Here is a 65,417-nt window from a genome sequence, read left to right as displayed (position 1 = left end):
TGAATTCTTTTTTAAGCTTGGACTTGGATCTTGTTTTGAATCAGTGCTTACTGTGTGCTGGAAGAAGCTTGGTAATAGAAAAGATTCTAAATTTCAGTAGCTACAAGGCAGGAACTTCTCTTTAGAATTTATTTATTAAAAACCAGAAGTGCCAGAGTGCCATTAGTGCATACACACTATTCTTTACACCTGCAAGCATGGTTCAGTGTATTACCTTGCAGCCTTTATAAAAGATATTCAGAGATATCTCAATGCCGTTATAATTTGGATGGGGCTAGAGTACGGAGATGAAGATAGGCTTCCATGCCTTTCTAGTCTCAAAACATTAAATTAAAACCAATAAAACTACGCCTTTCTCAGTACCTTAACACAGCCCAGGATGTGGCGTCTCCAGCTCACTTGAGCGAGTTGGAGAGGAGCAAGTTTTTTCTGCTCAACCTGCTGAGAGGGAGGGACTCATACGCACCCTACGATGTCTGACTTGCTACTCAGTGGTAGAAGAGTATCAGAAATAAAGCGTGCTACATCCCTGTCAGATAAGATAAACCAAAGCAATACTCCATTCTGATTTAAATCATGGGAAATCTGTTCTCATGTTGTCAGTTAATAAACTGCTGCTTTGTTTCTTCAGATTTGCTGGTCAAGAGTTTCCACCTTTTGTTGTGTTTAAGATCTTTCTCAAGGCCAAGGCAGCAAATATATTAGCAGAAAAAGAATAAGTCCATCAAATGAGGTGACTTACTTCATGTTCATGTCTCATGATTTTCTGATCAGTTACTAGGATCTTGGTGCTTGTTATTTTTAACATTTTGTAAGATACTTATCCTCGTACTTAATCTTGGTCACATAACAAGAGATTTCAAACGCCAACAAGTGCCTTGCTTTTACTGAATACTGTTAATTTTTAGGTAGCAGTGAAAAATTACCTTGAAGCTTAAGATGCAAAGATACTTGAAAGCATTCTTCTGTATTCTTTGTTCAGATTAACTGTTACGTATGCAAAATGCAGGTTCCATAGGCTGCAGCATACAGTTGCCGTCACAGTTCTGTTGGGAGGCTACTCTGCCAGGACTTGGGGCCAAGCTGCCTCACTTTTGAAACCTCACAGGAGCCTCTGCTGCCTCGCTACGGACTGGACGTGGACTCCTCCAGAGGGTTCATGGAACCTGAACTCTGCTTGGAAGTGCACTCTGTCACCTCCTCCCTTTCCCAGGCACTGGCAGCGAAGCCTACGCTTCTAATTTAGACACGTAAGAACACAAAGAAAATAATGTGGATCCTCTCTTTATGATTTTTTTCAGGTCCCAAAAAAGTATTACAGTAATTTAAAACAGTTAATATTGATTTGAGAATACAAAGAATAGCACCCTATTAGTCCTGGAAAATGTTATAAAAAGGAATTTTTATGTAAAAGGTAAAGCACCTGAAAAACACGGTAGCACATAGTCAGGAAGGGAATTGTGGAAAGACAAATGAGGTATGCACCCTCTTATAATCTTAAATTTTCTTTGTGATGATAATTTTTGTTGTTCCCTCTTAAAGAAAATTCCTACATTTCTTTACTGCAGTCTCTTCATAGACCTGATAGAACCAGCTATAGCAGGAACAACTATTTTCCAGACTAATGGAGATGTTTAACCATCGCATTGCAGAATTGGGCAATGCTTCTCAACGAACTGTTTATAAAATCAGCAGACAGTCCTTCTTGTTTGTTGGCACATTGGATTATTTTCAGGAGCAATTTGAGGTGAAATAAGAAGACTTCAGGTTTATGCCTTTTCTTTTTGAAGCTTTATTGTATTTTTCTGCTGCATTTCACAGGCAGCACCTAATGCTTGCAAGTTGATGGGATATCAGAAATACCATGAACAAAAGGTACAAGATGAGCTTCAGTACCCAAACCACAGGATAACAGATCATAATGATATTTTATTATGGATTTGGTTATGAAGATTCCCTCGTTAGCAAGGAAGAGTTATACCAAAAATGTACGTAAGTGACCAATGGGTGAAGAACACTAATGGGCCTCTTTCTCCATTGCGTTATGCTTTGCACAGGCAGTTACATCTGTGGAAAATGAGCAGGCAGGGTGTGGCAAACCTTTGTGGAAAACCGATTTTGCAGTATTTTATGGCAGTTTTGTGAGAGCATGGAGAGTGACCGGGTAGTTTGCAAAGCAGTCACATTTCTTGATGCATTTTATTCATCCTCAAGGAGTTAGAGAAAGAAAATGTTCAAAGCTCAGAATGACAGGAGAGCCCACAAGACGAGTGATGGCATTGAGGTGAATAATGGTGCCTGCTCTGGTGAGTTCTCAACCAAAGCTAAGTTCCAGGCTGTGGTTGGGACTGGCTGTTTCCCAATTTTACAGAGGACAGACATAAGAACATTTCAAGTGCATTCTCTTTTCAAGTTTGGTACATGGAAAGTAAAGCAAATTCCAATTTCTGGACATACAATGGTGTATATGTTACAAATACATATTTTTGTGAACAATTTATATTTAGTGACTACACAACAATTATTGACACAATTATGTAACACAGAGAGAAATATCTGAAGAACAGGTTGTTGTTTTATAACATTTTTTAAACCAAACGATTTTCTCAGCTCCAGCATCTTCAGTGCATTTTTTCTTTAATGTGGAAGTTCATCTTTAAACTGACTGATATGACTGATTACAAAGAATGGGAAAAGAGAAGAACAATATAAATATATTAGCTTTCATGTAGGTGTATTGTTCTCTTACAGTCTACCAGAAATCTGGATGAAAGCCCTGCGTACTTTGGTGGCAGGAATAATTGCTGGAGAAGGTTGTCTCTGCAAAATTTCCCTGGGACAACGATAATATATGCCATAACAGATTATGCACAGTCCAAAACATTGTCAGACAGGTTTAAAAAGGAGCTGAAGTTTCTGCTGCTGAGGCCACAGAATAAAGAGCTTTGGCGTGATCGACTCCTGACTGTTTCTAATGTAAGACCGTATACCGAGTTTCAGTTTTATTTTGCATGCCAGTATTTTTCCCTTTCCTTGGTAATTGGCTTTTCCAAATACTTGTGAAAGAAATATTTCCTGTAGAAAGCTGCAGCTCAGAGAAGCTTGAAAATGTTGGCACAGTTCATAAACTATGTCAGCCCAGGCAGAAATACAATTTAAGAAACTTGATCTCTAATCCTTTGCCTTAGCCATTACAGTCTAAGCTTTCATAATGCTGTATTAGTTTGCTTATTTACAGTTTGATTTTTTGTCGGGAAAATAATAACAGTCCTTTACTAGCAATACAATGACAGTTATTTGCCACACGTTTATAGGTACAGCAGAAAAAAAATGGATTTGTTGCACATTCCTTTTAAAATGTGAGTTTGTAACATCTGCCCATTAAATACCAGTGCAGTTACCTACTCCCACTGATCATTGGAAAACATTATAATTCTGAAAGGCTGGCTTATTTTGATGTTCTCCTTCATGATAAATCTTGTTGTATATTTAAAAAAAAAAACCCACATTTTTCCATGCACCTTTTATTCGCTAAAATGAGTGAATTTTTTAATACCATGACTTGCCACTGCAGTTTTGCAAGACTGTTTAGAATTTATTTTTAAGATCTTTATAAAATAAACTGCTTTTCTGCCTCTTACGGGTTTTTTGTGTTGTTATTTAAGTTACAGGAATGCTGTTTGGCAGATCTCTCTTCAAGTTCTTTTGAAAATATGTAGTTAATAGAAAATACACAACCACAAGGACTCCAATAAACTCAACTTTCAAGTTGTTAAGCAGCTTCACCTAATGCCGTGAGCCTGGCTTTCTAAATGCTCCGCACAAAGCAGTCGGAGGTGACGTGTCAGGTACACAGCTCTTCTAGGTTGGTCTCCAAAGCACACGATCCTTTTCTCATGTTCCCGTCACTTTTAGCACATATTTGTTAAACAGCTAATTGAAGTGGCTTTTAGAGGGGTGCGTGATGATGGACCTTCCCCAGTGTCTTTATGAAGGGAGTGTAGTTTGCATATTCATAAGAATACTCTTTCATTCTTTCTACTTTATTCACTTCCTAACTTGAAAAAAAAAGGGGTCGAACAGATTTTTGTATTTAACGATACTGTTTTATTTGGAATGAAACTTACCTTGTGCTTTTGCTTTTCACACTTAAGGTGGGTCGTTTTTCAACGTTTGTCAGAGGTGCTATTTTGGCAGCTCCGAGGTCTGAAGTCATACATTCAGAAAGCAAATTGAATGTTACGGACAGATGCCGTTGCAGAACTCTTTGTGCTTTCCCACTGGCGTACCTTTAATTGCAGCAAAGGCGTTACTGCATTCGCATCTGGGGTAAACCAGGACTTGAATTTCAGCGTGTGCTGTCTCATCAGCTTTGTCATGTTCTGACAGCATCCAAAACATACTCAGTGCTTTCCAAATAAAGATCCTACATTCTAAGACAGGGACAGGTAGAAAAGAGAAACATATCATGCAAAAAACCCGGTGTAATCCAAGTTTCACTTTTGATACCGCCACAGTTAAACACCCAAACATTCCTTCCTTAATTCAAATCCTTCGCTTCTCACTGCAGCCATCAGTAGCTCTAGTTCCACATTTTTCAATTACTCCCTTCCAGCACTGATGAATAATTCTGCTGTTAACAAGTTGTTGATACTACCAACAGAGATGTCAGCTAACGTGTGGTGTAGCAATCGTCTTCTAAAGCACAGATACATGCTATGAGTAGCAGTGAGAACACAAACACCTTTTTGATGCTCTTAAGCACCCATCACAACAAAGTCCAACTCCTGTCAAAATTCAAACACATCTCGGATTTCAGTGGAGCTGGATACATTTTGGAAATTAACTGAGGCTACAAGGTGAAAGGTCTTGCATCTGTTGCCAGTCTCTGTAGGTATTTAGCACATCAAATCTTTTTACCTTAAAAATTATTTTCACACTAATCCTTAATTTCTTAGCAAGATGTGAGTATCTTGACCTCATTTGCCTATAAATGTATTGACATCAGTGCCTTCATAAATACATCTATTAAATGTAGTACCTTCTTTACCTGAATGACAGTTTCTAGGTCTACCAAATAATTCCAATTAAAGGCACACATTCCTTCTTTTACTGTGCTGCCTCTTTAATAATTAACAGTGACATGCTGAGCTTACTGTTACTTATAACTGACTTTTAGAATGATCATTTTTGAAGGGTTTTATTTCCATTTTACTTTCTACTAGGGCACATGATGTAGCTCTCCCATGAATAAGAAGTATTATATGCTTACTATATATACATAAACCATCACATGATTATGACAGTCTATCACTGAAAGTGTTCTGGTGTCTTCATTTTTGCCTTTAGGAAATTGCATTTGAATGTTTCTAACAGTATCCACGCACACTTGTAAGAGTGAGAGGAGTTACGGTGGGGTCCATGGGACTTACCACTCACACACACACAGAGACCAGCTGGAAATGCAGCATGTAGCACTACCTGCTGTGCAACATCTTGCATGATACAAGTTACTGAAAAATAGACAAAGATTTGTGTACTTGAGTAGTGAAGCCTATACTTATGTTGTTAGTTAACTCTTGGCTTAAGCTCTGACTTGCTTCCCCATTAAGCCCCTCGGCTGGGGCTTGAAGCCTTACAGGATCCTGGGGACCAGAAGAGCAGCAGACCGTTCTGCAGGGCTTTGTTGCGCAGCTTGAACAAGAAGGGAGACAGAGCTGAGCAGCACATGAAGAATCGTCCAGACTTCTTCACTGATGCTGCCACCATCATTTGACGTAATAGGAGGAGAGGGTAAGGGAAAGCCTTTATTCTTCTATTTCTAGAAGGCAAAATTAGGTTTCATGGCTTTATTTGTTCAGTCTAGAGTAACACCCTTTTGAGAGAAAAAGCCTGCTTTTAAATATTTTTCTTTTCTAGACCTTCATTTCCATACAATTCACTAGTCACCTCTTCATTTTACTCTTACTGGCCCACTACAGTGTCCATGCAGCCAACATGTTGCTCTTCTCAAGCTCAACAAAAGCTAGCAAAAATGAAGAGGGCATATTTGATTGAGAGAGAATGAGAGGTGTGAGGCAAAACCGGAAGCAAGGTGCCCTTTTCAGGACATAATCCTGTGTTTCTGTGGAGAGTACTCGTTAGCCAGAAGTCCTACTACAGTTCCTTGCTCTTTGGTACCATGGCATTTGTTCAGGTTGGTTTTGCACCTTTCCATTCCTTTTCCTCATATTCATCAAAAACCATCACGTCTGGTACCTTCAACTACTGCTTCCATTCTGGGAGCATTTTCCACAAAGGAGTAACACCCGACTTTACACATGCTTAATCCTGAAACTCTAGGACATGTTTCAGGGGTCTTTCACAATCACTAATGAAAGCTGTCATTTAGATGGTTTCCCCCAGTGATCCCTTATACGTTTAACATGTGTTATCACCTACTACTTCTCATAACGTGAAGTCATTTATGTTTTTGCCCCCCACCCTAGAGAGGAGAGCTATGGCTGGCATAGTTGCAGCTTATGGTGTAGGAACTGAAGGGACACAGCGCAGCGGTGCACAGGCTGACATTGTCTTTACTTTTAACTGTTTCTCTCTAGCACAGCATTTGAAACTACCACTTCAGCCTCGCAAATTACTGCAATATGGTGCTGGCACAGGTAAAAAACAATGCTTTAGCTTGCTTTGGCAGCTTTACAGGTGAGAAGAATGTCACATTTCTCAAGCGTGATTGAATAGGTTCTTACTCCTGTATGTGTCTAACAATGCATGGTATTATACAGGTACAGAAACTGGATGTTACAAATAGGAGTGACTTCGCTGAATATCAAGGGATGGCAATTTCACAAATTGAAAAGCTTGAGGGATCAATCTATTGCTAAAGAAGAATGGGAATATGAAGCAGGTAAATCATATGCCTGGTCACAGGCATTATCTCTGGAGGATATTGGATGATTTCCATCCACAGCAGATGCATAAATCTTCAAAAGTTAAGGCACTGGAAAATTGCTAACCCTTCTAGTCACTTCAATGCATTCTGCCCTGCTTTGAACAAGGCTGCAAATCTGAAAGCATGGCTTCCTACACCAGTTTAACAAGTTTAGCAAAACATACATTCCTGTAATTAATTTTTACCATGGGAAAAATAAAAATCTCCGCACTGCAAAGCTAGGACAAAACTAAAACTGAGCAACTGTGATCATTTTGTAAAGTTCGTAACTTCTGCAAAGTACAGCTGGTTGATTATTTGGGTGTTAAAAATTTCGTAGTGATATTTCTTTGGCTGGAGTATTTAGTTTATTTAACTTATGTAGAGGTCAGCCTCACTCCCCTTGTTTTCAGAGAACAGTACTGAGCCAAAATCCAGCTCTTTCAGAAATCAGCTAAAACACTTCCAATAAGGTTGTTAATTGGATCAGTTCCCAACTTTAAGACCATGACAAGTCATCAAATTAAAAGCTATAGTTCAGTTAATTATCATCACCTATTTTTTTTCTGACTATGTAATTCTTTTCAGTGTTTTGGATAACCTGTCAGGAGAAACAGTGAAGGAAAAACTATTACTTGACAGTAACTCTTCCTGATTGCAATAAATGAGCTGAGAACCCGGAGGAGAAGAAATATATATATAAAAAAGGTTTTGCACCCTGAAATGTCTTCTTCTGAAAGTTTAATTTTTGATGTTTTGGGTTTCACTATAATAAGTTAAAATAAGTTCTTGGTATCAAGTTGCCACCTGTGTTAGATAAAAAAAATCCTTGCAGAACTACCTGTAAGAGCCAGAGGAAGAAGTGAGAGCACATGTGACATGAGGCAAATCCCATGTAACATCCTCAGCCGACCAAGGATACCCAAGTGACTAGGACTCCATCCTGGGAATAAATTAGCCAAGAGGGCTTTCTGTGCAAGATGACAGCAGAGCAATTTCTTGCTTTCCAGGAGTGAAAAATGAAGGCCATTACTACACCAACATAGGGGAAAGCGCTCGGGCCATTCCTTGCATTGACACCAGTGTCAATCACAAGCACAATCCCATGCATTTTGTATGACTTTGGCAATCTGGGAAGGTAAACTGACCACCTTGGCATTTCTCCCCAGAGACTACGGAAGTTAAACATATGGGAAATACTTGGTTTCAGTTAGCATTATGCAATTCTTTTGACAAAGAAGGGACAGTAAAGTCAGAAAGTCTCATCAGTAGTACTCAAATACATATAAACAGACCCATAACATGCACAATTCACCACAGGAGATAAAGATTCTCACATAGAAAAAGAATTGTATGGTTGCTGTAACTCAAACTTGTGAGATGAGCCACATGACCAAAAAAAGCAAACAAACCAATGCTTAGAACACGCCTGAGGACATACTGAAACGGGTGTGGGAAAGTAGGCTGCCAGTTTAGGCCAAAGACGTATCTGTCTAGTAAACTTAAATACTGCAATAAAAGGGTTAACCATTAAAGCCATCTATCTTACTAGAAAACAAATATTTTTTTCAGCACGCTTATTGAGCAACATTTATCCGTAATACAGGAGAACTGCTACCAAGGGTGATATCACCAGGAGACACTTTTGACAGACATCAGGTACATGGCAAAAAGAATTTTTTTTTTTTTTAGTTCTTCAAGTACTGCATAGCATCAATCTAGAAGGCTTGGCACTCAGCGTGTGATGCTTAACGCTGGCATTCATTCCAATGGATAGATGACTGAAGAGTCACTGGGTACTTAAACAGAGATCATGATGAGGTTTATTTTTACCTGTAAACATCGCCTAAAGCACCTGTCAGTGCAACTAAAACATCAAATGTAAAAGTGGAAAGTGTTCATGAAAACAAGAAACTAAAGCTGTCTTTACACATATTCCCTACCCTCTCCCCTGAAAGAACAAAAATTTTGCACATGCCAAGAAAGTTGCCTTGGACAAGAAGGCACTCTGACTAAAAGATGACATTGAAACATCAGCAAGACTTGGTAGGCTGAAGGCTGGGTGGGGGATCACATGTCCACGAGTATGTTATGAACTCAAAAGGTACAGAACTAATACAGAATCTGTGCAACACCCAAAGCAACAGTTTTCCTTTCAGTATTATGAAGCTGATGGAATCAGAAAAGAAACAAAACACAAAACCAAAACCCCCAAAATCCAATCTGTAACAAAGGGGGAACATGTGTTGAAATTAAGAATTGCAAGTCAACAAGGGTGGGTAACTTATACCAAAGAATCCGGAAGGAATTAACTGAAAAAACCCTTTGCCAAACTAACATAAATTTCATATCACACAAAACAAGTGAACACAGATGACTGAACTACTGCCAAAAAATAAGGCCGCATATTCCAAAAAAAGGAGGAATTTGGTATGAGCAACTATGAACCAGTTAAAATGTGAGCTCTCCTCAGTGAAATAATGGAACCATTATTGGAGATTCCTAATCAACTACAGAGGTGCTAACAAGTAAATCAAGTCGGTCAGCGTAGCATCATGGAAGAAAGGTATTGCCAAAAATACAACCTGGCTCAGAGAGAAGGCAAATTAAAGAGGTGAACGTAAATAATTATAAATAATATTTACAGTGTGAAAAGATTGCTGTCATCTTCTCTTCCACTGTATCAGTATGGTATACATTTGGTCTCCTTTTGAACCAAAAAATGGGGACACATCACAATTAAAAGAGGCCCTGCCTCCCGTGACACATCCCACTGGGACCAGCAGATTCATCTACAGCATTCTCCCATTAAACAGTACTACTTAGTGAGGGATGAAGTCAAGTTACCAAAGAGTGGTGGGGGGGGAAAAGTTACTTCCTGCAAGTAAAGTTTTAAGTAATTGAAAGTATTAAAACAAAATTAAAATGCTATTTTAGAACTCAATATTAAAAAAAAAAAAAAGAGACCACAGTTATTTTTCTTGATAGTAGGTTTTTAAACCAGGGGCTTTGATCTGACAGCAAGAGAGTTGCAGAAAAATAGTGGCAGAGAAAAGGAAAAGTGTGGCGAACTGACAAGGAAGGTTTTCAACAGATTGCTTGAGGAAATAAGATCACAACCTCTTGTTCTACCTGCCCCGTGTCCTCCGCCCCTTCTTGGTATTGAATGTTTTTCTAATCCGACACTTTAATCCTGAAATGAAGTTTCCCCTTCCTGTTACGGGAAACGTTAAGCAGTATGACTTGGACTTCTGCCACTTTGAGGTCCAAGTGTGTGATGAACGCATGTTGTCTCAGAGCCCTCAATTCCACGTACTTGATAGCGGGGAACAGTCTCTTTAAATTTATGCCTTGACACCGAGTTACAAATGTAACGATGAAGTCAACTCCGAACATTATTTCAAGCTTGAAATGCAGAGTAGACACATGAATGCACTACAGCAATTAAAATTGGGAAGACTGTAAAATACAGCTAAGGATATGAGCTTGATGCTATATAAGGACATTCAACTTTTCTTGTGAGGATAACTTTAACACAACGTTAGAATTATAGCAACACAACATTTTTGAAGGGTTGCTTAACCGAGTAAACTCTGAAGTCCTGTAGAAAGTAATCCAGGTCTACTATACTTTCAGTATTACAAAGTTTACACAAGAGTGTTTAAAGATTAAAAATATTTTATTTACACTTTTCTTTATACACGTTTTATACATTTTTTCAGTTTAAAACCCGAACAGAGCACATATGCAAGTCTGAGCATACTGTATCCATAGCTAGGGAAAATTACTTTCTGCCAAAAAAAAAGACAAGAAAAAAGGCTTTAAAACAGTTAAAAAGAGGCAATTCTTAAATTATTTAGAGAAGTTTGTAGCAGCCCTGGGGTAATCATTAGACAGTTACTCCAAATGTACATATGAGGTCATATAGATATAGTTTTAATTTTCTATAGGAAAAGTATTTCCAATTGCTAGACACAAACACACAGCACAGTTTGAAAATAACTTTTCCTGTTAACTTATCAAATACTCGTCAAATACATTCTTTTCAATACAAACAATCTGATATTGTACACTGGAAACAAGTGGGATACTACAGAGGAATTGAAATCTCCAGCATATAATAATTTATATTAAAAAGATCTACAAAAATAACAATATATAGGGAAAAATATTTAAAATAAAAACATAGCTCACTCTTCCCTTCACCTATTCCCAGAACTGACATAAAAGTTAGGTGGGTCCCACTGAGGTAATAAAAGCCCCCTAAGTATAGCTAACTTTACAGTCCTACATAACACTGTATTTTCTAGACTTACAATACGGTTTTCTACCAGAGCCATAAATAAAAACTACCATCTGCAAATAGAAGTGGTTTTCCCCTAGCTACCAACTTACTATTAATCCAAAGGTATTTAAAATTGATCTTTGAAAGTTATTTTTAAAAGACTACATAAACATTAATTGAAATTTGGGAAGTGAAAAAAAAAAAAGTAGAGGGAAATCCAGGAAAGCTGTGCTCAAAACAAGTCAATTTTTCTGCCACCTGCCACATACAACTATGTTTTATGAAGTTTACCCACACAAACGGAAATTTTAAAGTTACTCACCAACTTTCAAAAATAGAATACAGATGCAAAAGCAGTCATTAGTATTTATTTTAAGCAGCTTCAGATTGTTTCACAAACCTTAAAATCTCAAAATGTTAGCTACAGGACACCAGCAAGCTTTGTTTTAAATAGATTACATGTGCTTTCCAGTTATGTTCTTTCCCACTCTCCTTCAGTGAGCCCTGTCACATGTGATGGATCACGCTTATTCAAGTAACTTCACCAGCTATATTTTTATTAATGGAAGGAGAGCAGGAGAGATGCTTTTTTTGATGCCCCCAACCCTATAAACACTTAAGCACAGGTTTAATAACATTCACGCTTTTATGTTTTAAGTACCTTACAGTTTTCTGTTTTCTTTATATTGGACTGTTCACATATGTGAAGTACACATTTGAAGTGTTAAAAGAATCAGGGGCCCAATTCACTACTCTTCTTTTTTTTTTTGTAAGGAAAAATATATTAAAAAGGTAAAACACCTCTACAAATGTGACTATTTCTAAAAAGACTTTGTCATATAAATGCTAACACAAGCTTGAAGTTTATTTTTAAAAAGCTGTTAGCATCTCCCCATAATGCTTACCCTCCTTTTGCAAAAGAATGGACATAATGAGTTAAGCAACGTTTTTCTTTTTAAATCGATTTGAATTTGTACCTGTTGAATTTTATCCTTTGCTTCCTGAGTGTCAAGTGAAGCTTTGTCCCTGATGCAAGTAGTTATCCTATTATCAGCATGAAAAAACACCGCACTTGCATTTGTAAGGCAGGAGGTCCTCAAGAAAAAATGGCTGCAAATCTCAGAAACCAGAGAAATATTAAAGTCACAAACCCGTAGAGCTAGTTATAACAGGACTGCTATCATACTGCAGAAAGTAGGACAATCCACACTTTTCAAAAGAAAGTAACATAAAAGCAGGTCGCCAGGTAGCTCATATGCTGCCACTAGCCCCTCTTGCTAGCAGTGCTTTATGAAATAGCAGAGCCTTTGTAAAATCAAGTACTGCCTTCCTCCAGCTGAATCAATGGGGAAAAAAATTTCAAAAGGTTTTTTTGCCACCTAATGCATCCCACTATGAAACTACTACCAACACTTTGTGGGGAAAAATGAGCCATTTTTTTCCTTTTGCAGTACTTTGCAAAAATTATGTGTCCCCTAAAAACAGATACAGCAGCATACAGAATGGGAACTGGCAGCCTCCAACCTCTTTACAGGAGCATTATGCTTTTTGTCCATTCTGGCTCATTTGAAAACAAAATTTCCTCCTGGAGCTAGTTGCTAAATTAAGACATGAAGCTGATACTTTTTTATCCTATAAATGTGGGAAAAAACCCTAGACTGTAACTCACTATGTCCACCTTTTTAAGAAAAGGCAAGTACACTTGCTGTTTAAAAGCAAATCGTGTTAAATTTTAAATATGTGGGTGAGATCAGATTTGCTGGTATTCCATTATGGTTGGGGTGGGAATAGAAGAAGAAACCCCCCCAAACTTACTAATCAAGGATCGTAACTTACCTTTTCCTTGACAAATGAGAGGCATTTAAATGTTTTTAAAACTCATATTAATCTGATCATAATGCTCAAAATTTGACAGTAGTAGGCAATTCTTATTAGCCAGTTTAATTTTGTTTTTATTTAAACACTAAATTATCTGGAGCTAAATACTAAAAGCAAACACAAACAGAAACTTTCAATTAAAAAAAAAAGAATATATAAAGTAACAAAAATAACTGCCTCAAAAGTTCCACTGCAATGGAAAAGAGAATGTAAGCTAATTTTATATTTCATGTTTGAAACAATAAAAGCACGGTAGAAGTGTAAATTAACAAAACATTCTTGCATACCCCCACATGTTCTAAACCCAAGCAAATTCCAATCATTCCTAATGCTCGAAAGGTTACAGCCAGCCTCTCAACAGAGACACAACTTCAGGGAAGCTGAAACCAACAGTTCAAGTTAGAATTTCACAGAATAATTACTATTACAATCCCGAACAAGATCTTTCAGAACTGGGCACCTGAAGATAAATATGAACTTAAAAGCCGAACACCTAAAAATGATCTGGTTCTTCACATTTCAAGTGTCAATACTCACCAATTACTTTAGTGGCAGTCTTAGCACACAGAACTTCAGAAGGTGCTTAAATGCAGACTCAAAAAATGTAACTTGAGACACTCCCATCCTTACCATTATTTTTAACAAGTTCTTGGCCATGTCTCTCTACTACACCTGAATCATGGAAGACCAGATATCCAGAACCACGTCCATTCCCCAGACTGGCTCTAGATAAAAGTGAAGTACTCCACACTATATGTAACATGCCCATGAAAACCTACTCAAGCAGGATTAGTTTTTGCTGCCCCATAAATTTATTGAGAAATGAGCTGCTGACAAAAAGAATAAAACAATTTAAAAAAACCCTTGTTTTTTTCTTGTGCCCCAATATTCCATGAACTATGTACAGTAGAACCTTTTTACTTGCACACAGCCAGCACCTACTGGAGTCAGTTTATCTCTGCACTCATGCAGGGTAATGTACACACAAGTCTCACAGTGAAACTGAGGTTTTAATGTAAGCCATGCTGGCTTTAAGTTAAGCTATTAAGAAAGTAAATTAGATGTCTAATTCAGTAAACTGAATTTTGATTTAAAAAGACTTAAATTTAACCACAAACTAGTCCGCATCAGAAGGCTGAATCAGTATTTGGTCTAGTCACTACCGGTGTAACTAACTTATCACTACGGTGGCATACATTCTCTCTTTCTGTTAAAACATATGGAAAGAAAATACTCTATCAATAAATCATTTCTACTGAAAAAAAAAAAAAATCTGCCCACTTGCCATATAGCTCCAAATCCTCACATCTCAACCCAGAATGTAGTTACTACAAAAATCTCAAAATACAAGTTTGAGGAGTTTTACATGTCGTTTTAACTTCTATCAACTATTTCAAACTTAGTTTAGGCAAGTAGGTGTTATTTTTAACATAGGAAATTTAGGGTGATTTTGGTCCCTTTGTAAGTGCATTCTTTTGAACTCCCTGAGTACTGTACATTCCGTTTCTACAGTGATTTCTGACTGGAAGATGCCGAATAAAGTGGTTTTGCATTGCTGCATATAAAGTAAAGTCTATTGCTTAAAGTGAAACACAGCAGCATAAGATTTTACAAAATATGCAGGTGCATGTTTCAGCATTTTGCCCCTACACATCTGAACTAAGTGTGAGCCTTCAACTTCTCCAAATCTCTCCTTTAGATTCTAGAAGTGGCTAATTTCACATCATTAAAGAATGTAATTACTGTTATTATTTATGTCTTGGCAAATAATTCTTACCAAGCTACCGTCAGTAATATCTGCAAGTTAACACAATGGAGTTATTCAAAGCCCTCTTGGACTACACATCTTGATTCAGGCACTCCGAGGTCAGTAGCTATAGTTGTGTAGGTTTTTTTGTAAAAGAACCATAAATAGTACTAATCACCCAACCACCTAACTCCACATTTTCAAAACACAGTAGTTCATACAGTCGATAATTAAAATAATAATAAAAAAGATTATACCACTTCAACACAAGTACCAACAAAATACTCGTATTGAAGTACGAGTACAAGCAAAGTACTGAAAATAAACTGTAGTTTATCCAGTTCAGTTCTGTGGGTCAAAGCAGTGCTGAGCATTTGCTTATTGACACTTTCCATTTTCATAAAAAAGACTGGGCAGCACATTCAAACATAAAAGAAACTCAGGTAAGATGTGTTTACTTTTAAAAAAATAATTTATAAAATAACAAATTATCAACAGTTCATTACGTAGCATCGATATAAAGAGTTTAAAGTTACTGAATCAATCAGTATATACTAAAGATAAGATACTTCGATACCAAACGAGGCCTCCAGTTACTTAAGAACTTCGAATTATTTAGCTCATTAAAGGATAGCACTATACCTTAAATTCAACAGATATGGCTGAATCTGTGCACTAGTTAAAATATAATATTGTAACTGCACATAAAAAGATGTATTTATATATAGTTTTTACAGTGTATGCATGTGTGTGTATATATTTTTTACTCACCAACAAACACAATGCAGACAATAGAAGGCAGCATAGAAATAGTGTTTTGAATATAAAAATGTTTCATTTTAAATTTAGTAGAAAATGTGTAACTTGCATTTTGGCAGACTTACTGGTACTACTATACAAAACCAGGAAAAAGGTCATGCAAAGGGCTTAAGATTATTCTTCAACAAATATAAGGGAAAACAAAAACACCTGGCAGATTTGAGAATACTTTGCCATTCATGGGAAAAGCATGCAAAAGAAAACATAAAATACAGAAGTGGTTTAGTTTTGTTCTTTTAAACCTGGTTGTACCCTAGTACAGATGATAAGCTTTATTTTGATACTCAATAAAAAATGAAAATAAAGTCTTCCTTCCTTCCACAAATACTTTGTTAAACTCAACTGATTTCAGAAGCATAGTGGTATAATGGCCATTTAAAAAAGAAAAAAAAAAGAAAGAGAAGAAAGTATTACGGACGTAAAATGTTACCAAAAAAATAACCACACTCAAAAATATATTTTTCTTTCCCCTACTTACAATTATGTCTGTTAAAAAAAAAAACAAAGCTTTTACAATATCAGACCAACTATTGGCTTTTCTAATAAACTTGGTAAATACTCTCCCTGTACATCCTGTTTCTCTTAAGCATTTAGTTTTTCTTATAGACAAGGTAATGTCTCTGAAGGAATTAAACTGGTTTGTATTTTTTGACAAATTAGGTATACCTTTTTGTATTTCATTGAGTTATTCATTCTGTTTTAGCTGCAACGTCTAACATGCTCCAAAACATATTCAGGAAAGTGCAAGCTGCAGACTTGTAAGCCATCCAGCTTGCACGGCATCCTCGGATATTCATCTTCTTTCCATTTGTTTTCCTCTGGATCAAAGGTGAGAATTGAATCACTGTAATGACCATTGTAACACAGGCCTCCAAGAACCATTATCTGTTTGTCCAGAACAGCTACACCATGACCACTCCTACCAATTGGCATAGAAGCCAATATAGTCCATTGATCAGTATCTGGGTCATAGACCTCCGTAGAAGGACATCCTTGAGATTCAAAGGAGGCCCTTAGGATCACACAGACACCACCAAAGACATAAAGCTTACCATTATAAGAAATCATTTTGTGAAAGCATCTTGCATAATTCATTTTGCACTTGTTCTCCCAGCAGTTAGTGACCACTTGAGTTCTCCTTGTTCGCTGCTCTACTGTCCCTTCTTTACTGGGATCAAACACACACACTTGCTTAGAAGTTGAAGATGATGTAATTCCACCAGTGATATACAACTTGTTACCAAGCACAGTCCCTTCATGTCCGTATTTATTGACTGGATAGGGATCCACAAATTCCCATTTATCTTCAGTAATGTCATACCGTTCAGTTGAGTAGAACGTTTCATCCCTGGTTCTCCCAGCCACTGCATAAACATACCTCCCAATAACTCCGACAGCAAACTCAGACCGTGGAACAGACATGTCTGCCATTCGTAACCAAGTGTTCTGTCTTGGGTCATACCTAAACACTTTGGATGAAGCATGAAACTCACCATCTGGCCCCAGTTCTTCCCCACCTAATAGGAACACAAAGTTATTCACAATGGCAAGGCAGTCTGGTCGTAAAGGTACTTGAGGGCCCTCTAGTTCCCACCAAACCCTTGGTTTGTGCAAGAGAAGAATTTTACTGTTTACCATACTGTGTCCTATCATTCCTCTAAATACTGCAGTCTGGGGTTTGGCAGAACGAATTTTGTTCGATTTCATTTCCATCAAAGGCTGTTGGTGAACGCTATGAAAGTAATTCATGGCTTGGTCAACCTCATGTCGCAGCTGCCGGGAGTATCGATAAAACTCTGATGTTTTTACCTATGAATACATTTAAAAGATATTAAAATTCTGACCAAGAGAAACAATCCAGAAAACCTAAATGACTATGTGTCATTAGAAGATCATTTTACTTAGTTTCATTCAGGCAATCTTAAGAGCAACTGCATTTGTGCATGAAGGCTTAAGCTAATGTACTGTTATCCGAAATCCAGAAGGCAATTTAGTGATTAGCAGCAGTGACTAACATTTTCAGCAGAATACTCACATGCAGAATTTAAGCTGGAATTATGCACAACTGAAATCCCCAAGTCTAAAAATCATTATTCCTTCTCCCCAAAAAAGCCTCTGTTCATCTTCTGCTTAATCCATGAAGCACCTAAATTAAAAATGCACTATTTTCCTGGTTTTGAAAAACATTCTACAAACCCGTTCTGTGTTTACCAAGGTCTACCCTAGTCTAACTTCTGCTGAATTCTCACAACCAAGCCCAAGCAGGTATTCCCAAACGTTAGGCTCTGCTCACAGGGCTATTTAATTGGGGTGGTATGGGAAGGGAAGGTATCCAAACCCCTTCCTTCAGAACACATGATTGCACTAACCACTCGTCATGGTGGTTACCTTATGGTTTCCCCTCTGTGAGTCTCCACATGTTAACAAACGCCTTTAACACAAGAGGAAAACATCTCAACCTATAATCCTTTGGTTGCACATTTATTTGGTAAATTGCAGAGGTAGGTTTAAACTTCCCCTTCCCAGGTGAGAGTTACAACCTTTGAATTACCACGTAGTAGTAAAGTGCTCCTTCTTGGTGCCAACCCAATTTGAAAAGAGCTATTCCTGCTCAGTTTTATTGGAGTTGGGAGAAGGGGGGTAAGATTGTAAGAATATACCTTTCCAGGACCCTTCCTACCATCTAAACCAATTTAAGTTCCTGAGACTGGTCCTGAGACAATTCCAAAACGCCCCTGTCTTGAACATTTTAATAAATCTAGCTCCAGGCAGCCCTCGGGTCGCCATGTGATCTCCTTCAAAGAGGCTTCACTCTTCCTGTACAGTCTGGTCTAACACAGAATTCTGAGTTACACTTCTAAAACAAATAAAAACCCACTAGATATTGCCAAATCCATAAATCCTCTATCAGATTTGATCCTAAGTCCCAGTTTCTCTCACATAAAACTGGACTGCTTTCAAACACTCCAAATGCCTCCCACCAGCTCCAAAAAGAGAAGCAATGCTCTGAAAAAATGTCAGACCACTCTGAAATTTCAAAGCAACCACAAGATAACACCAGAAGCTACTATTTTTCAATATCTGTTCCCCCACCTCCTCCTATTCCCTGTCCTATGGGACAAAAGCCTGTACCACCACCTACCTAAGGGATGGTACTGTGAGTTTTCATGTATATGAAAAGCCATTTGAAACTAATGTTCTTTATACCTTGTGAATAAAGTAGTTGCTTGTTTCATAAACACGTACTATTCAAATTTTGTTAGCTTTCTGTTAATCATTTCTCTTCCTTGTCTAGTAATTAAGACATTCTGCTGTCAGATAAACATTTTTAAAAAATCTTTTGAACTGTTATTATTGGACATGATTCGCATAGATTTTGAGATTGTTTTACACACCAGATTTTCAAAAAACCCCAAATACTAACCTACCGTTGTAAAGCACTGTATAGCTCAAGAGTTATAGTGATTTGATGTTTTTTATTTATACTTTTTCTTTCCCCCACTTTATTTTGACAAGTTCAACTTCTCTTTGCTTGGAAAAAGAGGATAGTCACATGCAGATTGCATATATTATTCTTGGGGCAATATCCAACTTCTTTCTACTGTTTTTACCAGGGGTGATTATGGAACAAAAAGGTTTACGTGGGTATAGTGCTTATAAAATACCCACAATAAGCCCAACTCTTCTGGGGAATAACAGATGTATTTTCTTATTGCAAATAAAGAATATACCATACAAACACAGGAGACCTCTCATATGGCATTTGTTAGAATAAACTATATACCTTGCCTGACTGAAAAGATTGAACATAAATTCCAGAAAATGTTCTGGGGGAGGGGTGGCGGGAAGAACAACAGCACAGAAAAACCGTAAAATATAGAAAGCCTTAAAGGTTACAAAAAAAGAAACAGGAAGTTAAAATAACAAAGAATCATGGGTGGGTTACTTTATCCTTAAAAGTAACTTTCAAATTCTAAAACGGCACGACTATTCCACGCATTCCCAAACCGGAGCTATCATTTTTTGAATTAAACAAAAAGATAAACGATTTTTGTTCCACCTATATGCATTTCAAGTTTTCTTGGATGATTATGGAAGACAACAGGATCAACATGCTTACAACGTGAAGCATGCCAGCAAAGCCTGGCAGCGATGGAAAATGTTTTTTTCTTTCCCCCTCAACATTTACAACTCTGTCTTTAGATCTAGAAATTGAAATGCCAGCCAGAAACTGGAATTAAAATAAGCCTCATACATCCTCACCACTCTATTCCTTCACATAGCCCAAATCTCACCCCATGAGAGCATGCAAAAGGAAACAAGGAATATCTCTAATTCCAGACACAGAATCTCAAGTCCAGGGAATCAATCTATTAGTAGTTTATTACTACTTATCTTGACAAAGGCACTAACATCAAAGCAAAGCCTCAATCTCTTACCTTAAACCAGAAAGACATCAAGAAGCAAATGCAACTATCAGTTATAAACAACTCTTTCAGACTGAAGTTCATGGGGAAGTTATCTACAAGCACAATCTTGAAGAGATGAACATGAAAATACATAAGCACTAGCAATTCTTAAAATATTCAGAAAAAAAAAACCACAAAACAAAAGAGAGTGATAGACTATCTAAGTTCTGGTAAGAAAAGGTAGTTGGAGGCTTCCTAGACTTTGCTGTTGAGGAAAAAAATAACAGTCTTCTACCTTTCACCAGCACAACCTCTGCCATACAGGAGCAGTACCTCTCCTGGGGCTCAAATGGTGGTCTAAGATGAATGTTAGGATATGCCTATATGAAAATACAGACTGCTCACGCTTGCTTGATGCAAATGAAGACAAAGCAAATGTAGGTCAGTTTGCCCACTTTCACATCCACACACCGTCTGTGTGAAATCTTCCAGAATTATTTGAAAGTCCTATTCAGCCCATAGTAAGGAAAACCCTCCAAACACCTACACTTCTGAATAATTTTACAATACTTTTAATTACTTGTGTGTATAATCAAAAAAGAGAAGCATTAAAATATAGGTGTTTAGGTATTAAAACGCAACTGTAAGTTGTGCATATAGTTTAGTTTTAGTAGATTAAAGAACATGGCCTTCAGCAAGCCTTTTGTGGGAATCGCTGTCTGACATCCAAAATACGCTGAAGGAAATCCCTCAGCGTTCAAAAGTAGGCTTCTGCCATTACCTGTAAGTAGCAACAAGTAGTTGATCAACAAATATCGAAGTGCTCACCAACAGACCGGTTTTCCTATTAAGTTCAAATGGAGAAGCTCTAGAAGGTACATGCCCCTAATTACCAACATACTTAATTAGAGAGAACGCTCACAAGTTTCTGAAGAACATTCAAAACAGATGGAAATGTACACTAACTGTGATGAACCTTGAAGTAAAATAAATGTGCATTCTTAAGACTACATCATCAACTCCGAATTGATAAAAAAATATAAATGCTTCACAGCATTTTCAAAGTTTAAAGAAAGACTATTCTGTTATCTTGCTGATGGGTCTCAAAGTTTAAGTTGGACTTCCGTACCAACCCCAGTCTTATTGTAAAAAAGGAATTTAATCCCAAGTTCTAATGCTTTGCTCATGTGATTTTTTTTACATTCTTTCCAATTCTTTCTCTTTGGTTTTCTGGACGAAACCTTCTTACAGAGGTTCTGCTGGGACAGAGCGCTAATGTAAGAGGTCCCCAAAGAACTCTAATGAGAACTATCTCATTGCATCATATACCAGTTACAGTGGTTCACAGTCAGACTTTTGGCTAAACAGACTGACATAAACAAAATCAAATGTCTCATTCCATAAAAAAAGATGAGGAAAATAATTAAAAACATCCTCCTCTATACTCACCCCCTAGGTAGTCAATACCAAAAACACCAAGACTTCACCAAAATCACTACCATCCCTCCAGCCATAGTAAATTGGAGCTTGAATGCATTTTCTCTTCTTCATTTTAAATCAGTGAAACACTCAGTAAAAACTGCTGGCTTTCCAAATTAATGCAGCTATTAATCATTGCCTATTTTTCTGCTGTATTGCAATGCATGCTTTTCTAGTTGCAGCAGCTATGCACGTTTCAGAATTTTCCACCTATATTCTGTGAAAAAGTAAAACCAAAAATGTAAGCCATTAGTTTCTAATTTGAAAAGTGATCCCCACAAAAGACCAGAGGTATCCCATGTTACGTTAATCATCTCCCCCCCTCTTAAAACAATTAAACAAATTAATAAGCTGCAGGAAGAGCAATGAAATGCAAGGTAAATGTTCTGTAACACAAGTCTGACTTCAGTATATAGCTTTTTTTTCCCCCCCCTCCATACAACCATTTACAGCTATTGCTCTATTTGTATTTTTGTTACTTGGGCTTTCAGGGAAAAGCTTTCAAAACCATAAAGAAAGGCTACTTTTGAAGTGCCCAAACTAAACATCTATTATTTGTACACCTGGTAACTAAATCTTAACATGTTATTATATGGGATAGATATTAGCTTGGTTCCTTCTGTAGAACTGGTAAAAAACCACAAAAAATCTGGATGGCTCATAATTCTCACATAAGCAGAGAACTATTTCAAAGGTTATAAAATTGTGCTTACTTAAGTTTTCTAAAACTGCCAATTCTGAATGTGTAAGTCATGCAACTCAAACTCAACTACTAGGAATACAGAAGCTATGCTACACTTTTCAATGAATAACGAGGGCGTCTGTATCAGACTTCTAGAGAGCAAATTCTCCCTTTCACTTGCAAAAAAATTAATATTTTACTAGAGATTAAGCGGAATCAAAACTAAAGATCCATCAATCCTGCTAACTAGGATCCTTATTATTTTCACATTTATTTCTCTCTGGACATATTCTAAGCACAATTATAAGCCTGTCAACAAACATTATCAAAATGTTAACAGACTTACTCCACCCAAAATTCAGTCAAATAGAGTCACACGTACGTCTCAAACAGCAGCAACCAAAACTACTTTGCAAGCAAACATCAGTGTATATATAGCATTGGACAAGCTGCTGTATTTAACTTTCCCTTTTTCTAGCATGGGTCATTACTTAGTTACACCCCACGGCCAGTACGAAAACTGGTCAGTACCAGTATACGGCTTTGAAGGGCTGTTCTGCAAGTGCTACAAATCACTTACTGTTTTTCAGCCCAGCTACAGAAAGACAAGATGATATAGCCTCTGTGCAGCATGGACAATGCCCTCAAATTGAGTATTTTGCTTTTTTGAGTATTTCCTTTTTAGAAACTGGCAAGAGAAATTATCACAGTCAAGCTGGAATCTAACTCAAATCTAATCTCTCAAATCAGAGTGGAGCCAACAACCTATATGCCAGAATTGAGATGCTAGCAAATCTATCCAGCAATAACCTTTAGACATAAAAATATCAAGTGCAGCACCTATTTAAGATAAGAGGGGCCCCCTATCTTCATCTACTAGATACTTCTTATTCTAAGCTTCAGCATACGAAGTTGTAGAAGTAGATACATATGAATTACTAGACCTGGAGGTAAATGAGAAAAAAAAAGACAGAAATTCAACACATTTATCAAAGGTAAAGTCACAATGACATAAAATTACAGTGACTCAAAAGTTACTATTTTCTAGGCACAGGAAAGCATATACTCAAAGATAAAGTGCTATTCATCCTACCTCTAAAGCAGAAGCTGATGCACCTAGTGATTAGTAAGTTTCTGATTTAAGCTGGGAATTTATAAATCAGCATGGGCTAGTCATAACAAACTGTACAGACTGGACATCAAAAAAAACCTTTCCATTTGAAGGACAGAGGTTTTGAAACAACATTTCAATCTGAGCAGTACACGGAACTAAATGGAGCTTAAACAGTATACAAAGGGAAATCATGACATGGCTGCCTCCAATAATACTGAGATGAACTCAATGATCTAGGAGAAATGCTCTCTAACTTTTATCTCCAATCTTCCTCAAGACTTACAGAGCCATGGATACGTTTCAAATAAAGAAAAGAGTAACATGGATAGTGGAACTTGTGCTTCTCCCCATACACTTTGCCTTTATTTTCTAACTATTCCCCAAATCCTTACTTCATTTATCTTTCCCTTTTCCCTCATATATCTACATCTATTTTAAGGGCTGAGGAACAAAAGGAGTCATACTTCAGAAGCAGTTCTTCCAGGACAGTTTAGAGTAAGCAAACAGACTGCACCTTCACTCCAAATGCACATCAGCCTTAAGGTATAAATCTAGAGTCGCTCATCAATTCCTTTTTAAAAGGACAAGCCATCCCACTCAGATTGTAAATCTCTTCCAAAAAATGATGTAAGAAATAGAATGGCTTAAGAGGCCAAAAGTGTCCTTACTGTGACTTGCAAAGTTAAGTTATGTAAGTTATTTATATACTACAATGACAGGCATCTTAGAAACGCATATTAGAAAGATTACGTAAGACAAGCCAGCCAGCGTATAGCGAATACAGAGCTCGCTGAACCGTAAGAGTCAACCTCAGATTGTATTTGGTACATTCACGCAGGCATTTAATATGTGCTGGCTTCAGGAAAAGGGTAAATTCTGTTTGTGGATCTCCAAAAAAAGTAGTTTTACCAATATTTTCCCCCTTCTACACACAGAAGAGAGTTCTCCTCAGGTTACTTCCAAAACAGTTAACAGACATGCTCTTTTATATTTTTTTTTTTTTTTTTAAAAAAAAGTGTGGTCTGTATTTCGATGTTGGCTCCAACTGCAGTTGTCCTTTGCCACTTGTCATGCTGTATTACTCAATGCTCTCTAGCCAGAGCAAAACACAAATACATTCCTAGCTGCAGCAACAAATGACATACTTATTTAGCCGTGCTTCCCTCTGCTGAGTTGTCCACTCCAGAATCTGCACTGGCTCCTCTCTGTTCCCACATACAATTAATGGAAAGTGTATTCACAGATAAAGCTTTTACATGTGGGTATATAAACTGGGATGCTGAAAATGACTCCTCTCCCTAAATTGCACCTATCTGGCCATTTGGTAGCTGTCAAGATAAAACATGAGAAGCACTGTATGCAGGATTTATACCACTGATAACCAAAACCAGCTCCAGAAGTTACACCTAAATATAATGCTGAAGACAAACATATACTTTTCACTTGCGCTTACAGAAATTTAACTGAAGACAGCTTAACGCTTGAACTTGTATCGCAAAAACTCAAAGAGCTGAAGCAGACTCCTTCAGATGAGTCTTGCCCTATTAGACTGACCTTAAGAATACTTTGGGAATCCTATCAATTTTCCTATTGAAGGGCTTAAATGATGTAATAATAAGGTAAAAGCATTATTAAAAACAAGACACTACACACTATCTTGCAGAGTTCAGCTCTTACTAGTTGGAAATGTTTTAACCCAATGTTCTAAAATATGTTTAGGTATTTATTTTGTTTATGCCTATAGGCTAATATAGGATCATAAATACATTTTATGTATTATTACTTCCTCTACTCAATTCACACGCACAAAAAAAATCCAAAATATAAAAAGTCACTAGTCTCTGAAGTAATTAATAGCTTTTATAATTTAAAATACAAATAAGTGTAAGCATTACTGCTTAAATGATCCAGTAGCCCTTAAAACCACCAAGTACAATACAACCTTATCTGTATATCTATATATAAAATATAAATAAATAAAGTAAAAATATATAGGAAATTAATTTGTAAGAAGCCCAACAAAAACACAGGGTCTTAAAATCCTATTAATTCACTGAGAGATGAAAAACACCCAAGTTAAAGTTGTATCTTATCACACAAAATTAACATTGTTAAAACAAAACAGCAAAGTTTAAGTAATTCCTAACCTGAATACCCTTACTGTTACTAGCCTGCGAGAGAGCTGCTTACAAAGTTTTGTAATTCTCTACTGTTGACAAATACTCAGAAATTCTCAGGAACTAGAAAACAACATTTTTTGTCTATTATTCAACAAAACAGTAGAAAAAGCAAGTTCTCTTTTAACCTCTTAATACATACAATGATCAGTTGAATTTTAGATCACCTGTTACAAAGATTCCTCTGATATTTAAAGTAAATCATTACATTTCACACCATCAGTAACTTCTGATTATATTATGTGCCTTGTGTAGAACAAAATGTATGAGTAACTTTGCAGGATCAGGGCTTACTTCCAACCGCTGTGTAACAGTACAAGCACTGAAAATACAACAACAACAAAAGCACCCTGCAGATTTAACAGCAGATGCTAGTTTTCATTTGTAAACAAAAAAATCTCTACTTAAAACATGTAAAATCTATAGTCACTATGTTTTGATTATATTGATAACAATTATTATGACATATGCCCTACATACTGTATGCAGCTCTAAAATCTCTGGAAAGCAAGAAGCAACTTGTGGAAAACAGTAAGAACGACTGAAATAAAACTTGATACAAATGACCTTATTTTAAAATGTCCTTTCCATATGAAGTCACTTAAAAACATGTATTGTAAACCTACCTGTTCTCCAGCCACTGTACATACTATTGTCTAATAATCAGATGACAATACTTTTAGATGTTTGTCTTCTACGGGTTTATTAGAAAAAATAAATGCTATCTTTCTGTTCCTCCTAATAGGTTTGGGAATCTTACCTATTTAATGGCATGCTGCCCTAGCTAAATGATGAATCCTGTCTACTGCTTTTCAAAAGCACCAACCTTCTCAAAAACACTGGATGGTGTCATCAAACAAAACCTGATGTTCTGAATGATGGTGTCCGTATGCCTCCAGCGTCTTCTATCATGGCGCAGCCAGGCCTGAACAGCTTCATACAGCTCTATCTCTGGAAACCTGCTCAGATGATCATTATCCAAGTAAGACATGAGCTTCTCAAAGCTCAGATATGAAAGGAAGTCAGGTCTGGACATGAGTGGCACAAAATTCTCTAGCAGAAAGGAGTCCAATTTTTCCCTGACTCCTTCGATGTTTACACCAAAATCATCCAGAAGTCTCATAATCTCTGCACAGTTTTCTAAGCAGATTTTAGCTAAGAGAAAAGAGCAGCAAAATTTTACCACCTCTATAAGCTGGACATACATGGCAGCCTGAAGGATTTCGTGAACAGTGTTCATACTCAGTTCAATAGTTCCATAGTACATGAACTGGAGGACATGACTGAAGCCTGTAGCTGTCAGACCTTTCAAATGGATTTTGTCCTGATCTCGTTCTCGCATATCAGCTGTGAACATAATCCTGAAGTAATCACTCTGGGTGGCAAGCAGTGCTTTATGGGCCTGAAATTGGTGGTCTTCAATGACAAGTGTGACATCAAGAAGCAATCCCTCCTCATACAGTGCTCTGAATCCAGCAGAGACACTGGTGTCATGGATGGAGGAGCTAAACCCTTCCACGTCCCCTGCCATGAATCACCTGGGGGGAAGAAAAAATAAATAAATAAAAATAAAAATAAATTGTTATTTCTAATAACATATCACAAGCTCTTCCTGACCAGATAAATCCTAACTGAGATTGCTTTCATTAAGGTTTAGAAGCCTTCACCATCTTTTTTGCTTTCTTTTCAGCTGAAAAATTAACTTAAGAAACAACTTAAAACACAAACTTTAAATATTTCTCCCCCCAAATTATACTTATTTTAAAGAAAGGGTAATGAACAAGAATAACTACGCGATACTGCCAGAGTGATTCCTCACTCCAAACTACTTCGTGGTCAGATAATGAATATGCAATGCTAAAAAGATTGTGATGGTTTTCTTCCTCTACCCCCCTCAATCTTTCTAAAGAATTTATCTCAGGGGAGCAATAAAACACCCACTCTTGAATATCAAAGGTTTCAGAAAGGAAGCAGAACTTCCTTAATTTCAGAAACAAGCTCCAGTAGATCTGTACAAAGTGTAACCTGAAAAAATTTTAGTCTCTTTAAAAATATATGTCAATTTACTCAAAAGTTATTTCTAGGAAACTGAACATTTTCAGAGACACTATTTAAGTTTGTGTGTTTCACTTCTCCTGTACCAACACAGTCCCTTTTTCCCCCTCATTTCTTACTGTAGGGATTAATTAGGTGATGAGATTTATAAAGTGCAAAATAATAAGGCAATGGGAAGCACTGACAAGATTAGGTCACAATAAATAATATTCTGTATACTGGGTTTAGTGAAGCTTAATTGCTTATTAAGCATTTGAACATTTGCAGATGCAGTGTTACTTACGTGCAAGCTATAGTCAAACTGTAAATAAGCCAAAAAGAAATTAAAGACTAGCAGGATCCTACCCTGTTAAAGTTAAGGAAGATAAATATTCAATAAAAATCTGTATCAAAAACTATTCAAAATCCAGGAATTTCTCAAAATCTTGCTCAGCTTCCTTGGGTTTAGGTAGGGTGAAGTTGCACAAGGCAGTTTGAACCAATCTAACAATTTATCACTAGTCAAAGGGCAACGGCACACTCCATTCTTCCTCTCTGTCCTCATTCTGGGGTCTGAGCTCCTGCTGCCTACTTTGAGCCGTTTCTGGGGCTCATTGGACTGCTCTAGAAAGCCAATTGAACTCATAAACCTGTCAGAAAGTTAATCTCGGGCTGGGGGAGAACAAAACAAACACCAGCACACATAAAACCTCAAAACCAGAGAGCCTTCTGCTTATCAGTGAGCTGACTTCTGACTTGACGCAGCAGGGGCTAGGGCACAAGAACCCAGCTGACGCAGAGGGCAGGACATCACACATGAGCAGGAACAGGGAAGAAGATTAACATCTTCCCTTTTTGGCATTAATCAGCTACTGAAACTGGTTCAACCATTTTTGTTGCACTTTATCCCACCTTAAATTACACTGCAACATTCACTCAGTTATTTGTGCATTTAACTCTGAATTTCCTATAACAATTAAAGTTAATAATGTTTTGGTACTGGTAACCTACATGAAAAGCTAAATAACACCGACATCAACACATTTAAAAACCTGCTAATTTTCAAAGTTATAGAACTTTACAGCAGCATATGGACACAGAAGTGACTCTAGGTTGACCCAGGTTTCACAACTTCAGAGAGCAGTTATCATGTTACTCCCACTTCCTCAAGCACCACATCCTTCCATTTTAACTGGAATGTATTTTATTAGACTCCATCAACAGATAATCATCTCCCCTCTTTAATTCATCAGCACACGTTCTGGAAAACAAAACCGAAGATACTCTTTGTCTATGCAAAACTAAAATGGTGAGTGGGTGTTTGTAGCCACACCTCATGGAATTAGCACCGCTCCCACGCTGTTGAAGCCTGCTGACAGGTTCTGTGCACAACAGAGTTAATGCTGGGAGCGTTCATGAAAATTAAGGCCTTATGACAAAATTCAAATTCCTGAAAGTAAGAGCAGCAGCAAAAGAACAAAGCTGACAATCCAATCACTTTCTCGTCAGTATCCACGACAGCAGACTCCCCTCAATGTCACTGAAGACAGAGAGAAAATGCAAACTGCTCTGGAGCTTCATAGTGTGAGTCCCTTATTCAGCACATGCCTACCAGAAAGAAAAATTACCATCAAATATTTTTCTTAGCTGTTGCTAATTCTTGCATAAAAGCAGACAAGGAAAGAATTACTTTACTAACTCTTAGTAAGTTTACTAACTTACTTGAGGTAAAAAGAAACAACAAACTGAAGAGGAAGTATAAAGCCTGACTTCTCAGGATTTTCCTTTCTAATGGGATTTGTGATATCAAATTAAAGGTAAACACCAGTATTAGCCTTTTTTCTTTCACTAAAGCACTTGTAACACCTCTCCCCCAGTTCTCTGATGTTTAATAATAGTTGAGCTCATACTTCAGTCTTTCCTGTTTAAGAGATTTAATGGCCACTTGCCTTTAAATGGGCCACCCATTTTCATAAAATATACAGCAACTTGAAACAACTATGTCTCAATTTTGTTTGAAATTGGCCAAGAGGTTCAAAGGTTACTAGGATTCTCAGACAGTACAACTGTGTAAGTTACATTTCTTTAGGAGACCAGCTAAGACATATGGCTCAGCTTCAATTCCAAAAGCAATGGAAAAGACCGTGCAGGACAGTCGGAATTTACAAATGTGAGACATGAACAGAATAACACAACAGTACATTCAGAAAAAAAAAAGTCAGAAATGAAGCAACATTCCCCAGTTGACTGAAGCAACATATATTAATCTGAAAATAACGGGATCTCCCATCACACAGGCTCATGCAGGCGGCAATCTCACGGAAAGGATTTCTTCAAAACAGTACATACATTACTGCATATGTGAACAACACAGAAGAACTGTACCAGTAAGCTCCAAACACGTATTAAGGTCTTTCCCCTAACTTGAGAAAGATAATTACATTACAGGCATTCTGCAAATAAAAGGAGAGAAATTAACTTTTACATAGGACAGCTTTAAAAGGCCTCTTTCAAAGAAGCAAAAAGGAAAAGTTGGCAAGTGAAGATAAGCAAAGACAAATGGCAGAGGGTAAATGCACCAAATCCAGAGGAGCACCTCCAGTGTTCCTTTTAAGGATCCAAACAAATAAATAATACACAAAGCCCAAAAACCAGCATCAGAGAAAGTCCTGGGCAACCGGCTCCAGGTGGTCCTGCTGAGCAGGGGGCATGGACCAGGTGACCTCCAGAGGTCTCTTCCAACCTCAGCTAGTCTGTGATTGCGGGATCAAGCTGCTTTTACATAAAGACCGCACTGATATTTTTTTTTGTGACCATCCTTTTAATTCTGATTAAATAGCAGTAAGACACACACACAAAAATTGGATGTAAGCTACTACCCTTCAGATTTTAAATCTATGAAAAAATAAGGTGCTAGGAATCACCAAAATACATTAAAAAAAAACACCCTGCATTTAGGGAACACCTTTTAAGGTTCTAATTTTCACATCTCCCTAAAACTGACTATTCTGTAAAAATATATTAAAACCAGAAGTCGGCTGCAAAACTCTACAATGGTAACAAAGTGGTCAACAGTCTGAAATTATTATTTCAGAATGTTTTAAAAATGTGGGGGTTTAAGTCACTTAATCCTTCTTTTCACATCCCTGTTCATATTATTTTTAGTAAATCTAAAGTTTTCAATCTCAAAATATTTTTCCTTCCAAACATCAGACAGCATTTAATGCATTATTTAAGTAGAGACAAAACCAGTAAGACTTCTCCATCATACCATCTAAAGAAGCTTCAGAATTCTACGAGTGAACAACGAAAGACTACTTGTCTTCCTGCATTAAATAAAAGGAGTAAATACCCTTTTTTTGGCATAAAGCCATACACAGTATCAGCAGATACATTTTTCTTTACAACACAAAAATGTATTGGCCAGTGCAAATACACAAGGAGGTTAAAATAGCACAGAGACTGGGAAACTAGATGGTTAAATGCATATTACGATCAACTGGTAAAAAACTTCATTTCTATAGCTAATATCCTCAGTCAAAAGCAAATAGTAATGTGGTAGTTTGAATATTAAAAAAGCAATACAAAATACTCTCAAATGAAGTCATTTTTCTAAAGCATAGCTATGCCATTCCTCCCACACACAGATTTGCAATCTTAGATATAATTCTATGCACTATTCAAATGCTGCAGCTTATTTCCCAGAGGACAGTAACAACGATTTTTTTTTTCATTTTTTCAATAAAAATGCAAAATTCAGAGTTAGATTTTCTTCACCCATGCAAATTACAACAGCACACTTAATCCTAAGGAAGACATGTAGCCTACAGTGGTCTGTAAGAAAACTGGCACAAAAAATTCCAATGTATAAACAATAAAAGGAGGGGGGGGATGGAAACCTAAGTTGACGTTGTGCATTGTTCTGCGCATACTAGAGCTGATCAGTATAATGCAGCACAGGAAGTAAGATTCTCTGCTGAAAAGCCAAAAGAGAAATACGCTTAACCTTATTAGCTTTTCCTGACATTTCTTCCTCTTTTAGCACATAATGCATTACAGAGTCTACTCTCCTGTGACTGTAAAAGCACTTACTTGGAACACTGATTTCTCATCTTTATTCCGCAGCTGTAATAAAAGTCTGAAAACCCTGTTCCAGACTGCTTTTTCTGCTAAACGAGGAAAACCTTCTTTCGTCAGGGTGTCTGAAGCTCTTAGTCACAAGCAGAAGAAATGGAGTCTAAACGCACAGGCTATAGAGAAGGAAGTTATGGAATACCCACTTTTGGCTCATGCCCTGCTTGATTTAAAAATCTATCCAAATGCAGTACTTCTTGAAAAAGTGCCCTTTAAAAAAGTGTGTTTATGTAATATGTAAGCTTATGTGCACTTTCTAGGGATAGAAATGTATTGTTCTAGGAAAGTATTGACAATATCAACTCTAGCACACCATCTGAAAGGCAGATTTCTGCTTTCCTTTACTGCTGTTCCTTAATAACTCATTTGAGATGCTGAAACAGAACTAGCAAGTTCCTTTGTTTACAGATTTGAAGTTCTTGTTCATTCTACCTTCCTCATAGAAATTCTGAGAAAGCACTTATGTGAACACAGCTGAACAATAAATTTTCACATAATAAAACACTGTTATCTACAAGTTACACGAAAAAGTATTTCACCAGACATACAAAACCATACTTTGGTTACACAAAGTACTAAAATAGAGCTTAAAATCCAATAATCTGTTCCATCTATACCATCCTTTCATCCATCAAATGCATGCATTTAAAAGCAAATTTTAAAGCCATTACATACGCTTTATTTAGTGAGGTGCATAGCAAAGACTGCTTTGAGCAGAATTCTCTGACCCTAATTTTGTTAAAACACTTTTCTGCACAAATAGAATGTTTCTCCATAGTTAAATGTTATATACATTTATGAAAATACAATACACACAGGCATTTGCACATACACGCAAAACATTCACAACTGCACATATTCATCACTAAAAACTGGGCCTTTGAATGCAGTGTACTGCAACGAGTGAGAATGCAATGAGTGTATAAATATACTTTTACACAGTACAGATAATTTATCCCCCAAATTAAAGCTTTGTTTACATGGTTTGACACTAAAACCCTTAAATCTTGTCCGAACCACTATTTTTCATCATAATTCCCACTAACAGCAACAGAAGGAATGATGTAAAAGTGAGACAGATCAATAACCATTTCCATTGCTACAATTGCAAATGTAGGAAACAAAGAAACACATCAAGTTTGTATGTGTTTTATCTAAAGTCCTTTATAATTAAGATGCTAAGTTTGGGAAACAATTTATCTTAAACACATCGGTAGGTTCACACTGAAGACTCCACCCAACACGCGGTGCGAATTCCAAAAACATTGTATTACTTTAAAAGCGAGGAGTTAGGAGCTTACGGATCGCTGCCAGTCAGAGGAACCAGACTGCCAGAACTCTAGAAATTAAAACTTGGGTACTCCTGAAAACTGTCCACACTGCATGAAGAATTTCTTAGGGGCACACATCTGACCATGACAGCTCCCTTTACAATCTCTACCCATGTTGCTATGTCTGAGTGATCTGCATCAGTTCGTAACAGCAGTGGCAATATTTATAACACATCAGTTGTCTCTTGCGGTCATTATGGTTATGCTAGAAGCATTATCAGAACTAGTTATAACCAAACATACTAAAACTCAGTATGGATTGTGTCTCAGCTCAGTATGGTTATACATCACTCTAAGTCTGCTAGAACCCTGCCGAGTAGCCTTTAGCTATCTTCATGGAGTACAGTACTAGGAGAGAGTGTTTTGTGCCATTCTCTTTTTGAGAAAACCTCTAACTCAAGCAGATGTGATGGTGCTCTCGTACGCACGTATTCATAATGGATAGGTTTCTCAGCTCATATTACTTTCTGTTCCTAAAAACTTATACTATAACCCAATTCAGTCTTTCTGCACAGAAGGATCCAAAATGTTACAAGCAGACACACACACACACAAAAGATCAGAACCATTTTGTTTTAAAATACTGTTGAAGAGTATAGTTTGCACATATGTGGAATTTAGATGAATACTAATTGATTATATGTCAGAAACTTCCCATTTTACAACACTACCCACCAGAGAATAAAATATGCTCCCCAGCTCAGCCCTTAAATCAAGCTTTAGGATGACAATGAAAAGGATTCTGATGAAAGTACATGCTTGACAAGCATTTTAAGACTGCCAGACATATGCATCAGCTGTAGTTACCTGACCAGTTTAACTGCACCTAACTGAATCTAAACTCAGCTTCTGTCTCATGAATTAACATTAGCGAGATATACCCTAGTTTCTCATCGTATTAGTCCATTATGCGGATGATGTAACTGCACTTCACAGACATTAAGATAGTTTAAACCGTTTGGCTAAAAGATCATTGCATCACTACACCTGTACAGAAAAACACGCTCCCGAACATAGAGCAAGCTCAGCTCAATGCTCTTCCAATTACATTTACCGATACCAGAACAGGTGACCTGCATAAAATATTTTTTAAATTATTAATAAAGAGTGATTTTCTCATTGTGAAGATATTTATCCAGAAAATCATGGTGTATTTTCTACAGAAAAGTAGCAAGTTAAGCATTTCTTAGTAGCAAAAATCTAATCCTACTTTTTTAGATCAAAGTATCTGGACTCATGTCACATAAAGTTTTAGCATAATAAAAAGGTAATAAACTACAAGTAGTACTTAAACTATATTAGTAAAAACAATTTCAATCTAATTGATAGTTGAACTACCCCTTACAATTGTCTTTTTGTTATTATCTGTATATTCATTGCTAATTTAGTTAATATTTTTAGCATCTTCTGAGAAAATGAGATTAATGACCTCATTGCCAAATGTCAACTTCCTTTGTCAGAAAGACAGAAATCTCAAAGGTATTAAACTTCTACAAATTTCCCCCAAATTGGCAGCTAAATGAAAAAGATCCGGTGTCTCCAGTGTAAGCTCAACAGTTATCTGTTCTGCTTTGCTTGCTAAGAGGCAAATCAACACATGTGTAGATCCAAACCAGCCATAGGGTATAATTAAGGAAAGTGAAAGGAGATGAGTGACAGTGGGAAAGTTTATAGGACATGTGGTAGAAATTAAACACATTGGTTAGGTGTTGGAAGACAGTTGGCGCATGGTGGTATGCTGAGGGGATCTGAATGTGAGCTGGGGCAATAGTGGTTAAAGAGCTGGGTTATTATCTTAGGGACAAGTATACACAACAAAGAAGTCCACAGGAAGCCAGAATTCAGTAGTTCTGCCCTTTTATCCAGTAACAGCTTTATGGTTCCCCTACTCTTCTTCTAAAGGAGAAAATTAAAAAAAAAAAAACCAACACCTTTAATTTTTTAAGCGACATTTAAGTATTTACCAAATAGGTCAAAGCTCCAGCACCAAATCCGAGCGGCAGTCTACTCGTTCTGCTCACAGATACTTTTTTCTCCCCCAACGTCGCTAACCGCGAAATAGCCATTTTCGGGGTAGGAACTCAGATGACCTACTTCAGCCTTGCTTGACAACGTTTAGCACCACTCCGTTGTGAGCGAAAGCTCGCAGGCCGAGATCCCCGACGAACGGGGCAGGCGGGCTCGGAGTTAGAGACGTGCCGCCGCAGGAGCCCCCGGCGCCCGGCTCAGGACCGCGGCCACCCCTCAGAGGCCGCCCCGTGATCCCCCGCCCCGCGGGCGCGCAAGGCATTCACGCCGCCCGCCCGGCAGGGCTCGGCCCGGCCATGCCCGTCGCCCCGCTAGAGCCTGCCCCCCGCCGCCGCCCTCATCCCCGGCGCCCGCGGGCACCCGGCCCGCTGCCCCCGCCTGTCTCGACCGGCGGAGCCGGGGGAGGAGGGTCCCTGAAGGCCAGAAGGGGGCCCGGGCCGCCCTAGGTAAAGCAGGCAGCGGCGGAAAGGCTCGGGGGACCCCGGCGGCGGCTTCACCTACCTCTCGGCAGCGGCGGCGCTGAAGACGCGGCTGCTCCCGCTGGACCGGCGGAAAAGGGGGCCTCTGTGTAACATAAAGCCGGGGGCGGCGGCGGTGGCGGCGGCGGAGGGAGGCGCCGGGGGGCTGAAGAGAGGGGCAATGGCTGAGGCAAAGCCGGGAGGAGGAGGAGGCGGAGGAGGAGGAAGGGGGGATCCTGGGCTCCCTCCTCCCCGCGGTCCGTGCTCAGGGGGAGGTGGGAGCCGCCCCCCGCCGCGCCGTGCCGCGCCGCCCGGGCACCGGCGCTCCCGGCGCTGCCTGGCCTTGGCCTGGCCCCCGGGGTCCCTGCCGCTCCCGCCCGCCCCCCGCCGCTCACACTTGTTTACCTTCTGCGCTGCCTAGCACGGCCGCAGGCGCCATCTTCCCCCGCGACAGGCACCCCGCGCCGGCCGTCACTTCCGCCGCCACCTGCGGGCCCGGCGGAGGGCGGGGGGGGCGCGCCGGGGGCGGCAAACCGCCACCGCCTCAGGGCGGCCCGGCCCGGCCCCGCTCGCCAACCCCCGCCCCGCGCCCGGCGGCGTGCCCTGTCCCACCGGCACCTCCCTGCCCCTGGCAGCGTCAGCCAGACGCCGGGCCGGCCCTGGCCCCACCAGCCCACACCGGCAGCGGCGGGGAGACCAGGCTCGCCCCTGGGAGAGGAGCCCCTCACCGGAGCCTAGCGGAGGCCGCGCGTGGCTGGGGCTCGGGAAAGCGGCACCAACAGGCATCCTCCCTGCCTGGCTCCTGAGGACGCTCATCCGCAAGCGTCCGCTTCTGGTGGCTCGCGGGTGCGTTGCTCTCTCCCACCCCCCAGCCTCCGGGCCGGGTCCCGCTGCAAACCACGGCCCCGCTCCTCGACAGCTCTCGCTTTTCTCGGGCAGCAGCCCCGCGGGGGCGTTGAGCTGAAACCCACCCAAGCAACAGCAGCCCCTGCCAGGAGCCTGCTGAACTCCTCCCCTGACGCCTGGCCAGCTGCAGGCTGACCCCAGCTCCCTTCTCGCCAGCCGGCGTGGGAACCAGGTCACCAGAGCCCGACGGGTCCGGGCCGCCGGCCACAGGCGCTCAGCGTAGCTGCCCTCGAGCAACGAACCGCACGCAGCTCATGGGGCACGGCAGCCCAGCGTGGGATGAACAGGGCTTTGCCCTAGCACAGATGTCACCTCCCTGCTTTCTCTATCTTGCCTTTGCCTGGCAAACTGTGACTTGATCGTAAGAGGTGAACTAAACTACGTGGGCCTTTGGTTTGCTGCTGCCACCCCCAAACCATTCGCTACCTGCTATGTACCTCCCCGTCACCTTCTATGTCACTCACTGCTTTAAATAGCAGGTCACACGCTGCCATCCTCTCCCTGTTTATTGCCATTCCCGTCCCCTTCGCTGCCTATTTTCAGCCTCCCATTACCACCCCCACCCCATTCTCGATTTATAAAACAAGAGCGTACCTCCTCTACAGCTGCCACCCCCAAGCTGCATGTCTTTCCCACCTTTCACAGCCTCACACAATGAACCAGCTACTGCATGCACTGCTTCACAGAAGACTTTCCACTGCTATTACCACTCTGTTCGACTGCCCTCCTACTGCTCCCTCTCGGCCTGCTTATTCCACATGACAATCAACCCGCTCCCATTCATTCCTTCATCCCTACGGCCTGACCTCTCTCTACTCAGCAAACTTCATACTATTCCACCTCATCCGCTTACTCACACAGTAAATTTGCCCCATCTCCCCAGTCACTGTTTAAAAACCTGTTCCCTGTGTGCCTACAGTGAAACAACCAACCTCTACCTACCGACTCTGCCAAGACAGCTACCGCTCCTGCTGCCCAAGTCTCAAAGGAAAGACATTCTCTCCCTTACTCACAGGAGGTACCTTCTGCTGCACCCAGCACGTACCCACTCACACCTCCTGCTTCAGGAAAGGAAAACGGGAGTAGAGAGTAAGTTTCTCACACCCAGAAACAATAGAACCAAAACTTCATGCTCCTTCTGCCCTCTTTGGACTTTTGACCTCTGTAGGTCAGTGAGGGTGGAAAAAGCTAGCAGGACTGTTTTGGTTTTACCTGACTGTCATTTTGCTGTTTGCAGTTTGTGGCAAGCTGAGGCGTAAGATGATCTTCAGGTCTCTCCTACACACTGCCACAGAAGACGACCTCAAACCTAGCCAAAAAAAAAAAAAAGGCCCAACAGCTTTGACATACTTATTCTCAACATTTAAAAGCACACAAAAAAAAACCCCATCTCCTTCTCCTTCACATTGGACAATTTGCCTCTACTGAAAAATCAAAATACATTAGTAACACCTCAATTCTAATTTCCTAAATAAAAATGTGAGTATTAAATTTGGGCCCTCAACAATGACCAGCAGCATCAACATTACCTTAGTTAATATTAATTTATGTAGAGATTTGGGCTGACCCCTCTGATTCAGGCATCTGTACAAAGTTGGTTACTAAGTAGTTCCCGCTGGCTTAAATAAGACTATTGCAACGAATAAAATTCTGGACATATGTTTTTGAGTTATACTAATATACTGTTTGCCATTTCATTTGAATAATTTTAAACATTTAATTTATACGTATATGCATAATATACTTGACAACTGCTAGAAACGTTTTTTACCTACTTTCTAATTAGACATTTGCAGTCTTTAGACTTTTCTGGTATTTCTTCATACCACAAATATTCCCAAATACAGTGAATCAAAGTAACAATACTATCTCAGAATATGTAAAATGTGTAATTGCATTGTTAAAATAGGAGCAACACTTTATTTTTTTCCAGACTCCTGACAGAGTTCTTGGCAAGGATTAAATCCTTTCTAAAGGCTGCTGCAAATGTGACAGAAACTGTTTCCATAATTTTACAGTGCACTGCATTATTGCATAACTTAAACAGCTAAGTAACTACAGAGTCTAGTATTTTCAGTTCATTTTCATAAAAGAGTGATTATACATGCCTGGACATCGAGGCAACTACAATCAAGTATTGCATCATGTTCCCATTATACTTTGTGTATCTCGGTCATAACCATCTATTGTTTTCCCCAGAAGTGACATATTTTATACAAAATTGAAAACATCATGTGGCCTGATGAAAGATTAGATACAAATTTTTTTTTCCAGACCAATGTGCAAAATTACTGGGTTGCAAGACAAAATACATTTTGTCATTGGCAACACTATTACACATACTGTAAGGTTTCTTACCACATTTTCATATTCATTTCTTCAAAACAAGAATGCTGGCAATGTATTTGCTCTAGGTATATACAGCAGAACTCACTCCTAGCTCTTGTATCAGGAAAGAATGGAAATAGTAGTATTTGCGAAAGTGGGAGGTTACAAGCATTGCTAAACCAGGCGTACCAGTTTTATACAGATTTCCATCATTGTGTTTCAATCACATGCTCCAAACCTGTTTTTTTGACCCAAGCAGTTAGCTAGGCAAAATCTGAAAACCATCACATTTTCCAGCAGGCAAAGCCACTGTTGATGAATGCGCGTATATTTGACACAATTGGTTACTTAAATTGAAACCTGATTCTCTGATCTTAGAAGAAATCCTATTAGTAGCAACAACCTCTATGCCTTTAAGAAGTTTCTTTGAAGGAGAAGTCAATTCAATTTCCCATGGGGGAGGGTTGTGAATTTGGCCTTCAGTTTCTGTTGAACCTCTAAGTTGGCTCTCATCACCCGATCAGGGATTTTATTAGATTTTTAAAGCATTTATGTCATACCCAACTCTGAAAACAGCACGCATTTGGTGGGGGTTTTAGCTGTTTGGTACAAAAGATTCAAGCTGTTCATATCTTGGGGCAGGATCTTATATCTGTATGGTCTCCCTAACACTAAGCACTCAGCCTACAGAAGACAATAACAAGAGAAAGGCTGAAATTCAAAATTTTATCAGGCTGATGGCCAGCAGAAATTACTAACATAGGCAGAACGACATTTTACTGTTCCAGCAGATAAGCTTATCAGACCTCAAATTAGATATGCTCATTTCCAGTACATACAAGTGTATCTGGCTTCAATTTTACCCCCATCTTCCTTTCTGCATCACACCGACTCACTGCCCCAAGTAAACATTGTATTCTGTTAGACATGCATCAACAAATGTTGATGCACAAACCATAAAGACAGGATGAATCTCCTTTTTTGGGTGTATCTTTCAACCACACTAGGTCCCCATGCTGATTACCCTACAGAAGCAACGGCAGTATTTTACGTATGTAGTATCCACAGCACTAGCACAAAGTAACCGGGGGCCCAGCCGGCCTGTGGTAGACAAAAGACAACCCCCTTTCCACAGAAATACTTAGAAGCGCGGATTCCCCAGACATTCGTTCCAGCAGCAGTAACTGAAAGCCGTATGTAAGACCCCCCCGCACGTACTCCCTAACAGTGCGCTTTAACCGCCCACCCGCACCCCAGAGCCTCCCCTCAGCAGCCCCGCACCACCCGCAGCCCACGACCGTTACCCGGCGGCAGGCGCGAGGCGCAGGCGCAAGGCGCCCGCCCGCCACCGCGGCCCCGCCCCGCGCATGCGCACGCGCTCGCTTCCCTGGCGGCGCCGGCGCACGCGGAGCGGTCCCTGCGGCAGGCCGGGTTGCATCACCCGGCGCGAGGGCGACGGGGGTCCTTCTTGGGGCTGCCCTGCGGCGCGCCTGAGCCGCTCCCGCCCTGCGGCGGGGCTGGCGGCGGCCCCGCGCCGGCCAGCGCGGAGGGTCCCCGAGCCCGGCGTCTGCCCCCCGCCCGGTGGGTGCCGGGCTGCGCGCCGGCAGCGCCGCCGCCGAGGGGAGCCGGGGGTCAGGCGGCCGCGCGAGACTCCCCGCTTCCTCTTCGGGCCAAGATGGCGGGGGACGAGGCGGGAGTGACTCTGGGGCAGCCGCACCTCAGCCGGCAGGACCTCGCCACCTTGGTGAGACCCGCCCGGGGGGGCGCCAGGGGACGGGGCGAGGCAGCCGCGGGCGGGGGCGCCGAGGAACGGCGGGGCCGGGCGCCGGGGGCCGACGGAGTGTGGCGGGGCCGGGCGGGCCGTTGCGGCGTGGGGGCAGCGCTCGGATGCTGAGGGGATCCGTGCCTCTCTCCAGGCCCCACCGCGGCCGTTTGACCCGGTGAGGTCTGAGGGGGCGCGGACGGCGGCGGTGCTTCGGGGGGCCGAGTTGCAGCACGCCGGGGCTGAGGGAAGGGGTAGCTGGAAGTAGGCGCGGGGCAGAGCGGCGGCGCTGGGAGCAGGTTAGGCTGGTCGCAGCGGGTTTGGGTTGGCTGGATGAGGCCCTTCGCTTGCTGGTGAGGTGGGTCCAAAGCCCGACTTTGCGAGTGAAGCCTTTGGGTGACAGTGGCGGAGACGTGCTGTTTCCTCCTTGTAAGGGCTGCCCTGCTTACTGCTGTTAAAGGCTCTTCCCTTTCCGAACTAGAGTCATAAATGGCGTTCTGTTCCTGGGCGGGCTAGATGGATTGGTTGCCAGCCCTCTCTTGGTGGGTCTACCAAGGAGATTTTCCTCACTACCAAGAAATCAGTTGCGTGGGCTCTTGCTGTAGTAGTCTTGTCTTGTCTCGCCTGGGCTATCTCACTTATTATGCATGTGTGCAGACAAGACCAGTCAAAAATCCTGTTGCTGACTCCCTGGTTTTCAGCAAACTAGAACAGCTTATTTGTCTTTACGGTAATAATGTTTGCGGTTTGAGCACAAGATTTCTTTTTGTGTTATAGCTAAGCATGTTTGATATTCACTAGTGAAGCATTTTAGTAATTTCAGAAAGTTTCTTTACACCCTTTCATTGTTGACCATGGCATTTGCCAGTTGGAAAGAGCACAGGTAGGCCTAGTTGGGAGGTCAGTAGGAATTACCTTTAAGGCCTATTCTGTACTTTTTCAATTGGCCCTTGAATGCTTACAATTGACTGGAGCTTATAGTTGAACTTAGCTTTATACCAGTCTTGAGAAAAAAACTGCATGCGTGCATAATTGTGTGCACCAGGAACAATTTTCTTGATGACAGGATTTGCATCATGCTTACGTGCTTGTCACCCTGCTAGATGGTGCCATCTGCAGGTCATGTTCCCCATCGTTGACTTCAGTGCCCATAGTCATTTTAAGTTAGATATACAAGAAATATAAATTTAATTGCCTGTGTTAGGTGGACAAAACTTATTTTGTATTGAACGTGAACATTTTATTCATGTAATGCTTGAGAGCAGAATGAGTGAGCTTACATTTTTACACAGATGTGTTTAAGTTTATTTAATTGTTATGCACAGAGCCTGCATGTAACAGTGTAGACAATATATGATTTAATGTCAATTAATGTGTGTGTGTTATTTGTATCTTAGCAAAATATTTATATCCTGTCCTGCACTGAGGACTCTTTTGGCATTGTGAATCTTTGCTTGAACTGAGCAGCTCATCCGTACGAATTCAGTGCAGGATGGAAATTAACCGTAAACAGTTTCAGAAATAGTACAGAGGAATATTTCAGTGGATTTCAACATTTGTCCAATATTTGGACAAACAGCTTTAAAAAAAACCAAACCAACTCTTTCAGAGTTGTCTTTTTAACTATACGGAATGTATTTGTAAGTGCTTTGATTTGCCGGGTGCTACCAGTAGGTTCATGCAATAGTCTATTTAGGACAGCAGAATTTTTGTCTGCTACCTAAAGTAGAAATAATAGTATTCGAGGAAAAAGCAGTCATTTAAAGAAAACAAAATTAAATCCAAGACGCTAATGAAATCTCGGGACCTACTGCCTCCAAAGTGTTAGTTGTAATTATATATTGACTGTAATGGAACCTTATACCAATTAAACAACTTGTTTATTGACAGATCTTTGTTTTTAAAACATAAGGTGCCGTTCACCATGTAGCCCATGGAAAGTTAATTTGAATTTGCCTGTTATGTGTAATTTAAGTTTGGGGGTAGATAAGGGTTTTTTTGTATGTTAGAGCTTCTTTTGGGTTTTTTTTTGTTTTGTTTACTTCCATCTTTCTTTAACACCTTGCAGCCTATACCAATTTACAGTCAATGTTTTGATTTGCAACATATACTTATTTACAATTAGGATTTTGTTCACTTTTTGTCCTGTTTTACATACTTAAAAGACTGGAATGCATATCTAGTATTATTTTAATGAGCTTGGTTGGATACAAGATGAATAAATTCTAAAATCTCCCTCATATAGGATGTTACCAAGTTGACGCCTCTTTCACCAGAAGTCATCAGCAGACAAGCAACAATTAATATAGGTAAAAACAAACTTCTAAAAAGAGGGGGGCATTCATGTGACTCTTTCTGGTGCTCATGCAGTAGCATATGGTACCTATGTGACAACATTTTTAAGAAATTCTTTCTGAAACAGACAGTAATATAAATATAGTCTATAGATATAGATATAATTTATTATAAATTTTATCAAGATACAGGAAGAGACTTGTCAAACCCCTTTGACTTGAAAAGCACCAATTTTACTTCAAGAACACTGTTGAATTGAAGTGGGGAATAGTTGCTAAAGCAAAGTTGATTTTACCTTAAAATTAAGCATTGAAATGAGTTTCATGAAAATGCAAAGATCTGTCCATTGGGAGCTCAATTTAGGATCTTGTTAGTGATTATGAAACCCATACATGCTTCTGATGGGAGCTCTGGACTTACTGGCTACAGAGAGTTTGGGTAACTATGTGTTGATCGTAATGGAACATTGCACAAAATTAAACAATGGTTTATTGACAAACATTTGCTTTTAAAACATAGGTACAATTGGTCATGTAGCCCATGGAAAGTCGACAGTAGTCAAAGCTATATCTGGAGTTCATACTGTCAGATTTAAAAATGAACTGGAAAGAAATATCACAATCAAGCTGGGTTATGCTAATGCAAAGGTGAGTCATTACTATAAATCTAGCAAATATGTTGCCAATATATTTCAGGGTGGATGTAAGCTTATAAGTAACTAACCCTTGATGAATTAAACTTTTCCTCAATTTTTAAAAATAACTTACAGATTTACAAGCTGGATGACCCAAGCTGTTCCCGGCCAGAGTGTTACCGATCCTGTGGAAGTAGCACCCCAGATGAGTTCCCTACAGATATTCCTGGCACCAAAGGGAACTTTAAACTAGTCAGGTAACTGCTGTAAAATGAATGGTATAAATTGTGTTTACTTTAAGTGCGTTTCCTTCTACATAATGGAAAATAGTCAGGATTGAGCTGCAAGCTGAATTAATTCTTATGGCAGACCACATGTTCTTAGCTGCTGGACACCCCTGATCTAAGGTATCATCTAAACTGCCTTGGTTTTATTAGTCGTGATGCACAGTCCATGGTAGAGCACAACTGTGTCTTCTGTCATTGGGTATTTGCAGGACTCTGAAGTGAAATGATACTTTTTTCTGCTATTAATGTAAGTACATTCTAAAGCCACTAGAATGAGAACTAACGTGGACCATACAAATGCATATTTAAAATTCCTTTCTGGAGGGTGATCTTTGTTAAACTTTTTCTTCCTAGGGGCAGTTTTCAAAGTTCTTAAAATGAATCTGTGAAAACCTGATACTTAAATCAGATCAGGCCTCTAAGTGGAGGCCAGGTGTGCTTTATTTACTTCATTTCTAAGAAAACATAGCGTGGTCATTATGCACGCGTAGTAACCACAACAGTTGTTACATGGGTCTTTGCAATGATTGCCCAAATGAGAGTAGTCACAAAGACTGCTGTATGACAAGATTCCTAGTTCACACTTATGTGTAAAATACACGTACTATTGTAATCACGTATTTCCTTCCTTTCCTCAGATTCCCAGTAGAGCACTTGTTCTAACAATAACTTCTGTTGGAGTGTGACAGTCATGCAGCTGTTATTAAACTACTGGTGAAAAACTTTGGATTTTTTATCTTACCGTTTATTTGCTTATAATAGATTCTTAACATTGTCCACAAAGCAGCAAATTAGCCCCTTGCTTTTTGGTGGCATGCTACCAGGAAGCAAGTATTCTTCACTGAATGGGTTCAGGCAAGAATGTAGTCAATCCACTATTATGGTCTGCACAATAAAATCATAAGGTTGGAACTAAAGAGCTGTAACATTGTCTCTGTAGATAAATCTTTGAAGTGAAATGCAGCTATAATAGTGTAATTAAAGACGCATAATTTTCTAAAATTGGAGAATGGGAGATGTCTTTTAAAAGAGAGAAGAGAAATCCTGTGGTTTATTGTTTTTGTGGTGGGTTTTTTTTTTATTGTTCTGGTGCATTTAAATCTAGTCTAATTTACAAGTAAATTGTGAAATATTAAAGCAGTACCTAGTATGGATACATAGTATCGAATCTTAAAACTCAGAAAAACTATTCAGTAGCTGTTAAGTAGTCTTTGTGTTCTTACAAAAATACTTTCAAGATACTAATTCTCAGCACCTGTCTTGAAATATTTATTTTATTTATTTTAGGGATGCTTTTAACTTTTGTGTCTGCCTAGCCACTCACATAATCACTCAGAGAAATTGTTGATATTGGCTTTTGGACTTCTTTTTAATATTCTTCTACAACAGGCATGTCTCTTTTGTGGATTGTCCCGGCCATGATATTTTGATGGCTACTATGTTGAACGGTGCAGCAGTAATGGATGCAGCTTTACTGTTGATAGGTAATGATTGCTACACAAAAGCAGAGCTCTATTTTTTTAAATACCATGAAGCAACTTTATATGGGTTTAAAATTTAGTGGGGTGGGCTGAGCAATTAAAACAAGTGAATGCTTTTGAGATGTGCTTAAGAAAATTAAGTGATGTTACAACAAAAATGTACCCTAACAAGGTGGTTGGGTTTTTTTTTTTAAAACATAGCTATACATACTCATTAGTCTGGTAGCTGGCCCAATTGATAGAAGATCAGCTGGCTAAGATGAAACCTTGCAGTGGTATAGTACTGTAAAATTTATATCATTTTATGGAAATACGTTAGCCACAGTATATTTTGAGTTTCTCTGAAGCTTCAGTTTGCTTTAAATACGTAGCCTTAGCCATGCAGGAGAGTCCACAAACATCGATACAAAGAGTAAAAACTGAGATAAATATGGACAAAATCAAGGTACGAGAGATTTATCTCTATTCATACAATTTGTTCTGATGTGCAAACAATGGGAGATGAGTAAAACTCATTTTTCTATGTTTATAGAACAATGTAGTGCTCTACAGTGATAAATAGTGATTATGTCACCTGGATAGTGCATGTCAACAAAGAAGAAAACAGCTTCAGATACTGTAGTTTAAATCATCTGAGATAGCTCATAAGCTGTCATTCCTCCTATCTGTTTAGATCTAGAAAGTGCGATAGACCAAACTTCAAGATTAACCACTATAATGGCTCATCAGGCCAAAGTTGGCTGCTTGGATGGCTGAAATCCAAACCATGCTGATAACTGCCCTATTAACATACTTTATGTATTTATTGTATGTTGTACAGTTTGGGGATCTTGGCATTTTTGTGGCTTTGGTGGTAAGAAAACACCAAAGAATTTAAAGATATTTCTTGAAAGGTGAATTGTCCATTTTGCTACAGCGAGTACTGAGATGTCTAGAGACCTAGAGGATGGAATAAGTCAAGTAAATACAAGTTAGCTGTTAAAGTCTTTGGAAATTTTAAATGTTTCTGTTGGGAGCAATTAGAATGGGGGACTCTGGCAACCTCTCATCTGTCTTATTGTGTGGGTGGTAAAGCCAGCACTTCTGGAGAAGAGTAAGTGCTTATTAACTCGGATGCTTCACATGTAGCTTACTGAGAGCTGACTGTCTTTTTTTATAAAGATACAATTGAAAGTAGATATCCTCACTGTAGGTGTTTTGTCTATCTTTATGGTTTCTATATTGCAGTCACTTTTCTTCTTTCAGCTGGTAATGAGTCATGCCCTCAACCCCAGACCTCAGAACATCTAGCTGCTATAGAAATCATGAAACTGAAACACATTTTGATTCTACAGAATAAGATTGATTTGGTGAAGGAGAGCCAGGCTAAAGAACAGTATGAACAGATTCTTGCATTTGTACAAGGTAAGTTTTCAATAGCAGAAATCCAGTTAATGGTGGAAATTTGTCTGTGTTGGGACATGGACATAGTGGTCTTCTGTATGTTTACAGAAAAGCTTCCCCTGCTTAGACAATGCTGTTGTACATAGTCTGTCAATCTGAAAAATAGACCATTGGAGTTGTGCTTCTTACCCGTGTCAGACTGCTTACGTACAATAATGTTATGGCTGTTGGTCAGAGCTCTTGATGTAAAACTAATAGCAATAGCTCTTGTCTAGTAGCTTTCACTGAATTTGTGATTTCTTCTTGGTATTGTCTCTTCTTGGATTGTTTCTTTGCTAGAGATTTTACTGTGATTTTACTGCAGTGCAGGAGAGAATGAAGCAGTACTTGTTAGGGGCACCTTGTAGGTATAAATGCATTAGTTACTTTTACCTAAAATATGTATTTCTATTGCAAAACTTAGAAAACATAGATCATTAAATTTATAGGAATTTTAGTTTGTCAGAATGAAATTTGAATGTAAAATTGATACTGATGTATCAAATACTGACATATCCGATTTCTCTGAGGAAATTATCTTAAGAATATTTCTGATCACAATGTGGGAAGTGAATTCTCCCTTAGAGCAGAAGATTATCTTGCACAATGTTCAGAGAGCAACTGTAAAGCTGTTCAGTACATGGTTATCCAGAGGCAACACGAGGGTTGTTTCAGAATGCCTCGAAAAGTAGGTCTGGCTGGTTTGAGCTAAAATGTTGAAGGAAAGGGTAAATGCTCTGATACTTACTGCTTTGGGAAATACACATAAAGTGTGCCTTGAAATTCATTAGTATTTTTAACAATGACAGAACACTCGGTCTGTAAATACTGTATTAAGGCTTGGTGTTGAACTTGATTTTTGGTTTAGGTACAGTTGCAGAAGGAGCTCCAATAATCCCAATCTCAGCACAGTTGAAATACAACATTGAGGTAGTTTGCGAGTATATAGTGAAGAAAATCCCCGTCCCTTTGCGAGACTTCACATCTGAACCAAGGCTTATTGGTATGTAAATGCTTAGGTCTGGGCTTTTGTGGCTACCCATTTACTACATGTATCTACAGTTAGAATAGCATGTTACTAAATGCTCTAAAAAGAAGCGGGTTTAAAAGGAGCATTTAGTGCGCTCTTATTTTAAAACTTGCATATTTTCGGAGAGCTGTATTGTTTGTTCATAGTTAATTGCTATAGTTAAAACTATTTGAGGTAATTGCCAGTTTTTGTGTATTTCTGTGTGTACGACAGCACTAAAATGCAATAAAGATGAGAAATTTATCTATGTCTTAAAAACCTTCCTTTAGTTGCTATGAATTTAAATTTGATTTACTGACAAACTGCTGAATTTGAAAATTAAATTATTTCCGTGAAAATCTTTTAGGTAGCCTGGTTAGATTTTCTGTGTTAGTCTCCTGTCTCCTGGAGATAATTGTCAAAGTCTCAGTTCTTGTCCAGCATGTTATGAAATTTAGTTCCACTATGATGAATCCACTTGTTTGCGCTTTTTTCCACATAAAACATGGGAGACCTACAAAACATTTTCAGAATGCATAAATATTGACTACATTAAAACAAGGTTCCACTATTCACAATTGACATTGTAAATATTGAAGGGGTTTTGTAATATAGTTGATCATTGCTTTCTTTTTCAGATACTGATCTTTAACTTAATTTCTGCTATGCTGAAACAGTTTTAAAAAACATGTATGTGTATGAGCAGCTTAAATGGTTTTGAGAACAAAATCAACTATATACTTAAAAATTTGGAATAAAATATTCATCATATTTTAGTGTTCTTCCTGAATTATGTTTTTGTAATATTTATAAATATGTGTCCATCTTCGTAAGAATAGGGAAGCAGTCAAAGTTGCTAAAGAAAGACACTAATTCTTTAAAAACCCAATTTTAAATATAAACCTGGTTATGGACTATTCTTTTCAGTAATTAGATCTTTTGATGTCAACAAGCCTGGCTGTGAAGTTGATGACCTTAAGGGAGGTGTAGCTGGTGGCAGTATTCTAAAGGGTGTTTTAAAGGTAAGCTTTTCCCTCTCTTTGTCTGGAGATTTGTAACGATAATAATGAGTAGAGTTTTTGCATGCTAAGTACAAAATGAATCTATATAATTGAATTTTTTTTAAACTAGAGTACCGTCAGATAGCACTTACCCTTTCTGTCTGTGCCTCATTTTTACTTTCCTCTTTTAAAATACCAGAACAAGAAACACTGATTTTTATTTTTTAAATATGTTTTTGTCGCTAGTCTTAACTTCTGCTAATAATGATACTGATTTCATTGCTTACAAAAATTGAGGGAGCTTTTTTTTCCTGTCCTACCACTTTTACGTGCTGAATTATTGTGGAGAAGAGGGGAGCAAAAGAACTTTAAAAGTATCTTGGAAGTATTGCAGGTTCCCACAGGTTCCACTTCCCCATCTAAGTATTCTGTATATTTTGATTTTTTATTTTGCTTGTGGGATACTGTCAATAGGTGGAAACTTTAAAAGCTGCTCTGCTAGTCTGGAAAGCAAACTACATCTTTAACATCTATACAACTTGTATTTTCTTTGTCTTGCAGTTTATTGACGCTGATCAGTTACACCAAATGAATTAACTGAATTTTTCTCAGTGTTGTAACATTTCTAAATGAGATATCATTTTAAAAAATTAAACTAAAATTTAAATGTTGGCATTATTGCTGATAAAGATCCTTTGCTAAAGCAATTTTACAAATTATATTGAAAAAAAAATCAATTGTTACATTGGCTATAAGATACAGAGCTTTCAGTATTGTTCAATTTGCAGTGAACAGTGCAACAGAAGTCCTAGAAGTTCTACAGTAACCCAGAACCAAGGACTTGTATAAATAGTAGATCTTGGGATAAGTAGGTCTTATCTGTGACTAGAAGTTAGCTTTATGTTCCTGTGAAACAACCAGTTAATCACTTTTTCACTTTTGTAATTAGGTGGGTCAGGAAATTGAGGTCCGGCCTGGTATTGTGTCCAAGGACAGTGAAGGAAAACTCATGTGCAAGCCAATCTTTTCCAAAATCGTGTCACTCTTTGCTGAACACAATGATCTACAATATGCTGCTCCAGGGGGTCTCATAGGTAAGAATATTCTCTTACGAAAAGATTTATTTCTTCATGCTTATTGAAAACACTTGGTTTCATTCAACAATAGATTTCAGTGTAGTAAACAAAAAGGCTATGAGGAATTTCAAATAATTCATATATGTAGAGAGAGACAACATGGGTGTGAAAATTAGGTATTTAATAAATAAATAATTTTCCTGAATGTCACTGGCCAACACAGATCAACTTGCATTGTTAATTGTACCGGCTTTAACAGTAGAATATTTCTTCATCTGTTTAGACAGAGCTCACAGTCTTGCTGACATTCTGAAAGTGCTGTCCAGGTAACAGGGAATTCCCAGTACATTCTCAGTTTGTTGTTTTTAGATCTCCTTCAAATATTTTAATACGTAAATGTGACAGCTACCTTTCAGTTACTCCTTGTGACTTTCCTTGTGTTGTAGGTGTTGGAACTAAGATTGATCCAACTTTGTGTCGGGCTGACCGAATGGTAGGCCAAGTTCTTGGTGCAGTTGGAGCACTGCCAGAAATATTTACAGAGCTAGAAATTTCCTATTTCTTGCTGAGACGACTGTTAGGTGTGCGCACTGAAGGAGACAAGAAAGCTGCGAAGGTCTGTACCCCTTTTTTTGTTTTTCCTGATTTCTCTTCTTGTGCTAAGTTTTATTAGTATATGCATTTTTTTGATCTTATGAAGTAATTTTGTCTCCCTGTTCATCTATGCTTGTCACTAAACTTATCTGCTTAGTTAATATTGTAGAAGAATGCTTTTCAGAGGAGTAGGAATTCGTATCAGAGTAGTTTAAAGTAGCATAAAGTATTTATGTGTCCTGAAGTTAGGTATTCTTCTAAACATACTGGTAGTTGTTTTCCTTTGCTATCAGCCTATTTATTTGTGCAATAATTAGTTTTATACACGTACTGATCTACTTCCTACTTATGCTTTTTGTAGATTATCTCCCTGAAGAACTTTTTAAACCTAAGTATTTTTGAAACACTGTAGTTGAAAAGAAACTGAACTTGATACACAGCATAGTCTCATGTTCCGTGGTGCATTTTACACAAATCAAACTAAAAGATCTTAGTTTTCCCTGTTAGCATTAAAATCTATAAACTGCTTCATGCATCGGTAAGTTAAGTGCTTCAGCGCTCTCTTTATCTTGTGAAATGAATTTTTTTTTTGAGAAATCATTTTGATGTATGTAGGCATAAGGGAAATGAGAATATCCAAATTATTTAAAAGAATAGTATAACATTCCAGTTTGTAGCAATATCTGAGACTGTTTATGCCTTTAATACAGTATGTGCAATCTTCGGTACCTTTTGTAGAAAATGTAGAGAAATTCCAAGGAAGTATATCATACCAAGAACCTGCAGTACTACATGCACAACATATTTACGTGTTTGTCCTTTCACATATACACTTTATCCACTGACACTGTTGTGCATGGTTTGTGTGTGTGGATATTTATAGGTTTTGCATTTCTCAGCTATATCTTTTTTTGTGGCAGGTAGGTAGCAGAAGATACTCAATATTGTCTGCAGTATGTTTTTTTAAATACTAAAGCTTATGTTTCAGAGTTTTGTATGTCTGTCTTCAGGTGCAAAAATTATCGAAGAATGAAGTTTTAATGGTAAACATAGGATCCTTATCTACTGGAGGGAGAGTCAGTGCAGTAAAGGCTGATTTGGGAAAGATTGTGCTAACTAACCCAGTATGCACAGAAGTGGGAGAAAAAATTGCCCTGAGTCGAAGAGTTGAGAAACACTGGCGGTAAGTTGGTGCTAAATTGGTAGAGTACCTGGTTGTTAACAAAAAAATACGTGGATCTGATTTTGTTCTAGAATAGGTAAGTGTATGTCTGTTTTAAAAATTCCTCTGCATTCTCCTAACACGTTGACACCATTATTGTGGGATGCTTCGTTTCATTACTAGCCTCTTTTTTTTAAAGAAGCATTATGATTGGGTAGATACCTGTTAGTTAACAGACAAGGAAACATCTGAGGTTCATGGTTTGTTGCCAAAACTGCTATGCTGTAAATTGAGCTAACAGTAGGCAATCTTAGCAGAGCTGTTTGGAAATTCTAGTAATGTTAAGCCAAAGCCTGTCTTTATGTATAAGTCAATGGTGTTCTACCTTGGAGCTCTGTGTGATTTCTAGTGCAAACCTGAAGTAATAGCAGGGGAATAGAGGAGGGACATTCTAAGGTTTGAGCATTTTACGTACTATGAGCAGAGAGGAAAGAAAAAAGTATCAAGTGGATTGACCCATCCAGATTACAAATATAAAATGTCTGACTGCACAGAAGCATCTGGAGGCGAAAATGATGAGCAGAATTGGTTGTTGATTCATTTTAATCTTCGTGCCATACTTGTCTTTAGATGATAATGCATACTGTACCTGTTGTGTTCCATAAGACTACATGAATATCGTAAGAACGTAAGGGTATTTAGGTTCATTGACCCTGCACAACTCTTGTAGTATAAGGGAACATAGCCATTTTTACAAGAAGTCTCTACTGTATGAAAAAGAACCAAGCTTTAAATATCCATGGATGCATGTTTCTTTTTTAGATCAACAAGAAAGCATAGATGGGAATTTAGTGCTTGCTGTTTCAGAGCTAGCTGACAAATTAGGGAAGAGATTACTCCCTAAAAAAAACGAAAGAAAAAAGATAATATGTCTTGAACAGGAGGGGGAAAAAAAAAAGACAGAACCCAAATTAAGTCAGGGAAAGCAGAAGGAAGAGGAGAAACTATTTATATTGGAAATGGTGCTTTTTTTTGAGCTATAGACTGACAGCCTGTGCAAATTTTAATGTGAGTTTTGTTGCTTCTGTAGATCACTTCCCACTTGAAAAACATGACCAAATTTTGCCAGAAAGCCCACTTATCTCTGGATTATGGGGTGGGCAAGTAGTGGCAGCCTGCTGTAAAGATCCTGTTATTAAAAAGTTGCCTTTTATGCTGTATTAAAAGGACAAAGGGACAACATAAGGAAACTGAAAGTTGAGAAAAGGGAAAGGAGGCAAACTGGGAAGAGCAGCATAATAAAATCCAATTGGAGTAAAGATGATGTACGGTTGGTACTGTGAAAAGGAACTTGTAGCCTGAGGCAGTGGAATACTGAAAAGATGGAAGAAAGTGAGAAAGCAAGAGACGAAAAAAGAGGTATAAAATAGAAAGTAAATATATAGAGGCGTAGAGGTTGAACAGCAAATGGCCAAGCAAACAGGATACACTAGTGATTCCAAGGAACGGTGAATTCAAAGGTGGACTAGTTATAACCTGTGGATATGGTCCTAAAAAGTGGGAAGTGCTGGGCTAATGTACTTCAGTTCCTTTTCTGGTGTCCAAAGACAGGCTGTACTGCTCAGCAAACTAAATTGAGATGTATGTGTGGTTTCTGTGTATCTCCTTGCCAGAAGTTGGATATGTTTTAAAGACAGTTGTATTAATAACATGGATTGCCTGCTGATTGTGGAAATGGACATTTCTTATAAATAATCTTAATTTCTTCTTAAAAGCAGCAGTGGCCTATAAAAGGGGCCTTCATTTTACTGTATATAAATAGTAAAACTTACCTGAGAGTTGAGTTACCTTTATAGGTTATATGTTCATTTAGAGTTACAGCTCTGCTTATAATCTTACTGTCATCTTGTCTGAATTTTCACATTTTCATTTCTGTTTGAAAGTAATGCAGCGCTTCAGGCATAGGTGAAAAAGATCAAGCTGTGAATAGATTTAGAGTCCACCAGTACAACATAAGTTACAAAATTTTCAGATTTTTAGTTTACGGGTCAAAGGTATATCCTTAGCTGATTACAAACATACATCATCCTTTTTTATTTTGTGTTTTCACTAACCAGTCTTAGATCTTGTAGGATATTTTGGGGGGAGACAAGTGGAGAAAATTCAAAAAGTGAGAACTGAAGGCATAAGCATGACAGAAGGATGTTGATTTGTCCTGGATATTCCTGACTACTATTAAAAGTAATATAAACTGTTTTTCTTTTTGCAGTTTAATTGGTTGGGGTCAAATCAGAAGAGGAGTGACAATCAAACCAACTGTTGATGATGACTGAAGAACAAAAGAAAGTGCTTCATTTTTAAAGATGAAGTGCCTATTTCTATTTTGGAGGGGGTATATTTTCACAATGGAATTGGAAGCTGCGCAAACATTATCTTTGAGTTGTATGGCTGTCCTTGTACATTTTATTGAATTTTACCCTCTTACTAAAATACTGGTCACTATCACCATTAAAAGTGTAAAAGAATTGGCATAGAAGTGGGTTTAATAATCCACGTTTTAGTAGAAATTAATTGTACATGTCTCATGGCATGTCTAATTTATGTTACTTTGTGTTTCAGATATATCTGTTTAATATCAGTCAAGCCAGCCCCAGTGTAACACACAAACCATAAATCTGGTATTGAAATAAAATACTGCTTATTTTCATTAATTCAAACAATTTTTCTGAGTTACAAAAGACTGCAGTGATTGTTCAACCAGTACAAGAATTAAAAGCAAATAACCAAACTCTTCTTGAAGCTAGTACCCCTTCTGCACAACATCTTGTTTTGTTTAGACAGCTGTTTACAACAAAAACTTTCCTCCTTAGTTTGTATGGTTCTGACTTTAGGATTCTAGCTGTTTTACACTTTGTAATTAGGAAGGCTATGTTGACTGACTTAAATTTGTCACTTCCAGTATTACAAGGAGTTTTGGTTAAATGCCCAAAGAAAAACTACAAGTAAACTGCATCTGAACTGCCAGTACTGTTTTTGACCTTATTTTAGAATGGATTTATGAAAAGAATGTGATTAATTTGAAATGTAGCTGTTTGTCATTGTAGAACTCTGTGTGGGTGACCTGAGAGCTCTTTATACAGTAGGAGTAAACTGCTTATTTCAAAGTTAGTTGAGCAAATTTAGCTATGATCTTGAAATATAAAATATCTGGAAAAGGCTGTAGAAGGGAATGATTGGTGGGGGGCATTGAAAATGAGATGAGGAAAAAAGTGTAAACCCATTTTTGCTTAGCTAACCTGAATCACACTCCTTAGGAGAAAACATAATGTAATAAACTTACTGTAGGGTGCTAATACTTTCATCCATTTAGGTTTAATATCTTCATTCGTACTAATGTATATAGTTCTAGGTATTTTATATACTAGACTATTTAGCAAGTCATGCTACTTTCCATATTTTTATACAAAGTACTGTGTTCATTTTCAAAGCCTGGTTTCAGTTGTATTTAATGTCTTCAAGGGCATTCTAAAGGTAAATATCGTTTCACTCATCAAAATGGACTTTGATGAAGCAACTTGAATTTTGTTCCCAATTTTGCATTGTATTTTGTGTTGCCTTATTTCACCTACATTTTTGTACTCAGTTTCTCCATTTGTAAAGTACTTCTACCTCACATGGTGTTGAGACTAAATACATTGATTTTGTATAGTGCTTCTCCTTTTTGAGAGAGAGAGTCAGCTATAGTTCTTCCTGATTCTCCTGGTACTTGACCAGTATACAATCTTAAATGTGTCTGTTTCAAAGACTGAATCTTCCATGCTTTGGAAGCTCATTTCTGTAACTCTGAATTCTAGGAACTTGGATAAACTTATGTCTTACCTAGTTTGGGAGCATGAGGGCGAGCACAAAAGAGAAAGTAAGCTACCGCAGGGTGCTAGGATGGCACCACCACCAGGGTGACATCTAGTCCAAAGAGTTCTTTCTAAATGCACTGAATATATGGGTGTAATGATACAGAAATGCTGAAATGCTTCTGACAAATTGGTTAAGCATCCGTAGGCATTTTTAGGCATCTGGATGTTTTGGAGATTGGGCCTTAATCTCTTGATCTGCAATTTAAAAAATAAAAGGGCCATAATCTTTCCAAACCACTTAATGTACTCGTTCCCTTGCGTAGGTAATAAATGCAAGGTACTAGTCTTGTCCTAGTGCTAGGATTAGTAGCCAGCCTTACATCCTTCCAGCTAAATAGCTGGAGGTTGTTACTTAATTTAGGTCTAAAACATTATTTGATACTCCTGTAGATGACAGCAGATTTATTAGGTAGGTATATGTTATCAGTAACATTAAGAAATGCTTTATGAAAGATTCTTGTTCCCTCTGAAATATCAAGGAATATTTTGTTTGTCTGGTGCTGTGCACAGGAGCTGATGGGAACTAGAAAGAGGACAGAGGCAATGAAGTGCCAGGGGAGTGAATTTTGCTTCTGGCCCATTCTTGCATCGGCCTGCTTTCACAGTGGCTCTTCCAGGCTGGGCTAGGGTTTTTTAGCAGCTGCAGCCCTCTCCCAAGGCAGTTTCTTATATTCTGAACTGTTCTCCACTTCCTTCTGATGGTAGACTTAGGTTCATGATTTGTGCATGTATGCTGTGTCGTGCAGAAGGGAGTTGCCCAAGAGTGGGGTGGTTGTTGCAGAATAGTGTGTCTGGCCCAAAGTCTGTTCCTAATCCTTCCCGAGAAGAAGGAAGGTTAGGAGCTTGTATAGGTAGTCTGAGGTGTCAGCTATGATTTACATATAACATAAACAGTGTGCTGTATATCCTGTCACATTGTGGCGGTGGGGGGAAGGTATGAAGTGCAAAGTTCTTTTTTGCCACCAAAATGTTACATAATTCAAGAGGATGAAGTTCATGACCTGCTATGCCACCTGGACGTTCACAAGTCTATGGGGCTGGATGGGATCCACCCGAGGGTACTGAGGGAGCTGGCGGAGGAGCTTGCCGAGCCGCTCTCCATCATTTACCAGCAGTCCTGGTTAACTGGGGAGGTCCCGGATGACTGGAGGCTTGCCAATGTGACTCCCATCTACAAGAAGGGCCGGAGGGAGGATCCGGGGAACTACAGACCGGTCAGCCTGACCTCGGTGCCGAGGAAGATCATGGAGCGGTTCATTTTGAGGGCGCTCACGAGCCATGTCCGGGACAACCAGGGGATCAGGCCCAGCCAGCAAGGGTTCATGGAAGGCAGGTCCTGCTTGACCAACCTGATCTCCTTCTATGACCAGGTGACCCGCCTAGTGGATGAGGGAAAGGCAGTGGATGTGGTCTACTTGGACTTCAGTAAGGCCTTTGACACTGTCTCCCACAGCATTCTCCTAGAGAAGCTGGCGGCTTACGGCCTAGACAGGTCCACTCTTCACTGGGTAAAAAACTGGCTGGACGGCCGAGCCCAGAGAGTTGTGGTGAACGGAGTTGAATCCAGTTGGCGGCCGGTCATGAGCGGTGTTCCCCAGGGCTCAGTACTGGGGCCGGTCCTGTTCAATATCTTCATCAATGATCTGGACGAGGGGATCGAGTGCTCCCTCAGTAAGTTTGCAGACGACACCAAGCTGGGCGGGAGTGTTGATCTGCTCGAGGGTAGGAAGGCTCTGCAGAGGGACCTGGACAGGCTGGATCGATGGGCTGAGGCCAACTGTATGAGGTTCAACAAGGCCAAGTGCCGGGTCCTGCACTTCGGCCACAACAACCCCAGGCAACGCTACAGGCTTGGGGAAGAGTGGCTGGAAAGCTGCCCACAGGAAAAGGACCTGGGGGTACTGGTTGACAGCCGGCTGAACATGAGCCGGCAGTGTGCTCGGGTGGCCAAGAAGGCCAACGGCATGCTGGCCTGTATCAGAAATAGTGTGGCCAGCAGGAGCAGGGAGGTGATCGTGCCCCTGTACTCGGCACTGGTGAGGCCGCACCTCGAATACTGTGTTCAGTTTTGGGCCCCTCACTACAAGAAGGACATGGAAGTGCTGGAGCATGTCCAGAGGAGGGCAACGAAGCTGGTGAAGGGCCTGGAGCACAAGTCTTATGAGGAGCGGCTGAGGGAACTGGGACTGTTTAGCCTGGAGAAGAGGAGGCTGAGGGGAGACCTCATTGCGCTCTACAACTACCTGAAAGGAGGTTGTAGCGAGGTGGGTGTTGGTCTCTTCTCCCAAGTAACTAGCGATAGGACAAGAGGAAATGGCCTCAAGTTGCGCCAAGGGAGGTTTAGATGGGACATTAGGAGAAATTTCTTTACTGAAAGAGTGGTCAGGCCTTGGAACAGGCTGCCCAGGGAAGTGGTGGAGTCACCATCCCTGGAGGTATTTAAAAGACGTGTAGATGAGGCCCTTAGGGACATGGTGTAGTGGGCATGGTGTGTTGGGTTGACGGTTGGACACGATGATCTTAGAGGTCTTTTCCAACCTGTATGATTCTATGATTCTATTTCCTCTAACTGGAAAGCTTTGACTCTGCTGGCATGAGTAAAGAATAATGGGAACATTTTGAGACTTCGATGAACGCATGAAGCACATGGCTGGAGCATCGGAGAGCCAAGGATGAACACTGTAAGTGTAAATATATTATGTGCTGATATGTCTGTATCCACCCACTCTGCATTCACTGAATTGTGATGCTGAGATTTAGATGAATGACAGGAGAGAAAGGGATACCATGTAAAACTAAGGAAGTTGAAAATCACTTAGATTTTCTTGGCCAGGATGAAAATAGTAACAGATGACTTGTGAGCTCTCTCACTTTACCAAGGATTTGTTTCAAAGATGAAGTGTTTTTCCCCCCCTCCCGTTCATAGGTCAGATTTAGCTACCTCAACATAGGTGTGCAGTTGCATTTCAAATGGGTTGGCTAGCCAGGGCACAAGTGTGGAATTGGCAGCTATCGCACTTGCCACGTTCTGGAGCGGTACCTGGATACAGTAGGGCATCTGAGGTGGCACCAGTACTTACACTTAGGTAACTGAATCTCTTCCACTGATCTGTCAGAACTTGGTAATTGGTTTTATGAGGGTGCCAGTGGTACCTCTTCACTACGGGGAGGAAAGTATATCACCTCGGTAAATATTTTGCAAAAGACTTCTGTATCTAAGAAACCTATCAGACCAGTGTAAGTTAACTGAACTACTATCTGTCTTGTTTTGTTTTTATCAACCTGTGAGTGGTTCTGTATTAAAACTAATAAGAGACGCTGGCTGGTGGTTATACCAAGGTTTGGTAGTGCTTTTTGCTGGTTAGCTCAAATTAAACAAGCTACTTAAGAAACAGAGTTCTCCATTATGTTTATCTGTATCACAAATACTGTACTACCCTGCAAACCACTCACAGTTAAAATTCAGGTTGGTTACCTAGTTGAAGTATAAGAAACTAGATTTTAAGGAAGCAAAGGTGGACAAAACTTCACTTTAATTTTTTGTAAATGCCAAAGCAATGACTGCTGCTTTGCTTAATTTTATGCATAGAAATGAGATTATTCTTAATAAAAGTGGATGCTAGTTTCCTATTGTTTCTGATGGAACTGAAGTCAAGTTTAAAACGGAATAAAAACTATGGGAGGAAAGAGTGGTTGCTCTCCAAGGTCTGCATGCAACCCCTGACCTAGAGTAGCTCTCCAGCGCTATGCTGTATATCCAAGCCTTTGGGCTCAGAGATTATCCAAAAGCAGTTTTTCCACTGAAGATAGTCCTCTGAGTTTTTTTGAAATGTTTCTGCTTCCCACCCAGATGAGTGTGAAAACCTAATTAATGGAGCAAAACATTTCTTAAGAGAGCAGGGACACCGTATTCCAGGCAGCAAGGATCACATCTCTCCTTTGCAGCAAGGACTCACGCTTCTCTTCCACGTCCGCGTAGAATGCTGAAGTCATCATTCAGGGTACCACAGGTGGATTTTAGGTACACTTCATGGCATGGGACTTGCACCAACTGTTGGGATGCTACAGGGGTTTGGAGGACCAGTGTTCGGAACTGTGATTCTAGTTAACTCCAAGTGGAAACTCAACTTACTCCAAAGCGGAATGAACCCCCGCAGGAGAGTGTGTTCAGTTTATTCCTTTCTTTTCTCCCTTCCCTTTCTCCCACCAGTTCTGTCCGTGAAAATGAAAGGTAAAAGGGATCTCTTTACTGCCCATCCCTGTTTGTACAGAAGGTCTCACTATCTTATAGACTAGCATCTACTTAGTGGCAAAAGATGTAGAAGTGTCTTCCCAGTGCCATGTTCCAAGTTCTCTTTCACTCAGATCTTGCTGTGTAACAGGCAAGAGAATCACTCTCTACCTTAAATTTTCCATAAAGAAAAATACAGGAAAAATGCATTTACTGGAATCTTTAAAATGAAGGTCAGTCACATTAGCAACTTCTGTAGAAACATGAACCTGCTAAAATAGGGAAATGTCGGATTAATGACAACTGTGGTCATACAGCTGCTTTAAAGGGGCAGAAGTCTGGGTGGCTGTTGAAGCTTGGACCTGTCCTGCTCCTGGATGCTTGTTCCACATACCTCTTGTATCAGCCCCAGTGCTTGTACAGCCCCAGTGCAGTGAATCAGATGAGGGAATGGGTTTGAAAAACTTAATTTTGTTTGTTAGTTTGTTTTAGAAATGAGAGAAGCAGATGAAAGACAGTCTTTTCTGTTGGCAGCCTGCATTTAAAATGAAGTTTCTGTCATAAGGTTTCAGGTGACAGGGAAGATGGGAAATTCTATTTTGCTTTCCCCAGGTAGACAATAACCTTTATGTTTCCTCAGATACCTAACGTAACTTAAGACTTTGTATGCATGACTTTGCACCCTATCTCCATTAAATTAATACTATATCCCAGCCTATGTGCATATATGTATAGATCTATAGATTTATTAAGTCACACTGTTAACACAGTCAGAGCCGGGATAACTGTAACACTGTAATTCCAAGTAGTAAAAATGCAAGTGAATGATGGACAAAATAAATCCAAAACATCTGTTTTTCCTTCCCCCAAATTCTGGTGGTTTCCACTGCTTATTTATTTTTAGGAATTATTCTGGTGAGCTGATTAAAGAAAGGAGACACACCTGAGAGTATCTGTGGAGTATCTGCATTTTGGTTGGTTGTATAACAAGAGAGCATTTCCCAGAGTGGTGGTGGTGGTGGTGCTGTTAACAGCTTCGGTTGGCTTTCAGAGCCCTGGCTTCACAAAAATGTGGGGAGAAAGAGTCATTAGCTTAAGTTCATACTGAAATTTTCTGTAAGGCCTTAGTATGTATATACCTATGTTACTTTTGCATGTACATATACTTTTACATACTATTGCATGTAAGTAACACTACCTCACTAGAAAAAGATCAGTGAATGCTGTACAGAAACTGAATAGAGCAATTCTGTAATGCAGAAAAGACACAAGGCTAAGAGCTTGTATTTGTGCATGATGCTTATTGGGGTTCCTTCTTTGAAGAAACAGCTACAAAACACTGAGAAAGATAAAAAGTTTTAAAAGGATGGGTGCGCTTAGATTCAACAAAAATATAGGATGATGTTTAGTTTTGTTGCATTGTATACCTTAAAAAGAAGAGATTTTAGGAAAAGTTGGTTTGTAATCATACCTATAAAGGCAAAAAGACATTGCTTCTTTAACCACCACCTTCGCTCTAACACACAGGACTAGTTCCTAAAAGTAAAAGTTTAAGCTCTGCATGATCACCAGAGCCATGTGGTTATATACTGGTGTATAAAGTTTGTTGTTGTAGGAGTTAAATATACCTAATGGTGGAGCAGGTAGCTATTCGGGCAAGAGGATCGTTTCGTAGTTCATTTTTCAGAGTGCTCTCCCAATGTCTTATGGGGAACTCTGTTAAACTAGCCAAAATAAAATGCGGTGGGGGAAAAAATGAGGGTGATTAGTGGGTCAGCTAGTTTAACAGTTGTTACATTAGCTTCTGTCTCATACTGTTCTCCTGTTGAGGTACTGAGCGGTTTTGAACAGCGTAACAGGGAAGGAGGTTTGACCTATCATACAGTATTTTGTATTGGCTCAAGTTGAACTAAAGCATTGTTAAAGGGTACAATGCTGGCTGAAGACATTGCTGTGCCAGGCTGCATTACTTCAATATTTGAGAAGGCAGCATGATGTAATACATCATGCTTCTTTAATACAAATAAGTAGATATCTTGTGCAATGGTACAAAGTTAAGGTGCTGTGTCAGTAATTATTTCTGAGACTTCAGTATGTATTTAGGAAATGCCATTTCTAGCCAAACCTCAGATTTTGTTCTGAAGGGGTAAAGCATGAATATTCAGTTAACATCTTTGCTGATTTTGTTCTAGTATGTACAAAATCCAAAAGCATTTTAAAATTATTTTTTTGTTGCATTAGTTTTGTAGTACTTTCAAAAGTTCCTTCTAGCTAACTGCTGAAAAAAGAAGTTTCTACTGTTTCTCCATGCTGAGTCATCTTGGCGATGGCCTCAGTATTGCCTACGTGAAAGATTTAAACTTCTGCCCCCGTCCTGTTGGCCTGCTGGTTTCCCATCAGTGCTTCTGCCGGCGTCATGCCCGGCTATGCACGCCCCTGCCGTTCTGGGTCACTTCTTGCTGCAAGGCCAGGGCTAAACATTTACAAAGCTTCAAACAGCTGCCCTCCCTTAATAATAATACTAATAATAACAACAATAATAAATAATAATAATGATAATACATTGCACAAACTGCTGGTTTCCAGACCCTGCCACCTCCTGACCATACGATGGCGCTTGTGCATGCGTGATACATGCAGCTGCCTTTTTACTGCAATCCCCAGACTCTCTGTACACTACTTGTCATTCATCGGTTCTTCCATTGCCATAATTATTTTGGCACAGCTGGCTTAATAGCTGATGTTCACTTAGCATGATGCTAAAATCACAAATGTGCTCTGGCTTTGTGTTGCTGCTCTTGTTTCTGTAAAGCTACATCTATATGTGCACATCTAATTTCCTATACGTCTCCAGTCCATCATACTGGCATAGTAAAAGTGCTTGTTTTGCATCTTTCCAGATTAATCCCAGGTAGAATAAACATTTTTAGAGAGTTTTTGGTATGCAGTGAATATTATTTCAGCTGTGACAGTCAAAACTGTATGTAAGTGATACAAGCATGTAAATAAGTTCTCCTCCTTTCTTACCTTGAAAGGATTAAAACCCAAACAAACAAGTCTCCTAACATGAGCAGTGTGCAAGGAAGAAGGAATAGGCAAGAGAATTTTGGTGCCAAGGAACAGGCATCTGGTCAGAAGGAATTACCTCAAACATTTAAATAAATACTTATTCTTCAACGTCTCTTATAAAATACAAGGAACTAGAACACCATACTCAAGCATGGATGAAAATTGTCAAAATATTTTATTTGAAATAATGTTAATATTTATGATATTTACTTGTGTGGAGGAAGGCTTCACTAAGAATTTGCAGGGTGTGCATTTATAAAACACCAACTTTTCAGCTGAAGCAGTTGCTTCTAAAGCCTAGTATACTTTTTCTACTATTTCAGTATATTTGCAAAAAAAATTTAAGACTCACAAATTAAGTCTCATGTTCTACAATCCTAAGGATTCAAATGAATCGGGGCACCAGCTCTCCTTTATTGCCTCTTTGTGGACATTTGTAAAGGAATCTAACCTACTAGACAGGATTCATTATATTATTTAGAAAGCCTCTTCCCCTGCCAAACATTACACCATTCTATGTTTAGTGATTTCAGTGTATTTAGTTTACAATGAAGACCTGAAAAACATTTTCTCTTGCACATGTGCCTTAAGGTTCTCCGATTCATTCTTCTTCCTGTTTTTGCTTAAGCATCTATTCGACTATGTCATCTATTATGAATCTCAAACTATTTCATTTGCAATGTAGTCCTCACTACTACACACACAGAACTAACAGTCTCAGCTTTTGCAAGTTTCATTCAAGAAGCTTTTCCTAACTCGGTGAGTAGCATTGGGCATGCAGAAGTAGAATATTTTTCTTCTGTACGTCTTCTTGCCTACGGTCAAAATGCTGTTGATAATATAAAGTTTAGCAACAAGTATTTTTCTTTCTTTAAATTGTCTCCCATTTATTCCTTTGGCAGTAATTGTATACAACTTAATCCTTTATAAATGTAACATGGAGCCACACTTTTCACCAAAAAACAGTATGAGAGCGTAATTAGTCCTTCCACAGCAATAGCAAGCATTCATGTATTCTCCATATGGTTTTGGCTTCTTGCCTCTGGCCTAGTTGTCCGATAATATGTGTGTTAAACATGCTGGGCCAGCAAATGGCGGTACACCCTATGAACCACGTACGTGTACACAAATTGTCCTGTTAATACCAGTGGGACCATTATGCACTTAAAGGTAAGCTTGTGCTTTAAGTGTTTTGGAAACTGTGATCTTAAATGACTTCCATTTTCCTGAAGGCCTAATTCTTCCTTTATATTACTTGCCACTTCACGCTGTTGCTATTCTACCAGTTTGTGTGTTCATGCTGGGAATTTATTTTTGCAGTTAAAACTTCATGTTCGTTTTCGAAAGGATGTTGAGCTTTATGGGATGGTGTCTGTTTTGACACGCAATGTCACAGAAAAGCAGACTCTCCGTACTTACCAGTGCAACCTGGCAGCTTACAGACTCTTAAAGCTGCTGCACGTATTCAGCGGATCACAAACTCCCATCAATTTAAGTAGACCGCAGAGTCCACGTCTCAGGTCAGGTGAGGACAGGGAGAGATGAGGGGCTTCTTCAGAGAACCCTTACTTTTAGTTTAGATTTAATTTGTGCTTTGCTTCTTACGTTTGCTCCATTCTTAATTTGGGTCCTGTTGGTCCAATCCCATATGACAGTTTTGAGTAATAAGATGTATTTGTATGTGGAGATTAGAAAAGAGATTGCTCATATCTGTGCCAGAGGAACTCAGTTTTTCAGTTTTACGTAGGATCTTTGACCTGAGGGTTTCAAAGTAGCCTTGTGGCTCACCCAGCGCACAGTTAATGTAGCCCTGAAGAGTTTTGCTGGGAAGAGAGGAAATAACGCAGCTTTCAACCGACAAATACAAGCCTAAAGATCAGTGTTGCCTTTACTGCCACTCTAGCAGCAAATTTTGTTCCTATTAAAGTCTCACTGAAAAGAGGGTTTGTCCCTCAATGTAATGGTTTGTTTTGTAATGCCCTGCTGTCTTGTTAAACTATTTATTAGAGAAACAGGGAGGGGCTGGCGCAGTCCTATTTCAAAATACAATGCTTATGTAGTCACTGAAGCAGATAGCCCTCAGGGCCATCTACAACTTTGTTAGCCAAGAAAACAGAAATACCTTTTAACTGTTTGAAACTTCTCTAGCCTTTCTTTTTCAAGATCTATCAGTGCTGACTTCCAGCAACGTATCGGATTGAATATTTAATAGTCCTTTCACCTTTATTACATGTACTCACCAACAACTCTGGAGGCAATATCTTTGATTCATTGACAAATAAGGCAAATGAAATGTTAGCCTACAGAATTATAGGGTAAATTTTGGATTTTTTTTTTTTACCTTTCCCCCCTAAAACAATGAGAGTTTAAACCAAGAGGATGTTATTTGAAATTGTAGAATAAATAATTAACCTCCCTACCCAATTAAAAATTCCTTTAAGCTTGCACAGCACCTAATAAGGAAGTGCTAGAAATAAAATTGCCTGTGAAACCCTACCTTTAACAACTAAGTAATAGGAGGTCTACTGAATATTTGTAAACCAAGATATTTTAAAGATTTTAATGCAGCCAAATAACTTGTCAGTTCTCCAGAGGATGCCGGAGACCCCTGCTCAACACAAGGACCACCCTGCTGTTTAAGATCTTTCTTAAAAATATTTTTCTTTCTGTAACTTTTCAATTAAAAAAAAATCTTTTTCTTCTTTGTTTTTTTTTTTTAACAAGGGGAAAAATAATCTGCATT

The 65,417-nt window shown here is 39.2% G+C and overlaps 2 protein-coding genes and 1 long non-coding RNA gene across 11 annotated transcripts; 2 read left to right on the top strand and 1 right to left on the bottom strand.

The window, feature by feature from the left end:
- Window positions 1-10,588: 10,588 nt before the first annotated feature.
- On the bottom strand, window positions 10,589-37,711 carry KLHL15 (kelch like family member 15). 9 transcript variants are annotated; one of them, XR_012677474.1, is made up of 6 exons: window positions 35,909-35,994; window positions 35,547-35,669; window positions 26,345-27,056; window positions 17,293-17,466; window positions 16,710-17,174; window positions 10,589-16,475 (listed from the first exon to the last, which is right to left on the bottom strand). XR_012677474.1 is itself a non-coding variant. In XM_075174849.1 (5 exons), exons 3-5 carry the CDS (start codon window positions 27,047-27,049, stop codon window positions 16,357-16,359), a joined length of 1,581 nt encoding a protein of 526 aa, XP_075030950.1. In that variant the 5' UTR covers window positions 27,050-27,056; window positions 35,547-35,669; window positions 35,909-35,994; the 3' UTR covers window positions 10,589-16,356. The 9 variants fall into 9 exon arrangements, 7 of the variants coding, with proteins under 7 accessions (XP_075030950.1, XP_075030956.1, XP_075030904.1 ...); XR_012677464.1 differs by having other exon boundaries at window positions 10,589-10,719; window positions 12,191-17,466; XM_075174849.1 differs by having other exon boundaries at window positions 16,710-17,466.
- Window positions 36,725-37,764, top strand: LOC142093603 (uncharacterized). Its single transcript, XR_012677481.1, has 2 exons — window positions 36,725-37,498; window positions 37,647-37,764. It is a non-coding gene; the product is annotated as an uncharacterized LOC142093603 (long non-coding RNA).
- A 2,580-nt stretch (window positions 37,765-40,344) lies between these two features.
- On the top strand, window positions 40,345-54,484 carry EIF2S3 (eukaryotic translation initiation factor 2 subunit gamma). The gene is made up of 12 exons (XM_075174869.1): window positions 40,345-40,481; window positions 42,745-42,808; window positions 43,314-43,441; window positions 43,564-43,685; window positions 45,105-45,199; window positions 46,442-46,600; window positions 47,487-47,621; window positions 48,555-48,649; window positions 49,578-49,722; window positions 50,151-50,320; window positions 51,309-51,481; window positions 53,730-54,484. The coding sequence occupies exons 1-12, from the start codon at window positions 40,413-40,415 to the stop codon at window positions 53,791-53,793; spliced, it is 1,419 nt and encodes a 472-aa protein (XP_075030970.1). The 5' UTR covers window positions 40,345-40,412; the 3' UTR covers window positions 53,794-54,484.
- Window positions 54,485-65,417: the final 10,933 nt, after the last annotated feature.

This window comes from Calonectris borealis, chromosome 1, assembly GCF_964195595.1.
Source record: "Calonectris borealis chromosome 1, bCalBor7.hap1.2, whole genome shotgun sequence".
Classification (NCBI taxonomy): Eukaryota; Metazoa; Chordata; class Aves; order Procellariiformes; family Procellariidae; genus Calonectris; species Calonectris borealis.
Note: the sequence above shows the minus strand (reverse complement) of the source record. Positions and strands in the feature narration are given on the sequence as shown.

Coding starts and splice junctions, on each gene's coding strand:
- EIF2S3 (XM_075174869.1), top strand. CDS start 40,413: ATGGCGGGGGACGAGGCGGGAGTGACTCTGGGGCAGCCGCACCTCAGC. Junction 45,200..46,441: donor TGCAGCTTTACTGTTGATAG/GTAATGATTGCT, acceptor TTCTTCTTTCAG/CTGGTAATGAGTCATGCCCT. Junction 47,622..48,554: donor ATCTGAACCAAGGCTTATTG/GTATGTAAATGC, acceptor TATTCTTTTCAG/TAATTAGATCTTTTGATGTC.
- KLHL15 (XM_075174819.1), bottom strand. CDS start 27,049: ATGGCAGGGGACGTGGAAGGGTTTAGCTCCTCCATCCATGACACCAGT. Junction 17,467..26,344: donor CATCCAGTGTTTTTGAGAAG/GTTGGTGCTTTT, acceptor ATGTATTCATAG/GTAAAAACATCAGAGTTTTA.